This window comes from Triticum urartu, chromosome 2A (genome assembly GCF_056163025.1).
Source record: "Triticum urartu cultivar PI428250 chromosome 2A, HENAU_Tu73, whole genome shotgun sequence".
Classification (NCBI taxonomy): Eukaryota; Viridiplantae; Streptophyta; class Magnoliopsida; order Poales; family Poaceae; genus Triticum; species Triticum urartu.
Window position 1 is genome coordinate 691,553,554 of NC_141874.1, and position 72,089 is coordinate 691,625,642.

The window sequence follows — 72,089 nt, forward strand, 5'->3', positions numbered from 1 at the left end:
CTCGACCTTTCGGTCTTCTGTGTTCCAAGGCCATGTCTGTACATGCTAGGCTCGTCAAGTCAACCTAAGTGTTTTGCATGTGTAAATCTGTCTTACACCCGTTGTATGTGAACGTTAGAATCTATCACACCCGATCATCACGTGGTGCTTCGAAACGACGAACTTTCGCAACGGTGCACAGTTAGGGGGAACACTTTCTTGAAGTTTTAATGAGGGATCATCTTATTTACTACAGTCGTTCTAAGCAAACAAGATGCAAAAACATGATAAACATCACATGCAATCAAATAGTGACATGATATGGCCAATATCACATAGCTCCTTTGATCTCCATCTTGGGGCTCCATGATCATCTTGTCACCGGCATGACACCATGATCTCCATCATCATGATCTCCATCATCGTGTCTCCATGAAGTTGCTCGCCAACTATTACTTCTACTACTATGGCTAACGCGTTTAGCAATAAAGTAAAGTAATTTACATGGCGTTTCTCAATGACACGCAGGTCATACAAAAAAAGAAAGACAACTCCTATGGCTCCTGCCGGTTGTCATACTCATCGACATGCAAGTCGTGATTCCTATTACAGTAGCATGAACATCTCATACATCACATATAGATCATTCATCATTCATCACAACTTTGGCCATATCATATCACAAAGCACTTGCTGCAAAAACAAGTTAGACGTCCTCTAATTGTTGTTGCAAGTTTTACGTGGCTGAAATAGGGTTCTAGCAAGAACGTTTTCTTACCTACGTGAAAGCCACAACGTGATTTGTCAACTTCTATTTACCCTTCATAAGGACCCTTTTCATCGAATCCGCTCCAACTAAAGTGGGAGAGACAGACACCCGCCAGCCACCTTATGCAACTAGTGCATGTTAGTCGGTGGAACCGGTCTCACGTAAGCGTACGTGTAAGGTTGGTCCGGGCCGCTTCATCCCACAATACCGTTGAAGCAAGATAAGACTAGTAGCGGCAAGAAAGTTGACAACATCTACGCCCACAACAAATTGTGTTCTACTCGTGCAAGAGAACTACGCATAGACCTAGCTCTGATACCACTGTTGGGGAACGTTGCAGAAAACAAAAATTTTCCTACGGTTTCACCAAGATCCATCTAGGAGTTCATCTAGCAACGAGTGATCGTATTGCATCTACATACCTTTGTAGATCACGCGTGGAAGCGTTCAAAGAACGGGGATGAGGAAGGCGTACTCGACGTGATCCAAATCACCGGAGATCCTAGCGCCGAACGGACGGCACCTCCGCGTTCAACACACGTACGGTCAGCGTAACGTCTCCTTCTTCTTGATCCAGCAAGGGGGAAGGAGAGGTTGAGGAAGATGGCTCCAGCAACAGCACGACGGCGTGGTGGTGATGGAGCTGCAGTACTCCGACAGGGCTTCGCCAAGCACTATGGAGGAGGAGGAGGTGTTGGAGAGGGAGAGGGAGGCACCAAAGGCAAGGGTTAAGAAGTCCTCCATCTCCCCACTATATATAGGAGGGCCAGGGGGGGCGCCGGCCCTAGGAGATCTAATCTCCTAGGGGGGTGCGGCCAAGGGGAGGAATCCCTCCTCCCCAAGGTACCTAGGAGGTGCCTTCCCCTCCTAGGACTCTTCCTTTAGGGTTTCCCCCACCCTAGGCGCATGGGCCCTAGGGGGAAGTGGTGCCCCATACCACTTTGGGCTGGATCCCTTCCCACTTCAGCCCATGGGGCCCTCCGGGATAGGTGGCCCCACCCGGTGGACCCCCGGGACCCTTCCGGTGGTCCCGGTACAATACCGGTGACCCCGAAACTTGTCCCGATGGCCGAAATAGCACTTCCTATATATAATTCTTTACCTCCGGACCATTCCGAAACTCCTCATGATGTCCGGGATCTCATCCGGGACTCCGAACAACATTCGGGTTACTGCATATACATATCCCTACAACCCTAGCGTCACCGAACCTTAAGTGTGTAGACCCTACGGGTTCGGGAGACATGTAGACATGGCCGAGATCGCTCTCTGGTCAATAACCAACAGCGGGATCTTGATACCCATGTTGGCTCTCACATGCTCCTCGATGATCTCATCGGAGGAACCACTATGTCGAGGATTCAAGCAACCCCGTATACAATTCCCTTCGTCAATCGGTATGTTACTTGCCCGAGATTCGATCGTTGGTATCCCAATACCTCGTTCAATCTCGTTACCGACAAGTCACTTTACTCATACCGTAATGCATGATCCCGTGACCAGACACTTGGTCACTTTGAGCTCATTATGATGATGCATTACCGAGTGGGCTCAGTGATACCTCTCCGTCATACGGAGTGACAAATCCCATTCTTGATCCGTGTCAACCCAACAGACACTTTCGGAGATACCTATAGTATACCTTTATAGTCACCCAGTTACGTTGTGACATTTGGTATACCCAAAGCACTCCTACGGTATCCGGGAGTTACACGATCTCATGGTCTAAGGAAAGGATACTTGACATTGGAAAACTCTAGCAAACGAACTATACGATCTTGTGCTATGTTTAGGATTGGGTCTTGTCCATCACATCATTCTCCTAATGATGTGATCTCGTTATCAATGACATCCAATGTCCATAGTCAGGAAACCATGACTATCTGTTGATCAATGAGCTAGTCAACTAGAGGCTTACTAGGGACATGTTGGTGTCTATTATTCACACATGTATTACGATTTTCGGATAACACAATTATAGCATGAATAAAGACAATTATCATGAACAAGGAAATATAATAATAATGCTTTTATTATTGCCTCTAGGGCATATTTCCAACATGCACATCGAGCGGTGCATCAAAGACATAAGCCTTCTGTGTAGCAGTGAGGACACTCCTCGGACTACGGACCTAGTCCGCATCATTGCTTACAATATCTTTCAACTTAATCTTTCTCTAGGAACATATTGAAACAGGGAGCTACAACGTGAGCTATTTATCTACAACATATTTTCAAAGACAATTTAGACTATGTTCATGATAATTGAGTTCATCTAATCAAATTATTTAATGAACTCCCACTCAGATAGACATCCCTCTAGTCATCTAAGTGAAACATGATCCGAATCGACTAGGCCGTGTCTGATCATCACGTGAGACGGACTAGTCATCAACGGTGAACATCTCATGTTGATCGTATCTTCTATACGACTCATGTTCGACCTTTCGGTCTTCCGTGTTCCGAGGCCATGTCTGTACATGCTAGGCTCGTCAAGTCAACCTAAGTGTATTGCGTGTGTAAATCTGGCTTACACCCGTTGTATTTGAACGTTAGAATCTATCACACCCGATCATCACGTGGTGCTTCAAAACGACGAACCTTCGCAACGGTGCACAGTTAGGGGGAACACTTTTCTTGAAATTTTAGTGAGGGATCATCTTATTTAAGCTAACGTCGTTCTAAGCAAATAAGATGTAAAACATGATAAACATCACATGCAATCAAATAGTGACATGATATGGCCAATATCATTTTGCTCCTTTTGATCTCCATCTTCGGGGCTCCATGATCATCGTTGTCACCGGCATGACACCATGATCTCCATCATCATGATCTCCATCATCGTGTCTTCTTGAAGTTGTCTCGTCATCTATTACTTCTACTACTATGGCTAACGCTTTAGCAATAAAGTAAAGTAATTACATGACATTTATGTTGACAAGCAGGTCATAAATAAATTAAGACAACTCCTATGGCTCCTGCCGGTTGTCATACTCATCGACATGCAAGTCGTGATTCCTATTACAAGAACATGATCAATCTCATACATCACATATATCATTCATCACATCCTTTTGGCCATATCACATCACAAGGCATATGCTGCAAAAACAAGTTAGACGTCCTCTAATTGTTGTTGCAAGTTTTTACGTGGCTGCTATAGGTTTCTAGCAAGAACGTTTCTTACCTACGCCAAAACCACAACGTGATATGCCAATTTCTATTTACCCTTCATAAGGACCCTTTTCATCGAATCCGATCCGACTAAAGTGGGAGAGACAGACACCCGCTAGCCACCTTATGTAACTAGTGCATGTCAGTCGGTGGAACCAGTCTCACGTAAGAGTACGTGTAAGGTCGGTCCGAGCCGCTTCATCCCACGATGCCGCCGAATCAAGATAAGACTAGTAACGGCAAGTAAATTGACAAAATCAATGCCCACAACAGCTTTGTGTTCTACTCGTGCATAGAAACGATGCATAGACCTAGCTCTGATACCACTGTTGGGGAACGTAGCAGAAATTTGAAATTTTCTACGCATCACCAAGATCAATCTATGGAGTAATCTAGCAATGAGGGGAAGGGGAGTGCATCTACATACCCTTGTAGATCGCTAAGCGGAAGCGTTTAAGTGAACGGGGTTGATGGAGTCGTACTCGTCGTGATCCAAATCACCGATGATCCTAGTGCCGAACGGACGGCACCTCCGCGTTCAACACACGTACAGCCCGGTGACGTCTCCTACGCCTTGATCCAGAAAGGGGAGAAGGAGAGGTTGGGGAAGACTCCATCCAGCAGCATCACGACGGCATGGTGGTGAAGGAGGAGCGTGGTAATCCTGCAGGGCTTCGCCAAGCACCGTAGGAGAATAGGAGGACTTGGGAGAGGGGGAGGGCTGCGCCAGAACATGGGTGCGGCTGCCCTCCCAACCCCCACATATATATATAGGGGCAAGGGAGAGGGGGGTCGCCCCCCTCAGATCCAATCTGAGGAGGGGGCGGCGGCCAAGGGGGGTTGCCTTGCCCCCCAAGGCAAGGGGGGCGCCCCCCTCCTTTAGGGTTCCCCCAAACCCTAGGTGCATGGGCCCTAGGGGGAGGCGCCTAGCCCACTAAGGGGCTGGTCCCTCTCCACATATAGCCCATAGGGCCCTCCGGGGTAGGTGGACCCTCCCGGTGGACCCCCGGAACCCCTCCGGTGGTCCCGGTACAATACGGTAACCCCCGAATTATTCCGGTGACCGTATGATGACTTCCCATATATAAATCTTTACCTCCGGACCATTACGGAACTCCTCGTGACGTCCGGGATCTCATCCGGGACTCCGAACAACATTCGTTAACCATGTACATCTATTCCCTATAACCCTAGCGTCATCGAACCTTAAGTGTGTAGACCCTACGTGCTCGGGAGTCATGCAGACATGGCCGAGACAACTCTCCGGTCAATAACCAACAGCGGGATCTGGATACCTATGTTGGCTCCCACATGCTCCACGATGATCTCATCGGATGAACCACGATGTCAAGGATTCAATCAATCCCGTATACAATTCCCTTTGTCCATCGGTATGATACTTGCCCGAGATTCGATCGTCGGTACCCCGTACCTTGTTCAATCTCGTTACCAGCAAGTCTCTTTACTCGTTCCATAACACATCATCCCGTGATCAACTCCTTGATCACATTGTGCACATTATGATGATGTCCTACCGAGTGGGCCCAGAGATACCTCTCCGTTTACACGCAGTGACAAATCCTAGTCTCGATTCGTGCCAACCCAACAGACACTTTCGGAGATACTTGTAGTGAACCTTTATAGCCACCCAGTTACGTTGTGACGTTTGGTACACCCAAAGCATTCCTACGGTATCCGGGAGTTGCACAATCTCATGGTCTAAGGAAATGATACTTGACATTAGAAAAGCTTTAGCATACGACTACACGATCTTTGTGCTAGGCTTAGGATTGGGTCTTGTCCATCACATCATTCTCCTAATGATGTGATCCCGTTATCAACGACATCCAATGTCCATGGTCAGGAAACCGTAACCATCTATTGATCAACAAGCTAGTCAACTAGAGGCTTACTAGGGACATGGTGTTGTCTATGTATCCATACATGTATCTGAGTTTCCTATCAATACAATTCTAGCATGGATAATAAACGATTATCATGAACAATGAAATATAATATAATAATAACTAATTTATTATTGCCTCTAGGGCATATTTCCAACAGTTTTGAATTATGAACATAGGAAATGTCGTCATCGGACGACGAAAGTCTCCCGGGGGAGTGCGGCTGGTGCCACGACGATCGAGGTCTGTGTGACATGCCTCACCTGGATGATGATCGGCGCTTCAGCATTAAGCTCGAGGAGACCTTCGAAGTTGAAACGGTACGCAACGACGACAATTGTTTTTTTTCATAATTAAGCATGACTTCAACTATTTCAACGTGTAATTTTCATCTTTTACAATTTGAGTATAGCTTATCCCATGCCATGCAAGACGCTATGTCTTGGAGAGGATGGATTTTGAAGACCATGAAATTTCTGAAACAAAGAAAATTCACCTAAGGACTCATCACGATGTGGACTTTGAAGTAAATCTGTATAATTCTGAGAGCGTAACCCATTTTGGTTGCAAAAATTGGGAAGCATTTTGCAAGATGTATGGTTTTGATGAGGGTATGCTTATCACCATGGATCTTGGTAATCCTGACATCGACCAAGACAATATGGACATTTGGGTCCTTGTTGATACGCCCCCAGTTCTACCACTATGTGAGTTTCTCAAACATAGTTATTAGCTAATTTATATTGTTTATTTCAAAATAGTTGACAGCTTATTTCCATTGACAGCTTATTTTTATTATTCAAAGAATGTGCGGGAGATGGTAGACAAAACCCACTACACCGATGGCTCCGAATTAACAACTTACAAGGAGAAAAATCATCTGGACGGATTTTGTACTGACATTGAGAATTACAAAATCCACAATCAAACTCCTCAACATTATGGTCAATACGTGCCACTAGTGCATGTGTTCAACTACGGTAACTACCATGGAGATACCCTGGTAAGATTTTTACTATTACGACATCCGTGCATCTTTTGCATACTTCTAAAACTAGTACATCATTGCTAACTATGAAGTTATTACTATGTTTTTCAACAGATAATCCCAGAGAATTGTGTGTCTCATTTGATGTATCAGAAATGGAGTCTTAATGTTTTGAACATACAACCAGGTAATCCTACGAATCTCAACTGTCCGTACGAGATTTCTAAAAGAAGTGGAGACATGAAAATCAAAGGATGGAAAAAATGTATGGACAGTCGTAAGGACGTTCTTGGAAGCAAAAGGAAGCGAAGCGCAAGAATTGGAGATAGGATGTTCTCCATTCTCCATAATGGAGAGTCAGGGTCTATATTGTTTTATGCTATTTTACCTTAAATAGGGTATTTAGGTCCTGCCTAATACTGATGATCATGTGTTAAGAACAATTAAGTAGGGTTGGTTCGATGACTATCAAGATGATGATCGTATGACTTGTTATTAATAACGAGTAGAAGTTGTATGATGATGATTAGTAGGACTTGTTAGGATTAGTATTACTTCCGACAAACTCGCTACTTGCGGTCCCGAGACTTGTAATGTTCTATCTTTGTTCGGTCTTTTGAATTTGGGGACTAATATGATGAATTGTATTCGGAGACTATTCTTCTATTGTATTCGATGAATCTGCTCTTGCTGTGTGGTGCAGTCTATATTCTGTCCAATAATATATTTTGTAAGCTGTGCAAAAATTAGAAAAGTAAAAAACCCTAATATTCATACTAATGGCGCATCACCCCACAGTGCGCCATTAGTATGCCAAAGCACATGGGTAAATATGGCCCCCTGGGAGGCATACTAATGGCGCATGTTGGTCTATACTAATGGCGCACGACGTGGTGCGCCATTAGTATATAATACTTGTGGCGTGGTACTAGTGGCGCACCAGTAGTGCGCCATTAGTAGGCAAAACTGGTGCGCCACTAGTAGGCCTTTTCCTAGTAGTGACCCCTAGGAAACTTGCCCCCCAAGCCGGGAGGGGTGGCTGCCCTAGGGGAGGCGCCCCCACCTCTCCAAGTTACGTGAGATGGGGCGGGAGGGGCGCTCAGCCCCTTAGTGGGCTGATGTGCCCCCTCCGCTTGGCTCATAAAGCCCCCCAACGCTTGTCGGGGCCTCCGAAACCCCTTTCGGACACGCTGGTCGTCACCTGATACCCTCGGAACAATTCTGGACTTCAATACCCTTCGTCCAATATATCGATCTTCACCTCCGGACCATTCTGGAACTCCTCGTCACATCCGAGATCTCATCCGGGACTCCGAACAACCTTCGGTAACCACATACTATTTCCCATAACAACTCTAGCATCATCGAACCTTAAGTGTGTAGACCCTACGGGTTCGGGAACCATGCAGACATGACCGAGACATCTCTCCGGCCAGTAACCAATAGCGGGATCTGGATACCCATATTGGCTCCCACATGTTCCATGATGATCTCATCGGATGAACCACAATGTCGGGGATTCAATCAATCCCGTATACAATTCCCTTTGTCTATCGGTATGTTACTTGCCCGAGATTCGATCGTCGGTATCCCCATACCTCGTTCAATCTCATTACCGGCAAGTCTCTTTACTCGTTCCGTAACGCATAATCCCGTGACCAACTCCTTAGTCACATTGAGCTCATTATGATGATGCATTACCGAGTGGGCCCAGAGATACCTCTCCGTCATACGGAGTGACAAATCCTAGTCTCGATTCGTGCCAACCCAACAAACACTTTCAGAGATACATGTAATGCACCTTTATAGCCACCTAGTTACGTTGTGACGTTTGGTACACCCAAAGCATTCCTACGGTATCCGGGAGTTGCACAATCTCATGGTCTAAGGAAATGATACTTGACATTAGAAAAGCTATTAGCAAACGAACTACACGATCTTGTGCTATGCTTAGGATTGGGTCTTGTCCATCACATCATTCTCCTAATGATGTGATCCCGTTATCAATGGCATCCAATGTCCATGGTCAGGAAACCATAACCATCTATTAATCAACGAGCTAGTCACCTAGAGGCTTACTAGGGACATGTTGTGGTCTATGTATTCACATATGTATTACGGTTTCCAGTTAATACAATTATAGCATGAACAATAGACAATTATCATGAACAAGGAAATACAATAATAACCATTTTATTATTGCCTCTAGGGCACATTTCCAACAGTCTCCCACTTGCACTAGAGTCAATAATCTAGTTCACATCACTATGTGATTGTAATGAATCCAACACCCATGGGGTTTGTTCATATCTCGCTTGTGAGAGAGGTTTATCAGTCAATGGGTCTGAACCTTTCAGATCCATGTGTGTTTTACAAATCTCTATGTCATCTTGTAGATGCAGCTACCACGCGCTACTTGGAGCTATTTCAAACAACTGCTCTACTATACGAATCCGGTTTACCACTCAGAGCCATCCGGATTAGTGTCAAAGTTTGCATCGACATAACCCTTTACGACGAACTCTTTTACCACCTCCATAATCGAGAAAATTCCTTAGTACACTAGTTAATAAGGATAAGGTCGACCGCTGTCATGTGATCCATTGCTGGATCACTCTTGTACCCCTTGACTGACTCATGGCAAGGCACACTTCAGGTGCGGTACACAGCATAGCATACTGTAGAGCCTACGTCTAAAGCATAGGGGATGACCTTCGTCCTTTTTCTCTCTTCTGCCGCGGTCAGGTCTTGAGTCTTACTCAATACTCACACCTTGTAACACAGCCAAGAGCTCCTTCTTTGCTGATCTATTTTGAACTCCTTCAAAATCTTGTCACGGTATGTATTCATTTGAAAGTACTATTAAGCGTTTTTGATCTATCCTTATAGATCTTGATGCTCAATGTTCAAGTAGCTTAATCTAGGTTTTCCATTGAAAAACACTTTTCAAATAACCCTGTATGCTTTCCAGAAATTCTACATCATTTTTGATCAACAATATGTTAACAACATATACTCATCAAAAATTCTATAGTGCTCCCACTCACTTCTTTGGAAATACAAGTTTCTCATAAACTTTGTGTAAACCCAAAATCTTTGATCATCTCATCAAAGCGTACATTCCAACTCCAAGATGCTTACTCCAGTCCTTAGAAGGATTGCTGGAGCTTTGCATACTTGTTAGCATCTTTCAGGATTGACAAAACCTTCTGGTTGTATCACATACAACCTTTCCTCAAGAAAAACGTCAAGGAAACAATGTTTTGACATCCTATCTGCAAAATTTCATAAATAATGCAGTAACTGCTAACATAAGTCCAACAGACTCTTAGCATCGCTACGAGTGAGAAAGTCTCATCGTAGTCAACTCCTTGAACTTGCCGGAAAACATCTTAACGACAAGTCGAGCTTTCTTAATGGTGACACTTACCATCATTGTCCGTCTTCCTTTTAACATCCATCTGCACCCAACAGCCTTACGACCATCAAGTAGTTCTTCCAAAGTCTATACTTTGTTTTTTTATACATGGATCCTCTATCGGATTTTATGGCCTCAAGCCATTCGTCGGAATCCGGGCCCACCATCGCTTCTCCATAGCTCGTAGGTTCATTGTTGTCTAGCAACATGACTTCCAAGACATGATTACGTACCACTCTGAAGTAGTACGCATCCTTGTCGACCTATGAGGTTTGGTAGTGACTTGAACCGAAATTTCATGATCACTATCATAAGCTTCCACTTCAATTGGTGTAGGTGCCATAGGAACAACTTCATGTGCCCTGCTACACACTAGTTGAAGTGACGGTTCAATAACCTCATCAAGTCTCCATCATCCTCCCACTCAATTTTTTCGAGAGAAACTTTTCCTCGAGAAAGGAACCGTTTCTAGAAACAATCACTTTTGCTTCCGGATCTGAAATAGGAGGTATACCCAACTGCTTTGGGTATTCTATGAAGATGCATTTATCCACTTTGGGTTCGAGCTTATCAGCCTGAAACTTTTTCACATAAGCATCGCAGCCCCAAACTTTTAAGAAACGACAACTTAGGTTTTTCTAAACTATAGTTCATACGGTGTCATCTCAACAGAATTGCGTGGTGCCCTATTTAAAGTGAATGCAGTTGTCTCTAATGCCTAACCCATAAACGATAGTGGTAATTCGATAAGAGACATCATGGTATGCACCATATCCAATAGGGTGCAGTTATGATGTTCGGACACACCATCACACTATGGTTTTCCAGGCGGTATTAGTTGTGAAACAATTTCCACGGTGTCTTAATTGTGTGCCAAACTCGTAGCTCAGATATTCATCTCTATGATCATATCATAGACATTTTATCCTCTTGTCACGACGATCTTCAACTTCACTCTGAAATTACTTAAACCTTTCAGTACTTCAGACTTGTGTTTCATCAAGTAAATATACTCAGCATCTACTCAAATCATCTGTGAAGTAAGAACATAACGATATCCACTACGTGCCTCAGCACTCATTGGACTGCACACATCAAAATGTATTACTTCCAATAAGTTTCTTTCTTGTTCCATCTCACTAAGAACGAGGCCTTTCAGTCATCTTGCCCATGTGGTATGATTTGCATGTCTCAAGTGATTTAAAATCAAGTGAGTCCAAACGATCGATCTGTATGGAGTTTCTTCATGCATATATACCAATGGACATGGTTCTCATGTCTCAATCTTTTCAAAAACGAGTGAGTTCAAAGATCCATCAACATGGAGCTTCTTCATGCGTTTTATACCAACATGACTCAAATGGCAGTGCCACAAGTATGTGGTACTATCATTACTATCTTATATCTTTTGGCATGAACATGTGTATCACTACGATCGAGATTCAATAAACCATTCATTTTAGATGCAAGACCATTGAAGGTATTATTCAAATAAACAGAGTAACCATTATTCTCCTTAAATGAATAACCGTATTGCGATAAACATAATACAATCATGTCTATGCTCAATGCAAACACCAAATAACAATTATTTAGGTTTAACACCAATCTCGATGGTAGAGGGAGCATGCGATGCTTGATCACATCAACCTTGGAAACACTTCCAACACATATCGTCATCTCACCTTCAGCTAGTCTCCGTTTATTCCGTAGCCTTTTATTTCGAGTTACTAACACTTAGCAACCGAACCGGTATTTTAATACCCTGGTGCTACTAGGAGTACTAGTAAAGTACACATTGTAATGTATATCCAATATACTTCTGTCGACCTTGCCAGCCTTCTCACCTACCGAGTATTTAGGGTAGTTCTGATTCAGTGACTGTTCCCCTTATTTCAGAAGCACTTATTCTCGGGTTTGGGTTCAACCTTGGGTTTCTTCACTAGAGCAGCAACTGATTTGCCATTTCATGAAGTATCCCTTTCTTGCCCTTGCCCTTCTTGAAACTAGTGGTTTTACTAACCATCAACAATTGATGCTCCTACTTGATTTCTGATTTCGCGGTGTCGCAAATAGCTCAAGGATCATCATATCTATCCCTGATATGTTATAGTTCATCACGAAGCTCTAATAGCTTGGTGGTAGTGACTATGGAGAACCATCACTATCTCATCTGGAAGATTAACTCCCACTCGATTCAAGCGATTGTAGTACTCAGACAATCTGAGCACATGCTCAACAATTGAGCTTTTCTCCCTTAGTTTGCAGGCTTAAGAAACTTGTCAGAGGTCTCATACCTCTTGACGTGGGCACTAGTCTGAAATCCCAATTCAGTCTTTGGAACATCTCATATGTTCTGTGACGTTTCAAAAATGTCTTTGGTGCAACAATTCTAAACCGTTAGCATTACGCACTGAACTATCACGTAGTCATCAAAACGTGTATGTCAGATGTTTCCCAACATCTATAGACGACGCTCGAGGTTCAGCACACCGAGCGGTGCATTAAGGACATAAGCCTTCTGCGCAGCAATGAGGATAATCCTCAGTTGATGGACCCAGTCCACATAATTTCTACTATCAACTTTCAACTAAATTTTCTCTACGAACATATCTTAAACAGTAGAACTAAAGTGTAAGCTACGACATAATTTGCAAAGACCTTTTGACTATGTTCATGATAATTAAGTTCATCTGATTATTTAATGAACTCCCACTTAGATAGACATCCCTCTAGTCGTCTAAGTGATACATGATCCGAGTCAACTAGGCCGTGTCCGATCATCACGTGAGACGGACTAGTCATCATCGGTGAACATCTTCATGTTGATCATATCTACTATACGACTCATGTTCGACCTTTCGATCTCTTATGTTCCGAGGCCATGTCTGTACATGCTAGGCTCGTCAAGTCAACCTAAGTGTTTTGCATGTGTAAATCTGGCTTACACATGTTGTATGCGAATGTTAGAATCTATCACACCCGATCATCACGTGGTGCTTCGAAACAACGAACCTTCACAACGGTGCACAGTTAGGGGGAACACTTTCTTGAAATTTTAGCGAGGGATCATCTTATTTATGCTACCATTTTTCTAAGCAAATAAGATGTAAACATGACAAACATCACATGAAAATCATAAAGTGACATGATATGGCCAATATCATCTTGCGCCTTTTGATCTCCATCTTTGAGGCGCGGCATGAACACCATCGTCACCGGCATGACACCATGATCTCCATCATCGTGTCTTCATGAAGTTGCCTCGCCAACTATTACTTCTACTACTATGGCTAACGGTTAGCAATAAATTAAAGTAAGTACATGGCATTTTCATTGACACAGAGGTCATAAATAAATTAAGACAACTCCTATGGCTCCTGCCGGTTGTCAGACTCATCGACATGCAAGTCGTGATTCCTATTACAAGAACATGATCAATCTCATACATCACATATATCATTCATCACATCCTTTTGGCCATATCACATCACATAGCATACCCTGCAAAAACAAGTTAGATGTCCTCTAATTGTTGTTGCATGTTTTACATGGCTGCTATGGGTTTCTAGCAAGAACGTTTCTTACCTACGCAAAACCACAACGGTGATATTCCAATTGCTATTTACCCTTCATAAGGACCCTTTTCATCGAATCCAATCCGACTAAAGTGGGAGAGACAGACACCCGCCAGCCACCTTATGCATCAAGTGCACGTCAGTCGGTGGAACCAGTCTCACGTAAGCGTACGTGTAAGGTCGGTCCGGGCCGCTTCATCCCACAATGCCGCCGGATCAAGATAAGGCTAGTAACGGTAAGCAAATTGAACAAATCATCGCCCACAACTGCTTTGTGTTCTACTCGTGCATAGAATCTACGCATAGACCTAGCTCATGATGCCACTGTTGGGGTACGTAGCAATAATTCAAAAAATTTCCTACGTGTCACCAAGATCAATCTAGGAGATACTAGCAATGAGAGAGAGGGAGTGCATCTTCATACCCTTGAAGATCGCTAAGCGGAAGAGTTACAAGAACGCGGTTGGTGGAGTCGTACACGCAGCGATTCAGATCGCGGTCGATTCCGATCTAAGCGCCGAACAACGGCGCCTCCGCGTTCAACACACGTACAGCCCGGGGACGTCTCCTCCTTCTTGATCCAGCAAGGGGAGAGGAGAAGTTGAGGGAGAACTCTGACAGCACGACGGCGTGGTAGTGATGGAGCTCGTGGTTCTCCGGCAGAGCTTCGCCAAGCGCTACGGAGGAGGAGGAGGTGTCGGAGAGGGAGAGGGGGAGGGGCTGCGCCAGGGGAAGGGTATGGCTGCCCTCTCTCTCCCTCACTATATATAGGGGGAAGGGGGTGGAGGATTCGCCCAAGGGTTCCCTAGGGGAGGGGCGGCGGCCACAGGGTAGATGGGTCTGGGCGCCCCCACCCCTAGGAAACTTGCCCCCCAAGCCGGGAGGGGTGGCTGCCCTATGGGAGGCGCCCCCACCTCTCCAAGTTACGTAAGATGGGGTGGGAGGGGCGCTCAGCCCTTTAGTGGGCTGATGTGCCCCTCCCCTTGGCCCATAAGGCCCCCCAACGCTTGTCGGGGCCTCCGAAACCCCTTTCAGACACCCTGGTCGTCACCCGGTACCCCTGGAACAATTCCGGACTCCAATACCCTTCGTCCAATATATCGATCTTCACCTCCGGACCATTCCGGAACTCCTCGTCACGTCCAGGATCTCATCCGGGACTCCGAACAACCTTCGGTAACCACATACTATTTCCCATAACAACTCTAGCGTCACCGAACCTTAAGTGTGTAGACCCTACGGGTTCGGGAACCATGCAGACATGACCGAGGCATCTCTCCGGCCAATAACCAATAGTGGGATCTGGATACCTATATTGGCTCCCACATGTTCCCAGATGATCTCATCGGATGAACCACGATGTCGGGGATTCAATCAATCCCGTATACAATTCCCTTTGTCTATCGGTATGTTACTTGCCCGAGATTCGATCGTCGGTATCCCCATACCTCGTTCAATCTCGTTACCGGCAAGTCTCTTTACTCGTTCCGTAACGCATGATCCCGTGACCAACTTCTTAGTCACATTGAGCTCATTATGATGATGCATTACCGAGTGGGCCCAGAGATACCTATCCGTCATACGGAGTGACAAATCCCAGTCTCGATTCGTGCCAACCCAACAAACACTTTTAGAGATACCTGTAATGCACCTTTATAGACACCTAGTTACGTTGTGACGTTTGGTACACCCAAAGCATTCCTACGGTATCCGGGAGTTGCACAATCTCATGGTCTAAGGAAATGATACTTGACATTAGAAAAGCTATTAGCAAACGAACTACACGATCTTGTGCTATGCTTAGGATTGGTTCTTGTCCATCACAACATTCTCTTAATGATGTGATCCCGTTATCAATGACATCCAATGTCCATGGTCAGGAAACCATAACCATCTATTGATCAACGAGCTAGTCAACTAGAGGCTTAATAGGGACATGTTGTGGTCTATGTATTCACACATGTATTACGGTTTCCAGTTAATACAGTTATAGCATGAACAATAGACAATTATCATGAACAAGGAAATACAATAATAACCATTTTATTATTGCCTCTAGGGCATATTTCCAACAAAAACCCACCTCAATATGCATGGTCATTATTAGTTCCCATTACTTACATGTACACATGTCACCTTAATTAGAAAAAACCCACCTCAATATGCATGATCATTATTAGTTCCAATTACTTACATGTACACATGTCACCTTAGCAAACATGTCACCCCTTCTAAGAAAAAGCAAACATGTCACCTCAGCAAAAACCCACCTCAATATGCATGGTCATTATTAGTTCCCATTACTTGCATGTACACATGTCATCTTAACAAACATGTCACCTCAACAAAAGCCCACCTCAATATTACTTGCATGTACACATGTCATCTTAGTAAACATGTCACCTCAACAAAAGCGCACCTCAATATGCGTGGTCATTATTACTTCCCATTTATTTCTATTTATCTCAACATGCACACATCCCGTGTCACCTCATCTAATGTCCACTGAACACGTTTTCCAGTGTATTATGCAACTTATATCCAATAAAAAATTAACTGCAAAATAATCAAATACAATATATAATATGAATCATAAGTTTCAACTAATATATTAATAATCTAAACATTCATGTTTCATACTCTCAAATCTTATTATAATTATTACAATTAATTCCTGCAACAATGCTTGGGGTATCCCATCTACTCATTTATTATGGAGGGGGTGATTACTGGCCCCAAGATGTGACATGGGTAATTATTATAGGATGTTGTTAGGTCTTAGTTAACTGAGACTTAAATAAGTCTTAGTCAAGTGACATAACATTTTATATGGATCCCAAAGTAAGATCTCACGAATATAACAATGACTGAGACATAACCAAGTCCCAATCGTCAGGGATTTAACAAGACTGATTCTTATAGCACCGTATGTTGCACTAGATTTGTGGGAATTCTCCCAGTCTAGCTACCAAACGTAACCACCATTTTCCTTTTTATTTGTTTTTTGTTCTTTAAATTGTTTGGTTCACAATGTTTTGTCCTATTTTTCTTGTATCTTTAGACGAGATGGTTTATTCTAACAGTTTATCTAATTCACATCTAGATGTTTTCTAAGAATGTCACATCTAATCTCCCACAAGTAACGTAGCAACAAGAAACAAAAAAAAAGCTGAGACAAAAAAAATTAGACCACAAACATTGTGGACATCAAGTTAGATGTGACATAACTATGTCACATCTAGATGTGTCCTAGACAGACCCTTATTCTAACATAGGTTTTATTATAAGTGATCAAATTGGATGGGCTCAAGCCAAAGCATCATCTATTCTAAAAAGAGTACACTAGTACATTCAGCCATTATTCACGTGGTTTTTACTCCCCAATCGCAGACAGTTTCCGAAACCGTGTGCTTGAGTGGGTTGGGATATGGGGGGGGCAGGTCGATCGCTGACGGTAAGGGAAACCGTGTGTGTTGGACTTACTCACTAACCACGATGACGGTGTCTTGGACTAGGGGGTCCCGGCCTAGCTGGTCTAGACCATGGCCGGACCGACGACCCGTTGGTGTAAAGAGACTTCGGAGGCCTCGAACCTGTGGCGTGATCATATCGGACATCGCCGAAGACTTGACGTGTACTCCAAGGATATTCATTAGATTCGGCATGTAACCCCTAGATGGCAACCGACCATGTGTAACCCTAGATACCCCCGGTGCCTATATAGACTCGAGGGTTTAGCCCGTAGAGGGACATCAATTATCATCATCAGCCTTCGGGTCCAGTCCACAATTTACAATTTCGAGGTAGATCAACTCTGTACTTTGATACACCCATAATATAAGCAAGAGCAGGACTTAGGGTAAAACACTATGTCCCTTGTCTCCTGTTACCCATCGATCTGATCTCATAACTCGGCCCCCCTACCCACGGTATGTTGGTTTTAACACCGACATTGGTGCTTTCACTAAGAGCTCGCTATTTGAACGCCAAGGATCGATGACTCGCTTGCAGATTGATACATAGCAGTATCGGCTACAGGGGCATCTTCGTCCCCGGCCAGCTTTTTGCCTTTGGCAGCATCGTGCGACATGCTGATCCGACCAGCCATCTGGGCCGTGTCGAGAACATTTCCCCAAACCAAATCGTCATGTACGGAAGCCTAGAGTACAATTTAAATGAACGACTGGAATGATTAATGGAAAGTACCCGTGGTATCAATCAGCGTAAAAGAGCTCTTTGAAAATACATTAACACCATTGTTGTTGTTTTTTTGAATTGTTTGGATTGCTTACCACATGCGTTATGTGGACGTTAATGTAGGACCTAATTAAGTTCAGCTCCATTGCGTACCTATTTCAGTATAGAATAAGTGCATGCATGCGAGCCCGATGGGACAGCTCCATGCGCATGCATGTAGCTAGGTAGCGAGACGTGCTGCTGCACGATCTCCAGTTTCCCGTTTTCTGTTTTGATGTAAACTCCTGATCGGTATGGCACTAGTGACGCAGTCGTGGGATGGCGCGACGGACGCGGATCTAGAGCAGCTGATCGGGAAGTAGTTAGCCTTGTAATCACTAAGGATAAGAAAGTGGGATAACAGAAAAACGCTGTCGAGTTCGACGGCACAAAATACACCAGTGTCTTCTTCCTCGCGTGTGTTCATCCCTCTCTCCCCCGTTTCTCGTCTCGATCGATCCGGCGACGACATTTGGCATCAGAGCCTCGGGGTGTTCGATCCTTGGAGCGGCGGCGGTGTTTGATCCGCCGTGGTCATGTCTGGCGACGAGTCGGACAGGAAGAGCAAGGGCGGCGCTAGATCACCGACGCAGATGCCTTCGTCCAAGGCGCCGGTCACGCGCCTCACTGGCAGCGGTAGCGGCGAGTTCCGCGTGGTGGAGCGCGTCGTGCGCGAGGAGACGGGCGCGTCGACGATGCTCACGCGTACGAATTATCAAGAGTGGGCACTGTTGATGCAAGTCAAGTTGCAGGGCGCCCGCGTCTGGTCCGCCGTGACCGACGACGCCGCCGACGAGAATGACGACCGGCGCGCGCTGCAGATTATCCTCACCGGTGTTCCACCGGAGATGCTTCGCGTGCTGGCCACAAAGGACACGACGAAGATCGCGTGGGAAACTATCAAGACCATGCGGATGGGCAGCGAGCGCGCCCGCGAGGCCAAGGCGCAGGTCCGGCGGCGGGAGTTCGAGGACCTCAGGTTCAAGGACGGGGAGACCGTCGAAGACTTCGGGCTGCGCCCCTCGGCCCTCATCGCCGATCTGGAGCTGTACGGCGAACCTGTCACCGAGCACAAGGCGGTCCAGAAATTCCTCCGTGTGGTGCCGCGGCGGTACCGCCCGATGGCCATGGCGATCGAGTCTCTGATTGACTCAAAACCATGACCATCGAGGAGCTCGTCGGCCGCCTCTCCGCCTGTGAAGACCACTACGAGCTCGACGACGGCGTGCAATCCTCTGGGCGTCTTCTGCTCACCCACGAGGAGTGGCTGGCCCGCAAGAAGCAGGGCGGCGGCGGCGGATCGTCGTCCAGCGGTGGGGCCGGCAAGAACAAGCAGCCGGCCAAGAACAAGTCTCCCTGTGGAGGCAAACCTGCGGCCGGCAACGGCGGCGCTGGTGGATCCGGTGGATCGGGTGGAAAGAAGAAAGGGAAATGTCACTTCTGTGGGAAACTTGGCCACTGGAAGAAAGATTGTTGGTCGTATCTTGAAAAACAAGGTCAGAAAGGGAAGAAGGAACAAGTCAATCTGGTGCGCGAAGGAGGCGACGAGCATGAGCAAGGCCTATTCATGGCCATGGTCACCCCCGGCACAACGGCTGAACCAGTGGCACCACAGGCAGTTTTTCTCAATGAAGAAAAGGTAATCCCCGTGCCATCCCCTGACGGTCTATGGTATTTTGACACGGGTGCCACAAGTCACATGACAGGAGAGAGGAGTATGTTTGCTAAGCTTGATGAGGGCGTGCATGGCACAGTCAAATTTGGAGATGGGTCACATGTAGAAATCCGTGGCAGGGGATCCATTGTTTTCAAGTGCCAGAGCGGCGAGCAGCATGCCTTGACAGAGGTATACTACATACCGAGCCTGCGAAGCAACATAATCTGTGTTGGTCAGTTGGACGAAGGGGGGTGTCAGATTGGGAATCAGAATGGTCTGATGACAGTACATGACCCGGCTCAACGCATACTAGCTCGTGTCCGGCGATCAGTCACTCGTTTGTACACTGGCATGCTGACCATTGACACGCCGATGTGTCTGATGACGAAAGTGGATGATGAGACTTGGAAGTGGCATGCTAGAATGGGGCATTTGCATTTCCGAGCGCTGCGTGCCATGTCTGCAAAAGGCATGGTCCGAGGTATGCCTGAGATAGCTCGCATCGAGCAGTATTGCGATGGCTGTGCACTAGGGAAACAACATCGAGCCCCTTTCCCGCAGGCGAGTTCATATCGAGCAGAGCATGGTCTGGAGCTAGTCCATACAGATTTGTGTGGTCCTATTATGCCACCAACACCAAGAGGGAACAAATACTTCATCCTTTTTGTTGATGACTACAGTCGGTACATGTGGATTGAGCTACTCAAGTCTAAGGATGAGGCACACACCTGTTTCAAGAGGATTCAGACCATGGCAGAAGCTGAAGGTAACTGTAAACTTCGAGCATTCAGGTCTGATCGCGGAGGGGAGTTCAACTCAATGGAATTTCAAGAGTACTGCAGCGAAAGGGGTGTGAAACACTACACCACGGCGCCTTACTCTCCCCAACAGAATGGTGTGGTGGAGAGGAGAAATCAGTCCGTGGTAGAGATGGCAAGATGCCTGATGAAGAGCATGGCAGTACCTACATATTTCTGGGGAGAGGCTGTGAAAACTGCAATGTATCTACTCAACAGAGCTCCCACCCGCAGCCTCAAAGGCGTCACGCCGTATGAAGCGTGGCACGGGCGAAAGCCGGCCGTTCAGCATCTGCGAATTTTTGGTTGCACAGTACATGTCAAGATGTGGGGGCCGGGCATTACAAAGCTCTCTGACCGCTCCAAGCCGATGATTTTCGTCGGATATGAAGAGGGGGCGAAGTGCTACCGTGTCTATGATCCTGAAACAAAGAGGGTACAAGTCACTCGTGATGTGCTCTTCGAGGAAGGACGGGCATGGAGTTGGGACGCGGTGACCGCGGCCCCGGCGCAGGTCACGCCGTATGTTTTCACTGTGGTGTACACCACGGAACCAGGTGTGGAGGAGCTGGACACCAGAGGAGTTCATGGTGGCTCGCCTAGTACGCCGCTGCCACCGACAACACCAATTGGGACGGCAGTACAGGCAGAGACGCCAGCTTCACCCATGGGGGAACAGCCACGCCAAGTACAGAAGAGACTCTGAGAGCGCCTGAAATTAGGTGGGCCACTCCACTGTCACAAGACGAAAACCGGCGGGACGTGGACACTGGACCAATCAGGTACCGACGCATGTCGTGCGTCATGGATGCCACAAAAGAAGATGCTGAATATGAGTATCATGAGAGCTGTCTTCTCAGTGCCGAAGAACCGCGGGATGTTGAAGAGGCTCTGGGTGATGCACCATGGAAGGCTGCGATGGTTGAGGAGATGCGCTGCATCCATGAGAACAAGACTTGGGAACTATCAGACCTGCCTGCCGGTCAGAAATCCATCGGGCTGAAATGGGTTTATAAAGTCAAGATGGATCCTGCTGGCAACATCACCAAGTACAAGGCCCGTCTAGTGGCGAAGGGATACGTACAGAAGCAAGGGGTGGACTATGAGGAAGCCTTTGCGCCTGTGGCCAGACTGGAGACTGTGCGTGTTCTGCTCGCGCTCGCCGCGCACCACCGCTGGGAAGTTCACCATATGGATGTCAAATCGGCATTCCTAAATGGAGATCTCGGTGAGGAGGTGTACGTAGACCAGCCGCCCGAATTTGTTGTGCCAGGGGAAGTGCACCGTGTACTGAGGCTGCACAAGGCGCTCTACGGCCTCTGTCAAGCGCCGAGAGCCTGGTACGCAAAGCTTCATGATTCTCTTATCAATCTTGGGTTTGAGAGAAGTCCATTGGAACATGCAGTCTACAGGCGTGGAGATGAGTCCATTTTTCTGCTAGTTGGAGTGTATGTGGATGACCTTGTCATTACCGGCACGGATAAAGGGCTAATCAGAGAGTTCAAGGTTCAGATGAAGATGCTCTTTAAGATGAGTGACCTTGGATTACTCAGCTACTACTTGGGGATTCAGGTATCCCAAACAGAGGGTGAAATCACACTTCATCAGCGGAGTTATGCGGAGAAAATCCTAGAGGTAGCCGGCATGGAAGAGTGCAACAGTAGCAGCACTCCAATGGAGTGTCGTTTGAAGCTCAGGAAGGAGGATGAAGGCGAGCTGTTTGATCCCAAGCTGTACCGTAGTGTGATAGGCAGTCTTCGCTATCTTGTCAACACAAGACCTGACATCGCACATGCTGTGGGAATTGTAAGCAGATTCATGGAGACCCCGAGCACTCATCATTGGGCAGCCGTGAAACAGATTCTCAGGTATATTCGAGGGACGCTGGGCTACGGCTGTCGTTATCAGGCCGGGCACGGCGAGGTGAAGCTTGTTGGCTATACAGATAGTGATCATGCAGGTGACACTGAGGACCGGAAGAGCACCTCCGGCAATGTATTCTTCCTTGGCAACAATCTTGTCACTTGGAGCTCGCAGAAGCAGAAGATAGTGGCTCTCTCTTCTTGCGAGGCTGAGTACGTCGCTGCAGCAGTGGCGGCGTGCCAAGGTGTGTGGCTCTCTCGTCTGATTAGTGAGATGCTCGGGAGGCCGCAGGCCAAGTTCAAGCTGTTCGTGGACAATCAAGCTGCCATTGCTCTCAGTAAAAATCCAGTCCATCATGACCGTAGCAAGCATATTGACATCAAGTATCATTACATACGTGATTGTGTGGAGAAGGGTCAGGTGGAAGTGGATCACATTCGTACCAGGGAGCAGATTGCAGATGCACTGACGAAGGTGCTGGGCCGTGTTGTTTTTGTCAAGATGCGTCAGAAGCTTGGAATGTCCGAGGTTGGTACTAAGGAGCAGATCTTAGGGGGTGAAATGTAGGACCTAATTAAGTTGAGCTCCATTGCGTACCTGTTTCAGTATAGAATAAGTGCATGCATGCGAGTCCGATGGGACAGCTCCATGCGCATGCACGTAGCTAGGTAGCGAGACGTGCTGCTGCACGATCTCCAGTTTCCCGTTTTCTGTTTTGATGTAAACTCCCGATCGGTATGGAACTAGTGACGCAGTCGTGGGATGGCGCGACGGACGCGGATCTAGAGCAGCTGATCGGGAGGTAGTTAGCCTTGTAATCGCTAAGGATAAGAAAGTGGAATAACAGAAAAACGCTGTCGAGTTCGACGGCACAAAATACACCAGTGTCTTCTTCCTCACGTGTGTTCATCCCTCTCTCACCCGTTTCTCGTCTCGATCAATCCGGCGACAACAGTTAACACCATTGTTTTAAAAAAAACACATGAAAAATATTAGCTTGTTTTAACCAAAAATACATTAAAGTCTTAAACAGAGAAAAGGAAGGGAAAAGCTTACCTTCAGCCGGTCGATCGCGTGCGAGAGTCCGCCGTCTTCGTATCCGTTAGATTGACTCTTGATCAAATGGTCGAGATCAACCACTTCGCGTCCATGTTTCTGCAACTCGTGCTTTGTTTCAGAAAATAGAGTTTGCAATTGCCTGGCTAGATCCTGTGGCGGGCGGAGACTCGTGCGGCTGGGAGGGTGCCGCCGGTGAGGATTCCAGCCAGATCTCGCCAGATCCGGCTAGGATGGCGAGCGGGCAAGAGGCAGGGACATCCGGACGGCAGGGGCTCCGCTCGGCGAGGTCCGACGGCTGAGGACCCGCGATGACGGCGACACACATCGCTCCCACAACAAGATGCGGACAGACGGAAAAACAAAAAGGAAGGGATGGCAACGAGGCGACCTAGTTGGAGGTCCGATGCTCGCCGGCAGCGACGTGAAGGCAAGGACGGGCGGCGCCGATCCTCCCTCACCACTATCTCGCAGAGCTCGTGGCCGCTCTTGCTGCTACCAAATGATGAAGAAGACGATCTCTACTCGCCATTGACAACGGCAAGGACGCCGTCCACTTTTGCAACATCAGTTCTGTTGTAAAAATACAAATGTACAACAAGACCTTTGTTGCATGAAAAATATCCACAACAAGACCATTGAGATAAAAAAAAATCCGCAACAAGACCTTTGTTGCAAAAAAAAAATCTGCGATGGACATTGCGAGTTGCAGATGCTTTTCTAAAGGAAAAAGCTTACCTTCAACCGACTGATAACGCTCGCACGTCCGCCGGCTCCGCGTTCCTCGGATCGTGTGTTGATCAGACGGACGAGAGCGTTCCTCACTTCCGCGTCACGCGCAGACGTTTCTGAAACTGGGCAGCTATTTCAGGAATCATTTATGCAGCTGTAACGCTCTCGCAGTGCTCCCGCAGCTCCGGTGTGCCTGTTAGGGCGACGGTGGTGGGATCTGGTAGGGCGACGGCGGGCGGTGACGGCACACGGTGTGCGGTGACGCGGGCGCATCCAACGCGGTGGTGACGACGACCGCTTCGGGGTCGGCGGTGGCCGCCGACGACACGAGCAGGTACGGCCGCGTGCTCCTTTCCCCCATTTCTGGTCAGCCTTGAGATGGTTCTCCTCTGCTTGGCGGCTTCTCCTTGGCAGCTGCGCGCCTCATCGCATCGGTGCTCTGTTGTAGGGAGACGCCCTCGTCGGTGCCACCGATGTAGGTGTTGGATTGTAGATGTGTAGTTGTAGCAGGTGATTGGGATTTCTCAGATCTATTGTTGCAGAAACTTCTGATTCCTTTGTAGCTAAAATTGGCTTGTTATGGTGATGTGCTATAGGAATTTTTGTAGCTCAAATTGGCTGTAGGTGCTCCGTGTATGCTATTCGTTTGTTGTGCTAGTAGGTAATCTCTGAATGTTCTAGGTTCTTCTGTCCCTTGGTGTTCTAGGTTCTTGTAGCTCAAATTGGCTAGTAGGTAATCTCTGAATTTTTGCAGCTCAAAGTTTTTTGTAGCTTTTTGTTTTGAATATAGTGATACATTATTTTGATGTTCAGAGAGAAGTTTTCGTAGCCAATTTGATGTTGAGAGAGAAGTTTCTGTAGGAATTAGTGATGCATTAGTGTAGGTTATGCTTCAGTAATTTTTGTACTGCTAGCTTATAGCACAGGAAATTTAGTTTTTGCTTCTGAAACTACAGATATGTTTTCTCTGAAATTTAGTTACTGTTTTTCAATACTTTCTATGAAATGTAGGTCATGTTTCAATACCTTTCTCTGAATTTTAGCTCATGCTTACATGACATGTTTATCTAAATTTAGTTGGATTTAGCTGATGTTCTCTCAAACCCGAAGGGAAAAGCTTATCTTCAACCGATTTGCAAATAGCTATGTGTTTCTTTGTGTTGATAAACAACAAGTAACAGAGGAGATCATGTTGCAGAGATACAACAAGGAGATAGGGGTGTAGGGTTATTTGATCTGGTCGAAGTAGTTTCAGGGAACACAACCGGGGGGTTTGTGAACCACAATGATATTTCCAGAGAAACTTACCTTTCTGAAACTAGTTAGTAGGTTATGTCTGTATTTTATGTTTCTGAAACTACAGGAATCTTTAACTTTTTTGCTTCAATACTTTTCATTTTCTGATAAGTAGATATGCATTGCTGATAGTTTCCATGTTTTGATCTTTGCTCTTGTTTTGCAGCATGGCTCTCTTCCAAACTCGTTGGTCGGCAAAGTGGCTGCGCAAAATAGCCAATGCCATCAAAGGGAGAAAGAGAGATGTAATAAGCAAGTCCAGCTTCGGGGATTTGTTGTTTATATCTCCTTTGGTCCCTCCTCCTGAAGAGCTTCTTGATTTCATTGTTATGAACATTGACCATAAGAATCATGTGCCGAAGTATGTAATCTTCGCTTTTTTTATTTTTCTTTTCTGTTGCATAACACTTTTTGTTTTCTTTATTTTTGCAACAACTACCGATTTTTTTTGTGAATTGCAGGATTAATGACCACAAGGAGATCCACTTTTCAAAGGAAAAAAGCTGAACTTCAACCGACTGATAACGCTCGCGCGTCCGCCGGCTCCGCGTCTGTTGGATCGTCTGTCGATCAGACAGACGAGATCGGCCCCGCTTCCGCCTCACGCGCGGACGTTTTTCCGAAACTCACCCGTTGTTTCAGGACTCATTTGTGCAACTGGATAACGCCCGCAGCTCAGTTGACTCATGTGGGTGGCTAGGACGGAGGGCGACGGCGGTGGGATTTGGGAGGGAGCAGGGGGCGGCGGCGGCTCACGGTGTGGGGCGACCGCGGCGCATCCAGCACGGTGGCGACGATGACGGCTTCGGGATCGGCCGTGGCCGACGGCGACACAAGCAGGTGTTGCCTCGCTGCTCCCCCCCCCAATTTTTTTCTAGCCGGCCCTGATGCTGGTTATCCCCGCGGAGGCTACGCGGCTCATCGTAGCGGTGCTCCGTCGTAGGGAGACGCTCTCGCCGTAGCCATCGAGGCGGATGAAGTAGATGTTATAGGCGTTATAGATGTGCAGTAGGCATTTGGATGTCGCACATCTAGTGTTGCATAATTTTTTATTTGACTTTCAGATGCGCTGCTGGAGCTCATGCTATCCCCTTGATGTGCTGCTTGTCTGAATGTTCGTAGCTCAAAACTTCTATAGCATTTTCACCTGGAAGTTAGTGATGCAGGATTTTGATGTGTTGTACGGAATTAGTGGTACAGATTTGATGTGTTGCAGGAAACTAGTGATGCGGGATTGATGTGTTTTCTGATATATATATTTTTTAGTCCAAAGCTTTTGTAGCTCATGCAGTTATGCAGTTTGTAGTTTTAGAGAAACATATATGTAGTTTTTGCAATTTTTGCAACATGGGTCCTGTTGCAGAAAATTAGATGTCGCGGAGATGTTGTTTTAATTTTTGTAACAAGGGTCTTGCTGCAGAAAATTAGACGCAACGGAAGATGTTGTTGCAATTTTTGCAACAAGGATCTTGTTGCAGAAAATTAGACGCATGGAAGATGTTGCAGAAAATTAGACGCGTGAAAAATGTTGTTGCAGAAAATTAGATGCGGCGGGAGTTGTTATTGCAATTTTTCTAAGGGTCTTGTTGCAGAAAACTAAAGAAGAAGAGGTTTTGCAACATGAGTCTTGCTGCAGAAAATTGTAGAAGATGAGGTTTCACAACAAAGGTCTTGTTGCAGGAAATCAGAGAAGACCAGATCTTGAGCATTGTTACATAAAATGTTCTTGTTGCGAAACCGCGCGGGGCGCATATCTGTGGAGGGGCGGGGGCAAGAGTGCTATTTGTTTCTGCAACAGAGCGGTTGTTGCGGGAAATAACTAGTGGGCATGCGGGTACGGGCAGTAGATCGAGCGGCTATCAGGTCGAGCATCTAACGGCCGGCAAGGTGACGGATAAAATCAAAAAATCGACCGGCGGACGCATAGCGTCGCCCTTTTCTAAAACATAGATCTTGTTGCAAAAAATAATGCAACAAGTATGTTGTTGCAATTTTTTTACCACATGACTCTTGTTATGAAAGTTTTTGCAACACGACCTTTGTTTTAAAAAAATTGTTACCTTTATTGCAATAGGAAGGACGACGCTCGGTCACTCGATGATGTGAGATCTGATGGGTGGGTTGGCGGCGGCGCCGGGGACAAGAGTGTATTGTTTCTGCACCAGAGCGTTTGTTGTGGAAAATAAGGAATAGGCGTGCAGGGCGCAGACACTAGATAGAACGGCAATCAGCTCGGGCATCCAACGATGGTCGATGCGACAGATAATATCTAAACATCGGCTGGCGGACGCGTAGCAGCACCCGAAAAAGAATCGAAAACAGAAGTTTTGCCACTGGGCCCGGCCCATGTGAGCGCCCGTGTCCACCCCGCTCGGACGCAGCGCCCGTATCCGTCCGTCAAACAAAAAAACAGCCCCGTGATCTTCTACCGTTCCGTTTTGTTTCTTGTTCGGTATACCAGCAGCTATCGGATTCCTTAGTTTGGGTACAACCGACGTGTGTATATGTATATAAAGACGGCAAGGCGTGCACACAATGTCCAAATCTCACACATCCGAGGCCAACGACGACCCTCAGAGTTCGATCGTGAGGCGTCGCCCTTGATTCTCCACCTTTTTTCACCGCGAGTTCTCTTGATTCGACATGTCTAGCAGCTCGGCCTCGTTGACTAACTACGATGAGTATCCAATGTTGATGTCCTTGTCGAGATCCCTGGCAAACACCATCATCGTGGCGCACAACTTTGAGGTCATCGGTTACTCGCTGCTCGACGGCTTTTGTCCCGGCGACTGTTGAGAAGTTAAGCAATTGTTCAATTAATTTAATCTAATAATAAATCATGAACATAATATAGACAATGCTAATGACATACTGAATTTTGATGATGTACGCACGTACTAGGCAGATAGTAGAAACATCTATGCAAACCATTAATACTGCACACATGAAAGTAAACATGAGTCGTGTAAATGTGTTATACCCTTCAGTAGGCCAGTCGGCCGTAGCAGCAGCGGAGGCGTCGGCCTCGTCTTCGATCCTCTTGTCCGCAGCAGCCTTCTCGGCAGCCGCACGATCAGAGTAAGTGCTCATGGTGAAGACGAAGGTGACGCAGAAGTAGTCAACGTAGATGAAGTAGTTGAACCAAGGCGAGCAGTCGCGTATGAGGCGCTCCCAAAAAACCTAATCGCCTCTCTCCCGTACAGGATCTGAAGAAGCGGAGTTTCGGAGGTCTGCTCTCCCGTCAGCCGTGTACGCGGTAGACGGGATGGGATCACCGAGGGCAGCAACAGTGAAAGGAATGACCAGGGAGCAGTGGAGGTGTGAAGCGCCTGGAGCGGAGCTGCGATGCCTCATATATATAGCCAGTCGGGTAGGAGAACGGTCCAGCAATAAAACCATTTAATTACAGACGTTTCATCTCCATAAAAACGCGTTTATGGACTCTCCAATTTTGACCGGCAAAACATTGCATCCGCTCGGCTCATTCCCGCAACCCGCGGCGTGCGCGCACTGTGAAGAGGCGGGCGACGGAGGAGGAGCGCGCATGTGGAACACCTCTTCTTCCTTCACATCAACTTATACTAGTGGGAGAAGAGCTCACCTTATAAGTTGGTGTACATCTTTCTCAACTAGCCATATGGGACTAAACTTCCCACCACTCAATTGACAGCATGCACCCTTAGGGATTTTCTGAAATTGTTAAGTGGGCCTGTAGCCCAACTAATATTCAACAATCCCTCACCAGATCCCAAAGGCCATGGTGTTGTCCTCTGTTCCAAACTCTATTTTGATATAACAGTATTTTCAGTGGCGACCCGTTAAGGTTGAACATCCACCTAGAACAAATAGCTACACTCCTCCACAACTGAACAATGGACTAGGCCTTGAATTGTCAATTTGACGTGAAGAAGTTTCACCAAGTGTCTTACCAGTACTAGGCTGCCGAAGGCTGACCCCTCGGGTGGAGCATATTGGTCACTCCTGGCCTGTTCATGAACTTACTAGAGATCACCCTAATCTCATAGACTATGATCAGTAGTCAAGCTCATATAGGTGTGTTCCTTCAAAGATTGCTCTGTAGGATAGCATCTTGCTTTTACAAGTCTTGGAACACATTAAGACAAAAGTCAACCTGCCATACAGTTACCGAGAGTTGTGCATCTCCAACGGAGTGGGTTAGCTAAAATACTCTCCTTAGTTAACCACTAGCTTGTTTTCTCAGGTCCTACTTCATGGGATCTCCGATCACATAGGTTGGGTTACTACCATGGCAACTCGTGTGGGTCTCATACCCATCTCCTTCGATGCATTATCTATCACCACACGGGATAGCCTTTTTGTAAAGGGATCTGCCAGATTCTTAGCCGTTTGTACATATTCCAACGCTATCACTCTGGAGTTTCTTAATTTTCTGACAGCTTTTAATCTCATTCTTATGTATTTGTTGGACTTCATGTTGTCCTTTGAACTCTTCACCTTAGTGATGACAGTCTGATTGTCACAGTTCATAAGGATAGCCGGAACCGGTTTATCAACCACTGGCAAGTCCATCAAAAGATCTCGAAGCCATCCTGCTTCGACACCAGATGTGTCTAATGCTGTTAATTCTGCTTCCATTGTCGATCTCGTTAAGATCGTTTGCTTGCAAGACTTCCAGTAAACAGCGCCACCTCCAAGAGTAAACATATACCCAGTTGTGGCCTTCATCTCATCAGCATCAGAGATCCAATTCGCGTCACTATACCCTTCAAGTACCGACGGGTATCCAATATAGTGAAGTCCATACACTGGTAGAAAAAGGGCTTTTAGTCCCGGTTCGTAAGGGCCTTTAGTCCCGGTTCTAGAACCGGGACTAAAGTGTCGGTACTAATACCTCCCCCCTTTAGTCCCGGTTCAATCCAGAACCGGGACTAAAGGCCCTCCACGTGGCCGGTCCACCTTTAGTCGCGGTTGGTAACACCAACCGGTACTAAAGGAAATTTCCTGATTTTTTTTTTGAAATTTTTTTTTGAAATTTTTTTATTTTCAAATTTCTGAATTATTTTAACCTCTAATCTCTAATCACCCCTCATCACTGCTCAATTTAATCTCTAATCACCCCTCATCATTCCAAATCATCTCACTTCCCGAACGGTCACCCATCCTCTCACTACTCCAGCCTGAGCACGCTTAACTTCCGGGTTCTATTCTCCCTCGTTTCCAAGTCTGCACTTGTTGTTTTCCAGACAATAGTAAGATGTCAATCCTATTAACCCTCAGGAATTTAGCTTGAGCATGAAGTCACATATTTCACTGTTTGAGTTTAAAACTATTGTTCTAAAAAACAATAATTTTTTAGTAACACTAATATTTTTGAATAAGTAGTTTGACCATTGTTTGACCACAGTTTGACCATAGTTTGACCAGATTTGACCAAAATTCAAAAAAGGTGAAATAATTATTTAATAACACTAATATTCTTGAATAATTATTTAGTAACACTAATACTTCTTGAATAAGTATTTAAAAAAACTGAAATTTAAAAAAACTGAAATTTGAGCATAACTTTTTTTCCTTTCGGAATTTGAGGATTCTAGAAATTTGCAAACCGGCCATAGGCCGTCTCCATCGGATGTAACTTTTCGAGTAGATGATTTTTCATATAAAAAACTTTTTCATCCGAGTTCGTATGCAAAAGTTATGCCCATTTTACAAATTCCAGAGAGATTTTGTAAATAAAGTCGAAATTCATATTTGTAAATTTTCCCAACAACTAGACCACATATCACATGTGAAACTTATTTTCTTTTATTTTTTTGACATTTCCATCATTTTCTTTTATTTTTTAAAAAACTGAAAAGGCGGTCCAGGGGGGGTAGAGTTTGAAAATGGGACCTTTAGTACCGGTTCGTGGCACGAACCGGGACTAAAGGTCTCATCCCCATTAGTCCTGGTTCCTGCCTCAAACCGGGACTAAAGGTCTAATCTTTAGTCCCGGTTTGTGGCACGAACCGGGACCAATGGTTGTGGGCCAGGAGCGAGGCCCATTGGTCCCGGTTCATCCCACCAACCGGGACCAAAAGGTCCAGATGAACCGGGACTAATGCCTTAGCCGCACGAACCGGGACCAATGCTCACATTAGTCCCGGTTCTAGACTGAACCGGGACTAATGGGTTAAGACGGCCTGGACCATAGCCCTGTTTTCTACTAGTGATTGTTCATAGTACCCTTCAGATAGCGCATAACTCTTTCAACAGCATGCCAATGTACATTACCCGGTTTGGAACAAACTGGCTCAGTTTGCTCACAGCAAACGCGATGTCAGGCCTCGTTGCGCTAGCTAGGTACATCAATGAACCAATGATTTGAGAGTATCTCAATTGATCTATAGCCGTGCCTTTGGACTTTCAAATCAACACGCTAGGATCATATGGTGTTTGAGATGGTGTGCAGTCCGAATATCCAAAACGACTCAACACCTTCTCAACATAGTGGGATTGTAGAAGTGTAATCCCATCCTCATTATCTCTTAGTAGCTTGATGTTCAAGATAACATCAGCCACACCAAGGTCTTTCATCTCAAAGTTCTGAGACAAAAACGACTTGACCTCCTCAATGACTTTGAGGTTGCTTCCGAATATCAGTATGTCATCAACATACAAGCACAGTATAACTCCTTCGCCCCCACCATGGTGATAGTATACACATTTGTCAGCCTCATTAACAACGAAACCAACAGATGTCAGAGTTGTATTAAACTTATCATGCCATTGCTTAGGCGCTTGCTTTAGGCCATATAGAGATTTCAGCAACCTACACATCTTTCTTTCCTGACCATCTATCGCAAAGCCATCTGGCTGTTGCATGTAGATTCCCTCGTTTAGCTCTCCATTTAGAAAAGCCGTCTTAACATCCATCTGGTGGACGAGAACACCATGCGAGGCCACCAACGAGAGTAATACTCGAATGGTGGTCAGTCTAGCCATAGATGAATAAGTGTCGAAAAAATCTTCCTCTTCTTTCCGGTCATAGTCCTTGGCCACAAGCCTAGCCTTATATTTTTCAATCGTACCAACGGGCCTAAGCTTCTTTTTGAACACCCACTTACATCCTAATGGTTTGCAACCATAGGGACGCTCAATGATCTCCCATGTCCCGTTAGCCATGATGGAATCCATCTCGCTACGGACCGCATCCTTCCAGTAGTCAGCTTTTGGAGAGACATATGCTTCTGAAATAGAAGTGGGAGTATCATCCACGAGGTACAAGATGAAATCATCACCAAAGGTCTTTGCAGTCCTTTGTCTCTTGCCCCTACCAAGGGTTTCCTCGTCGTCCTCCTCGGGATTTTCATCATGTGTTTGTTCATAATAATCCATAGGAATGGCAGGCTCAGGAGTCTTCTCAAATTCCTGTCTAGAAGTGCTTTGCATATCTCTCATAGGAAAAATATCCTCAAAGAATGTAGCATCCTTAGACTCCATAATTGTACCAACCTTCTGGTCAGGTACCTCATATTTCACTACTAGAAATCTATAGCCAACGCTGTTCTTAGCGTAGCCCAAATTAACGTAGTCCACAGTCTTGGGTCCAAGCTTACGCTTTTTGGGGATCGACACATTGACTTTCGCCAAACAGCCCCAAGTACGCAAGTACGGAAGTGTTGTCCTTCTCTTCGCCCATTTCTCATAGGGAGTGATCTCATTATCCTTTGTCGGAACTTTATTCAGGACATGACATGCCGTCAATATAGCCTCCCCCACCATGCCTTGGATAAACCCGATGTATCTAAAATGGCGTTAACCAAATCAGTTAGAGTATGGTTTTTCTGCTCGGCAGCCCCATTTGACTGAGGTGAATAGGGAGGCGTCCTCTTATAAATAATTTTGTGTTCCGCACAGAAAGAATCAAACTCATTAGAGAAATACTCTCCATCACGATCTGACCGAACTTGTTTTATTTTCTTTTCAAGTTGATTCTCAACTTTCGCCTTATAGATTTTAAAGTAGTGTAGAGCCTCATCTTTAGTGTTTAAAAGATATACACAGCAATATCTAGTAGAATCATCTATCAGTGTCATGAAGTATCTTTTTCCACCTTTAGTCAATACACCATTCATCTCACAAAGATCAGAATGTATGAGTTCTAACGGTGCCAAATGTCTCTTCTCTGCAGCCTTATGGGGCTTGCGAGGTTGCTTTGCTTGCACACATGAATGACACTTAGAACCTTTGGCTAAAGTGAAACTTGGGATTAAATTCAATTTTGCTAACCGCGTCATACTACCAAAACCAATGTGACAAAGACGTGAATGCCAAACTTCTGTTTCATTAACACTCGAATGAATATTGTTCACGGCTTTATTACAAAAATCAGCGAGGGAAAAGCGGAACAGACCTCCGCATTCATAACCTTTTCCAACAAATAGTCCATATTTCGTAACAACTACTTTATTAGACTCGAATACCAATTTAAACCCTTCTCTACATAGAAGGGAACCACTAACGAGATTCTTCTTGATGGCAGGGACATGCTGCACGTTCTTCAGTTGCATGATCGTTCCTGAAGTAAACTTTAGATCGACTGTGCCAACACTATGATCAGAAGCACTTGCGCCATTCCCCATCAGTACGGACCCGTTCCCTGTGGCCTGATAAGAAGAAAACAATGAAATGTCAGCACACACATGAATATTTGCACCTGTGTCAATCCACCAATCGGTAGACTGACAAACTGAAAATACGGTAAACAAATTACCGTACCCAGATGGCCCACTCTCATCGTTGCTCACAATCATGTTGACAGCCTTGGAGTCCTGTCCTGGCTTCTTAAACTTGTTTGGGCACTTGGCAGCCCAATGTTCATCTGAACCACAAGTGAAACAGCCACCCTTCTTCTTATCTTTCTTGAAGGTCTTCTTGCCCTTCTTCTTAAACTCGGTATTCTGTTGGACACCAGTCTTCCCCTTGGGCTTGTGGGGGTGGAAGTTCTTCTGCACCACATTGGCGACAGAGGTCCCTTCGGTCCCTTTTCCGTGCGAGTCATTTTCCCTCGAATTCTGCTCCACACTCAGATGGCCAATGACATCCTCAACTGATAATTCACGTCTCTGATGTTTTAGAGTAGTGGCAAAGTTCCTCCAGGAATTGGGTAACTTAGCGATAATGCAACCCGCGACAAATTTGCCCGGCAGCACACGCTTGAGAAGCTCAAGCTCCTTAGCAATGCATTGTATCTCATGAGCCTATTCCAATACAGAACGGTTTTCGACCATTTTGTAATCGTGGAACTGCTCCATAATATACATCTCACTTCCAGCATCCGTTGCGCCGAATTTAGATTCGAGCGCCTCCCACAAGTCCTTGGCAACCCGCATATGTAAGTATGCATCAACCAGCTTATCTCCGATCACGCTCAGAACGCATCCAACAAAGACGACGGTGGCCTCCCTAAACGCCTTCTCCTGTTCAGGAGCGATCGTTCCCGTGGGAGTAACACCGGTTACCCAGAACACGTTCATGGCCGTGAGCCATAAGACGGTTTTAGTCTGCCAATGCTTAAAGTACGTCCCCGTAAATGGGGCTGGTTTCAGTGCAGCAGCAAAACCATGGATCGAAAATTGCCTACACATATTAGGTTTTTGGATTGTTGAGAAATTAAGCAATTGTTGATTAATTTAATCCAATAATAAATCATGAACATGACATAGGCAGTGCTAATGACATACTGAATTTTGATAATGTACGCACATACTAGGCAGATAGTAGAAATATCTATGCAAATCACTAGTACTGTACACATGAAAGTAAACAGGAGCGGTGTAAATGTGTTATACCCTTCAGTAGGCCAGTCAGCCGTAGCAGCAGCGGAGGCGTCGGCCTCGTCTGCGATCCTCTTGTCCGCAGCAACCTTCTCGGCAGCCGCACGATCGGAGTCAGTGCTCATGGTGAAGACGAATGTGGCGCAGAAGTAGTCGACGTAGATGAAGTAGTTGAACCAAGGCGAGCAGTCGCGTAGGAGACGCTCCCAAAAAACCTAATCGCCTCTCTCCCGTACAGGATCTGGAGAAGCGGGGTTTCGGAGGCCTGCTCTCCCGTCAGCCGTGTACGCGGTAGACGAGATGTGATCACCGAGGGCAGCAGCAGTGAAAGGAACGACCAGGGAGCAGTGGAGGTGTGAAGCGCCTGGAGCTGAGCTGCGATGCCTCATATATATAGCCAGTCGGTAGGAGAACGGTCTAGCAATAAAACCATTTAATTACAGACGTTTTGTCTCCGTAAAAACACGTTTAATTACAGATGTTTCCATCTCCACAATAAAAACGTATTTATTATGGACGTTTTCATTTTCCGCAATGAATATGACGTCTCACATTCATTTTGTGTCTGTAATGGACTCTTCAATTTTGACCGGCAAAACATTGCATTGGCTCGGCTCATTCCCGCAACCCGCAACCCGCGGCGCGCGCGCGTCGTGGCGGAGGAGGAGCGCGCGTGTGGAACACCTCTCCTTCCTTCACACCAACTCATACTAGTGGGAGAAGAGCTCACATTATAAGTTGGTGTACATCTTTCTCAACTAGCTATGTGGGACTAAACTTCCCACCACTCAATTAACAGCATGGGCCCTTAGGGATTTTCTGAAATTGTTAAGTGGGCCTGTAGCCCAACTAATATTCAGCAGCGACTACATTTGCTCAAGAAGGTTCATCGCCGGTGGTTACGACTGGTGTATCAGGTTCTACCCCGACGGACAGACAGAGGAGGATGCTTTCTACACCTCGTCCTTCTTGTGTCTATGTCGAGGAGAACCATGGCCGGGCGTGAGAGCCAAGTACACTTTGAGTTTATTGGATAGAGACGGGAATGCAACCATACGAAGAAGCGCCTTAAGACATATCTTTGTGTCATCGGGTTGTTATTATGGCTATACTAGGTTCTTCTCCAAGAAGCATATCGTCGATGACTGCTTCACAATCAGGTGCGTCCTGACCGTCATCACGCAATACACGGAGGACCAGAGCGCCTTCGTTATCCCTCGGTCGAACCTCCACGAGCACCTGGTAGACATGCCGGAGGGCGGGGAAGGCACGGATGTGACGTTCAGCGTGGGCGACCAGTTGTTCCACGCTCATAGATGCATGCTGACCGCACGATCGCCAGTGTTCAAGGCGGAGCTCTTCAGCGGAATGAAGGAGAACACTACTGGACACATCAAGATTGACGACATGGGGCCCGCCATCTTTCAAGCACTTCTTCACTTCATCTACACGAATACCTTCCCGTATAATGGTGGTGTTCGTTGCCGCGAATCGGTATGGGCTGGATAGGCTGGCGGCAATGTGTGAACAAAGGCTATGCGACAACATCGATGTGCACACAGTTGCCACCACACTTGCCTTAGCGGAGCAGCACCAATGCGTGCAACTCAAGCAAGCATGCCTTGGATTCATGTCCTCTCATAGTGTGCTCAGTGACATCCAGGAGACTGATGGATTCAAGCATCTCATATCCAGCTGCCCTTTGGTTGTAGGGGACATCATAAACAACATCGCCGTCGCTAGTGGTGGTAGGGCTGCCAAAAGGGCTCAAGTCGAAGCCACCCACAGCGACTCGTCTTCTAGCTACACCGCGATTGACTCCAAAATAAATTTATAGAGCACGAGACTATTTAATTTGTAGTTCAATTGAAAATGACCCGGGTTTGGATCAATGTTAGCTCGCTTGATTTTGGTCGACATATAGCATAATTTACGTAGCGGAACATATAAGACCTATGCTTTGCAATATACAGATGTTTTTCTTTTGCGAATTGCAATATATTGATGCAACTATCATTTCCATAATTTTATAGTATCAATCTTATATATGTCTATAACATACACCCTATTCTGTTTACATAAATTATAGCCTTTTAATTAACTTGAACATGAGTGGGTCAAGCCATTTTCGAAAGTAAACATGCTATTTTTTTATTGGCCCAAAATCCACTCAAAACCATTACGGTTAAATGCGAGCCAACTCTAAAGCCCGACCTCTTATTCGAGTCAAACAGAGCTTACTTGTTTGATAACACCAGCTTAGCCTAGATCACCAGGACTTGACCGTTTTGCACCCGAAGCCCTAACTAGGTGTACACGTGACACCGGGAGCCCGAAGGCAGCACGTACGTACGTACGTACGTAGCTCCCGGAACGATTCTCCTACTCCGACTTGGTATCCTAGTAGTATATTAATCGGTTCTCCTTGAGAAAATAGCTTACAAATATGGCCAGGTTTCTTCCAAGCTTTCAATATATATATATATATACGTATATATATTAGCGCTGCAAGTGTAGGTGTGGTGGCTAGGGACTCCTCTGGAAATGTCATTGTCTCCTCTTGAGATTTCATTGGATGTTGTAAAAGCGCGGAGGAAGCGGAATTTCGGGCTTGCATTGCTGTTCTCTATATAGGTATTACGCTCCATAATCCTATAATTTTAGAGACTGACTGTGTGCTTGTTGCTGCGTCTCTTGCAAAGGAAAGTTTTGACAGGTCAGCGCTATTTGATTTGAAGAAGGAAGCAATGAGTATCTCCAAGATGCTACCTATGGTCAAAATTTCAAAGATTAACCGGTCAGCCAATGTGGTGGCTCATCTTATTGCTAAGTATAATTTTGATAATAGGTCAGACGGTATTCTTGTTAATGATGTTCCGGCCTGTGTGATGAATTTTGTAATGAGTGATTGTAATAACTCTGTTGGTTAATTAATATATGAGGTGGTTTTCAATATATATATATATATATATATATATATATATATATATATATATATATATATATATATATATATATATATATATACACGTAAACGAGACCCGCTCACCCGTTGCCCTTGTCGTCCGCCGACTTTGCCATGGGAAACATCATCTCTTTCTGGGGAGAGGGGGGTCGATGTGCCTAACGGAGGCCACCACCGGCGCACACAATTTCAAGGTGACAAACTACTCGCAGCTCGACGGCATGGGCGCCCTCAACCATGTAAGCTCCAAGACGTTCAGCGTCGGCGGCTATAACTGGTGCATTCTACCCTGACTAGGGCTAGACCAAAAGCTCGTAGCTCGCGAGCTTAATGAGCGCTCGATAGTTCGGCTCGTTAAGCTCGTAGCTCGCTTCTTAATGAACAGAGCCAATCATTGATTTTAGCTCGTTAAGCTTAACGAGCTTAACGAGCGAGCTAACGAGTTTCACGAGTAGCTCGTTAAGCTCGTTAGTAACAGCACAACGCATATTTTCATCTTACGTGACAAATTTTTTTTGTAGCACCTCAGCTCATCTATTTAATCTAATCGATATATGAGGCAACAAACTACTTCATTTCTTTTTGTCATCATATTTCATCTTGAAAACCATACCTCCACATTCATCATGTACATCATAACACATTATAGTCTGTTAACGAGCGCCCGCGAGCGCTCACGAGCTTAACGAGCTTCAAACGAGCCGAGCTGAGCAGAGTTTTCTGCTCGTTAATCTTAACGAGCTTAACGAGCCGAGCCTTAACGAGCACGAGCTTAACGAGTACGAGCTTAACGAGCCGAGCTGCTCATTAGTCCACCCCTAACCCTGACACATACGTTGACCACGCGTTTGCCCAACTCTCTCTCAAAGGAAGGGTGGAGCAACCAGGCGTGAAGGTGAAGTTCACGCTTAGTTTTCTGGGGAGCGATGGCACGGCGTACAAAGGCACAGAGCCTGTGGCGGCAACACGAGCTATTCTGTTCAAGGATGGTGGTGGGACTTTTCGTGGTTGGGAAGATCCGCTGACTATTGAGAAGTGCAAGTTGCAGGACGACGACTGCTTCACCATCAGGTGTGATCTAACTGTCCTGAAAAACAGGGTTGCATAATGATGTGCCCAGCAGCAGACCGAGTCGACTGGAGTGATGGTCTAGTTAGATGCTTTCCAATTTGCATGTAGAACATGGCTTTATGACCTTTTATAATCTTATGAATTCAATCTGTCTATATTTCTTTCGGATCGCTACTTTTGTATCCTATAGTTTAGGGCATCTCGACCTTTAAACTGCCCGCATCCGTCCCAAAAACGCGGTTCGGATGTGTTATGGCATCCAATGCAATACCCCATTTGTTCGTGGACCGATCCAGACGTCAACAACCTCTTGGTCCCAACCAAAACCCTCTTCCTCACTCGTGTCCTTTCCCACGTGAAACGGTTGCCACGCATTCATGCTGCTCGAGAGCACCATCGTCGCATTCATGCCGGCTCAGAGCGGACACGACCTCTCATTGGAGCCGACATTGAAGCGTCACACCGGCCAAGAGCCACTAGTAGAAAACAGGGCTATGGTCCAGGCCGGCTCAGCCCATTAGTCCCGGTTCAGTCTAGAACCAGGACCAATGTGGGTATTGGTCCCGGTTCGTGAGCCCAGGGGGCCGGCCGGGCCACGTGGGCCATTGGTCCCGGTTCGTCTGGACCTTTTGGTCCCGGTTGGTGGGACGAACCGGGACCAATGGGCCTCGCTCCTGGCCCACCACCATTTGTCCCGGTTGGTGGCTTGAACCGGGACCAAAGGCTTCCCTTTAGTCCCGGTTCATGTCATCAACCGGGACCAATGAGGTGCCTATATATACCCCCTCGCGCAAGAGCAGAGCACAGTGCTCTTTTTTTTCTGGCCAAGGGGGAGAGGGCTTTGTGGTGCTCTAGCTCACCTCCTATGCACATGAGGTGTTCGATGGAATGCCCGAGCCACACTACTTAAGCTTTCTCCTCTCGAAGCTCGACCTCCAAACTCCATTTTCCTCGAGATTTGTCTAGATTTAGCGGTCCATCACGCCCCGTCCCCGTCTTCACCGCCGTCGATCACCCGCGCCGATCTCATCACCGACACCACCGTGGTGAGCTTCTTGTTCTTATCTTCTTTCTGAAAGGAAAAATATTCTTACTTGTATGTTTAGATAGATACTTGTATCATTTTCTTACATTTATTATTGCATCTTATATAGTGCGATGGTTTTGGTATCCGCCCCCGTCGGCCCTCGTCCTGTCTATGATTCGGATTTGGTATGTATATTATCTTTATAACTATTGGTTCATTTATTGTTTATGAAAATTATGCCGACCAACGTGACATAGATTTTATTTATCTAGGATGTATGTGAATCGGAAATGCCAACCAACCCTATTGTCGAGAGGTTAAATTTAGTTGAAGAAGAAAACAATTTGTTGAAGGAAAAAATAAAAAAATTGAGGAGGAGAAGATGATATTGGAGTTGCATGTTGCGGATGTCGTCGATGATCACAAGATCAAGATGGATGCAATGCGCTTGAAGATTAGAAAGATTAGAAAATATGCCATTCATACCGGGGCTTGGTATCATTATGCCGTTGGATCAATTGTTACCTTGGTTGCGATTATGATCGCATTTGTTTTCGCATTGAAATGTTTTACATAGTTTCAATGTGTGGTTTAATTAATTAGATGCTCTGGAGAGCTATATGTTGTTAGATGAGAACTATGTATGCACTTTGGTTTTAATGTGATGATGAACTTCTATTAATTTGGACACTTAATTATATATAATGCACGCAGATGAACCGGCAATGGATGTACGGTGACAGACACACCCGTGAGTACATTAAGGGCGTGCATGAGTTTCTCGATGCGGCTGAGGCAAACAAGCAGAATGGTTTTATGTGTTGTCCATGCACTGAATGTGGGAATACGAGGTCTTACTCTAACCGGAAAATCCTTCACTCCCACCTGCTTTACAAGGGTTTCATGCCACACTATAATGTTTGGACGAGGCACGGAGAAATAGGGGTTATGTTGGAAGACGACGAAGAAGAAGAGTACGATGACAAGAGTATGTGCCCCCTGAATACGGTGATGCTGCAACGGGGGGAGCTGGTGAAGATCAAGAGGAACCAGACGATGTGCCCAATGATGCTGGCACGGGTGAAGCTGCTGAAGATCAAGAGGAACCAGACGATGTGCCCGATGATGATGATCTCCGCCGGGTCATTGTCGATGCAAGGACGCAATGCGAAAGTCAAAAGGAGAAGCTGAAGTTCGATCGCATGTTAGAGGATCACAAAAAAGGGTTATACCCCAATTGCGAAGATGGCAACACAAAGCTCGGTACCGTACTGGAATTGCTGCAGTGGAAGGCAGAGAATGCTGTGGCTGACAAAGGATTTGAGAAGCTACTGAAAATATTGAAGAAGAAGCTTCCAAAGGATAACGAATTTCCCGACAGTACATACGCAGCAAAGAAGGTCGTATGCCCTCTAGGATTGGAGGTGGAGAAGATACATGCATGCCCTAATGACTGCATCCTCTACCGCGATGCATACAAGGATCTGAACGCATGCCCGGTATGCGGTGCGTTGCGGTATAAGATCAAACGAGATGACCCTGGTGATGTTGCGGTATAAGACCATCCCAACTTTCAACTTTTTCAGAGTTCATTTGAAATGATTTCATGTCTTATGGTTCGAAACTTTGATACTTCTAAAGTGATTGTCCATTTTGTACACGAAGTGCATCAAGTTTTTGTTGTAACCCTCTCTACTTTTTGGAACATGCTATGTGGGTGAAACGATGATACCATGCCAACTTTCAACCTTTTCAGAGTTCATTTTGAAATGCTTTCCAATTTCAGAGTCATTTAGCTCAAAAAATGAATTAATAGCAAACAGAATGAACTATAAAACTTTTATGAAAATAAAAACAATCAATTAAAATATTATGTTATGATCAACTAAAATAAAACTATAATATTCTTCAAAAGCAAAAAGAATATAATTTTTGTGACCTAAAATGAAACTATAAGTATTTAATTGTAAGTATAAATAAAAAATAAATAGCAAAGAAGAAAAAAAATTCTATTTTTATAGTAAAGTTATTCATAAACTAGTGATTCACATAAATTTTTAAAAATTCAAATTTAAACTATTCAAAATTTAAAACTAATGGCACTAACAGAAAGTTTATAATTTTTGTGACCTAAAATCAAAAAGAAATCACTAAAAAACTAAAAGTATTTTGTTTTAAGTATAAATAAAAAATAAATAGAAAAAAATTATATTTTTATAGTAAAGTTATTCATAAACTAGTGATTCACACAAATTTTTAAAAATTCAAATTTAAACTATTCAAAATTTAAAACTAATGGCACTAACAGAAAGTTTATAATTTTTGTGACCTAAAAGCAAAAGGAAATCACTAAAAAACTGTAAGTATTTAGTTTTAAGTAGAAATAAAAAAAATAAAAAACCAAAAAAATGTAGAAATAAAAAAGAAAAAACCAAAAAAATGCCTCCTACTGGGCCTCCACGGCCTGAATACGACTAAAAACCCTACATGGACCAGGATTCAGGCCCGCAGAAGGCCCAATAGGACCATAGGCAGTAGCAAGTTTAGACCCGAAAGCCTGCATTAGAGAGGAGCTCGAATGGGGTGGCACACCAGCGCTTATAAACCAGTGCCGGCGCCCTTCAACTAGCGATGTGGGACTAAACTTTTGGGCGCGGGGCAGCACAAGGCCATTGGTCCCGGTTGGTGACACCAACCGGGACTAAAGGGGGCATTGGTCACGGTTCGTGGCACCAACCGTGACCAATGCCCCCTTTAGTCCCGGTTGGTGCCACGAACCGGGACCAAAGGGGGGCATTGGTCACGGTTGGTGGCACCAACCGGGACTAAAGGGGGGCATTGGTCACGGTTGGTGCCACAAACAGGGATCATTGCTCTGGCTATATATACAACACTTGGGGAAATTTCCGCCAACTGCTCCCATTCCTCATCGTCGACGCCGGCAGGCTGCCCCTCTCGCGTCGTCGCCGCCGCCGAGCCCTGCCCCTCATCGTCGCCTCCGACACCGCCGAGCCCTGCCCCGACGCCGTCAGGCTTCTCCACTTCGCCGTCCTCGCCGCCGCCGCCGAGCCCTACCCCGACGCCTTCCCGGCCCGCTCCCACTGTGAGCCGCCGTGCCGTTCCCCTCCTCTCCTCCTCTCCCCCCGCCGCGCCCTGCCACCGCCGCCAGCCATGCTCTCTTGCCGCGCCCCGACGCCGCTGCCCGCCGTGCTCTTGCCATGCCTCGACGCCGCTGCCCGCCGTGCTCTGCCCGCCGTGCTCCGCTTGCCGCACCGCCGCTGGTTCGCCGCCGCCGCCCGTCGTGTTCTGCCTCGACGCCGCCGCCTGGCCGCGCTCCACTTGCCGCGCCGCCGCCTGGCCGCGCTCCGCTTGCCGCCGCCGCCCGCCTCTGTTAATTTTTTTGAGATATATGTATGCATGTGTGTAGTGTATATATATGTGTATGTATGTGTATGTGTGTGCAGTGTATATGTGTGTGCATGCAGATATGTATATGTATGTGTATGTATGTGTATGTATGCATGTGTGTAGTGTATATGTGTATGTATGTATATGTGTGTACCAGATAACTTCGACATGAGGGAGGTCGATATACCCCCTCCCCGATAACTTCGACATGATTGGGGGAGGGGGTCGCCGAGGGTCGAGGGTCGAGGGTTGCCGAGTGTTCGAGGGATCGAGGGGGCGAGGGTCGGGAACTACCTAGGGTAGAGGGTCGAGGGTCGCCAAGTGTTCGAGGGGGCGAGGGTCGGGAAGAAGAGGAGAAAAAAAGAAGAGGAAAAAGGAGAAGAAGAGGAGAAGAAGAAAGGAATAGAGGAGAAGAAGAAAAAACAGAAAAAAAATTCTATTTTTTCTTCTTCTCCTCTTTTTTTTTCTCCTTTTGTTCTTCGATCTTCTCCCCCTCCCGATAGGAAAGTTTTATATAGAAAGTTACAAATTTAGAAAAGTTTTATATATGCAAAAGTTACAATTTTAGAAAAAGAAGGATAGGAAAGAAGAAAATAAGAAGAGGAAAGAAAGAAGAAGAGGAGAGGAAAAGAAGAGGAGAAATAAATAAGAAGAAGAAAAAAGAAGAAAAAGAAGAGGAGAAGAAGAAAGGAATAGTGGAGAAGAAGAGAAAATAGGAATAGTGGAGAAGAAGAGAAAATAGAATATATTCTATTTTCTCTTCTTCTCCACTATTCCTTTCTTCTTCTCCTCTTTTTTTCTTCTTTTTTTTCTTCGATCTTCTCCTCTAGCTATTCCTTTCTTCTTCTCCTCTATTGGTCGAGGGTCGGGAACTAGGGTAGAGGGTCGAGGGTCGTTAAGGGGTCAAGGGTCGAGGGTTTCAGGGTCGTCGAGGGTTCGAGGGGTCGAGGATCGCCGAGGGGTAGAAGAAGAGAAAATCCATGCCTTCATCATTAGCCGGAAGTAACCAGGGCATGTTGGTACGAAGTTCTGCAAAGTTGTTCTGGAATGGAGTCCCAGATAGAATAATCCGCCTTTTGGTACGAATTCAGCAAAGGCCTTCCAAATAGCGATATTCGGAAGGCTCTTTTTGAACTTTGTACCAAAAAGCGAATTATCCTATCTGGGACTCCGTTCCAGAACAACTTTGAAGAGCTTCGTACCATCATGCACATGTTACTGTCGCCTAATGATGAAGACATGGTTTTGTTGAATCCTTTGACACTAGGCAACCTCCCGACCCCTCGGCGATCCTCTCGAACATGAGAGGAAGAAGAGGATAAAAAAAGAAGAGGAAGAAGAAAAAAAAGAGGAGAAGAAAGAATAGAGGAGTTCTTCTCCTCTATTCTTTCTTCTCCTCTTTTTTTCTTCTTCTTCCTCTTTTTTTTATCGGGAACGAGGGTCGTCGAGGGACATAGATGTAGTGTCGTCGTTGTCGATATATACCCCCTCCCGATAGCTTACTATGATTAGGTAGCTAGTTCTACGTTTGGCACTAATATATCCATCTGTCATGTTTGAATAATAATTGCCATGTTGTAAATATTTGTAGAAACTATGGACACCGCCCTAGACGAAGCAACAAAAGAAGCGTTGTTGAGGGACATAATCGCAGAAGGAAGTGATGCCATCTCGTTGTTTCTCAACGAAACCGATGGTCTGGAAGGAGAGGGTGAACAAGCTGGCTACGGTGACCTAATGCCGGTGCAAGAAGAAGAACATGAGGACGGCTCCGGTGACCCAATGCCGGTGCAAGAAGGAGACTGTGATGACGGCTCCGGTGACCAAACCGAGTCCGGCCAGGTATATATATTAGTTAAGCCTATGCTGACTAGCTGATTGATGCATTCATTGTTTTGGTATGTACACATATTAATTAAGTCTTTATTCTTTTTTCTAGCCCTCCGGATCGAGCACAACTTCGGTAAAGAGATGAGGCCCGAAGAAAAAGTTGAGCTCGGATGAAAAGTTTGAGATCATAGCAATCGCGCCCGACGGCCAACCTATTGAACCCCTCCGGACAAAGAGCGCATTTGTTGCTCAGTGCGGGGTTCTGGTTAGGGACAAGATCCCGATAAGCATCCAGCAATGGTTTAAGCCGGCTACAGAAGACCCTGAGGTGTCTTATGTCAATGATATGCAGAAAATGATCTTTGGACTGAGCTGAAGTCAAATTTCACCCTACCGCCTGAGGATAATTCAGAGAACCCAGTTAAAGAGAAATTAATCAAGTCTTTTGCTCTGAAGAGGATGGCAGAACTATTCAGGAGGTGGAAGAAAGAGCTGAATAAGTTTGTCGAAAATAATGAGACACCAGAATTCAAGGGCAGATATGAGAAGATCAGAGATCACTGGCCCGCATTTGTGGCCCACAAGACATCAGAAAAGAGTAAGAAGTCGGCGACAAACAAGCAAAATGCTGCGAAGAAGAAGCTTCACCATCGCACGGGGTCAGGTGGCTACCTCGTAGCCCGGCCTAAGTGGTCCAAGACTGAGAATGATCTGGTTCATAAAGGGATCGAACCAGAGACAATTAACTGGCCAGACCGTTGCCAGACTTGGTTCTTCGGGGCTGGCGGAACCCTGGACCCTGTAACAGGGAAGTGCATTTGGACGAACGATCAAATGGACATACCAGTCAGTAAGCTTAAGCAGTATATTGAAGCAGCGCAGGAAGGGACGTTCTTTCTAGACAGAGAGAACGACGAGCTCACAATGGCCCTCGGGAATCCTGAGCACCCTGGACGGACACGAGGTATGCTAGGCTCCATTCCGTGGAAGGTTGGGTTTCCGGACGCAGGCGGTTACAAATCCCATGAGAGGAGGAAAAAAGTGCAACAGACCCAAATACAGGCGCTGCAAGAAAGGGTAGACGCGATAGAGGAACGAGAAGCAAATCGCAGCAAACGTACTGCCAATGCCTCCCCCGAAGCTACCTCACCATCTCAGCGCAGAAGCAGCGTGGCTTCCACCGAGCTGCTTCAGCCGGAGCATGCCTTGACGGCTCCTGCCAGCTATCCCGTGGATGCTATAACGGAGTCTCAAAATTGCCACCTTATGACGCAATGGATGAATTTGAAGGTCAAGGCGGCTGTTGGCTCTGTTTATCCTACTGAACCCGACGCAACTTTTCACTGCCGGCCGATTCCATAAAGATATGCTAGGGTGATGGTGGATGAGATAACGGAGGGATTTGAGGACCTCCAGCTTGACCACCCTACCGGTGAAGGGGAGACTCGGCTGGGGTCTGCTCTGAAGACTCCATGCCTATGGCGGAAGGAGCTCATCAACCTTCCGAACTGGACGCCACCGCCTCCTCCTCCTCCTCCGGCGAGTCAGGGCACTCCGCCTCCACTGCCTCCTCCTCCGGCGAGTGACGATCAGGGCCCTCGGCCGGCTCCTTCTCCGGCGCGTGGCGGCACTCCGCCTCCTTCTCCGCCTGCGCCGACGCGCCCGAGCAGCCAGCCTCCTCCTTCTCCGCCTCGTCAGCAAGGGCGGAAGAGACCTGCCGCCGCTCCAGCTGCTCCGGCACGTTGTAGTCCTTCTCCCCCGCCTCTTAAGCAAGTAAAGAAGACAACCGCTCCGTCTGCTCGGTCGGCGTCTAGCAGTACAACCAGAGGCAGGAGGACATACAGGTTCGGTCCTTCTCTGAAGACTCTAGAGAAGTTACCATATGAGAGGACCCTGGAGGAGAACGCCGAGATCGCGCGAGAAGAAGTAAGGAACTTCTTTGAAGGGGTGAAAGCAAAGAAACATCCACCTCCGGAGGAGAAGGTAGATCGGGTGAAAGTGAAGCGCACTCTGGCTGCCCTGACAAAACCACCGAAGTCTGATCCGCCGAAAGGAAACTATGACCGCATTATTGGAAAGGAATTTGCCGAAGTGGAGCGGTCGGGAAGTACTGTCAGTGATCAAAGGCTGAAAGAACGACGAGCTGGGAAACAAATTGCCCAGCTCGGCGAACAAGCGAAGCAATCGTGCCCCCCGCTCAAGGTGCCTAGCCACAACGTCGCTAATGATCCGAGGATGGTGCCCAGTTATAGCAATCTTGCAGATTACCTGCCCGACGAAGTACATTATGAACCCATGGACGTGCAGATACAAAGATACAAGTACGGGAAGCCTCTCGTCAAAGATGAAAGATCTTTATCAACGATGATGCGAAGATTGCATGATTGGTACTTGAAAATCTGCAGAGACTCTGGGAGGAGGAGTACTTTTTATGTGAAAGTTAAAAAGGAGCATGACCTCGTTGGAATTGATCTGTTGCCTGTTCCATTTGAGGAGTTCTATCAGTTTTTCAATCAATTGACCCTCGATAGAACAACGGTCGCCTGCTACTGTCTGTAAGTAGTACTACTTCTGTCATTAAGTTTCTCTATATAGCTTAGCTCTTTCATTGCATGTATTTATAATCATCCTCACTATATTATGCAGATTGAAGATCGCCGAATTGAATAAAAGACAAGTCGGTGATATTGGGTTCATTAACACATATCTCATAGATGCAACTCAGGTTAAACTTCATGCCGCAGCTACCGAGGCCAACTTGCTACGATCGTTCGTAATAAATCAAAACAAAGATATAATACTCTTTCCTTACAACTTCAGGTGAGTGTTACTGTCTTGTGCGTATTCGGTTTCCCTTATATATTAGTCAAGGTTATAGTAATGTAATTCATGAGTTATGCATGTGTGTGCAGTTTCCACTATATTCTCCTAGAGATTAAGCTTGAGCAGGGACTAGTAACCGTCTTAGACTCAAAACGAAAAGATCCCTAGGACTATGCAGACATGACTCAAATACTCCAGAAGTAAGTTAAATCGATCATTATCCACCATATCAGCAACTTTGTTCATTTCCTGATATCAAGTAATTGTTTTCTTTGTCCGGCAGGGTTTGGAGAAAATTCACCAAAACAGTTCCGAGACTGCCGAAGGAGCTGGAATTTAGACACCCGAAAGTAAGTACTATAGTAGCATGTTCCGCGCATCTCCTAGTGATTCAAGCGCTAGTTTCATCAATACCATTTAGCATTCTTGCTTATCAGTTTGATTGACCTCTATTTCTTGTAAAGTGGTTGTGGCAGGAACAAGGGAATGATTTCTGTGGATACTACGTCTGCAAGGCCATCCGCCACACGACCTGTGAGCGGGGCGGGTACTCTGACGAACAATATGAAGTACGTAAATAACAACATTCACAATTTTATTTTATTACCATCATTTGTATTGAGTTTCATTCATTCATATATATATATATGTATTGACCCCCTTCTTCAAATTAGATGTTTCGGAAGCGGGATGAACTCCTAGCACCAGCTCGCATGCGAGCAATTCAAGAGGAATTGGCGGCATTCTTTCTTGACCACGTGATCCCTGAAGACGGAGAATTCTATGTGGACCCTGAGTCCGTATGATTATATTTGTAAGAGATAATTATTGTATATATGTAGCCGGTAGTGTCAGATAGATATACAAGAACTTGTTGTTCGACCAATCTCTCGGAGAAGGAGAGGTGGTCGATATCACTTCTCTCTGTATGCATATATGTTCATGACGATCTTCTGTTTCCTTCGTTTGCTTACTAGCTAGCCAGCGTGTCTAGTCCTCTCTATACGTATGTATAATGCGTAGCGTCGACCAAGCACGGACATAAGAGAGGACACTTCTCTCTATTAATTATAGCTAGCTAATACAATATATGAAACACCTAAATTAACCCCCCAAAACCCCAACCCCCCCCCCCTTCAAAAAAAAAACAAAAACCCCAGCCACAGAAATGCTGACGCGTGGATGCCTATTGGTCCCGGTTGATGCCACCAACCGGGACCAAAGGGTCTCCTGACTGGGCTCTGCGCACTGCCCACGTGGAGGCCCATCAGTCCCGGTTCTGGATTGAACCGGGACTAAAGGGTCGGGGCATTAGTACCGACACTTTAGTCCTGGTTCAGAAACCGAGACTAAAGGCCCTTACGAACCGGGACTATAGGCCCTTTTTCTACAAGTGAGCGCCGCCTGTGCCACACCCCGTTGTACGCGCCTTCTCACAGCAAATCGTCTTTTAGCTACACCGGGATTGATTCCAAAATAAATTAGCAGAGCATGAGTCTATTTTGTAGCTCAGGTCCAAAATGAGCCGAGTTTGTGCCAATGTTAGCTCTCGCGTGATTTTGGTCGGACATAGCATACACTAGTAGAACATATATGACCTATGCTTTGCAATATATTGATGTTTTTGTTGTTGATTGTGTGTGTTTTTTCTCTCTCCGCCGTACTCCATGTTCCTTGATATTTATCACATTATTAATATGCTTTGGTTTTTTTTTTGTGGGTAGAAATTTGTATTACTCAAAGCATCAAGTCCTTACAATCCATTGCTGCCAACTCCAAAGCATCTGGAGGTCCCGAACCAAGCCAAGTCATGGTTCTACCCTCGCTACGAGCAAAATATGCTAAACTATCACTAACTTTATTTTGACTTTGATTAACATGAGTAATACAAAAATCACGAAGGGACAAAAGATTAATATGCTTTGGTTGTCTTTTCTTAGAAAAGAAATATTTCTGTAGAACACCAGGTAATGCATTAGGCAAAAGCAATTCGACCCTTTTATATAGAGAAAAATTCTGGCCATGTTTTCTTTTGGAGACAAAATTGCTGGCCCATCTGGAATGCAGGGAGACTAAGGACACACAATCGGTGGCCTGGTCCGTGGCAAGAATTTTCATGGCACGACCCTCTCGGCACGTCCGACCAAGGCGCGCGGGCGATGGCTCCTGGTTCTGACGGCATTGTCGTTGCCTTCCAATCCCAGCCGCTCCCGTACCCAACGTGAACTCTGTCTTTACAGAATTGCACCAGAGAATATATCAGGAAACCATCTTTGAAGGATTATATTCCATCTTCTCCATGCGTACGCGAACTGAACTCTTAACACTTTTGGCATAGGTACCCTGTTCCTGCTGAATACATAAGCGAGGCGTATGTCACGAACCTGCAGCGCCAGCCCGTTGCCCTTGGCTCGATCTCCCACCTTTTGCCATGGGAGACACCGTCGGCTCTTCTCCGGCTAAGCAGTGCGTGCCGGAGACGTGGTCGACGAGTTTTACGGAGGGCGACACCATAGCGCACAGTTTTCAGGTCACGGGCTTCTCTCTGCTCGACGGCGTGGGCGCCGGCAACTTGGTCTCGTCGAGCACGTTCAGAGTCGGCGACTGCGACTGGGACATCACCTTCTACCCAGATGGGTGGAAGGTGGACGGAGGTGCCCACGCCTGGGCCTTCTTGCGTCTGTGCAAAGGAGAACCAGGGTTGCCAAAAATGCTACACTTACGGCATTCTAGTACGGACTGGCTTCACGGACTGCCAGGGTTGCAGACCAGCTACACCCTGAGTTTATTGGGCAAGGACGGCCAAGTGTTTGAGCAAGTGTAGCCTAGAGCATGTCTTCAAATCCACAGGTACCTTTTGGGGCTATGAGCGCTTCGTCAAGAAGTCCAAGCTGCAACGGTTGGTATCCCGCAACGGCGACTGTGTGACGATCAGGTGTGTTTTGACTGTCAAGAGGAAGCATCGCACCGAAGAGGTGCGCGCCTTCACCATCCTAACCCCACCGTCAAATCTGCACGAAGATTTTGGAAGGATGTTGAAGGACGAGGACGGCGTGGATGTAGCGTTCGTCGTGGGTGAGAAATTGTTCCGTGCTCATCAACACATTCTGGCGGCATGGCCGCCGGCCTTCAAGGCAGAGCTTTTGGACCCAATGACAAAGGAGGACCCTACAAAACCCGTCAATGTTCATGACATGACGTCCGACATCTTCGAGGCACTTCTTCATTTCATGTACACTGATACACTCCCACATGGTAGCGATCTTGAGAAAACCGGGATATTGTGGTGTTTGTTGGCTGTCGGAGATTGATATGGACTGGACAGGCTGGTGATGATTTGCGAAGGGAAGCTATGCCAAAACATAGACGAGCAAACAGTTGCGACCACCCTAACTTTAGTAGAGCAGCATGATCGCGTGCGACTGAAAAATGCTTGCATCACATTTGTGTCGTCGCAGGATGTGCTCGATGTCGTCAAGGAAACCGATGGATTCAAGCACCTCATGAGAAGCTGTCCATGGGCCCTGGTGGATATCCTAAAACAGAAGCTGTCTTCACCGGGGGTATGCGTAATTTATGCTAGAATTTTCTCTGAATAAATTTCTTTCATAACAAAAGATTGTCGCATTCAGTATCTGTTTTTATTTTCTGAGCCTCTCCCAAGATGGTTTGCACTATGAATTCTAAAAACAGCCATATACATCATCGTTTGCCGGGTTATTTTCATCTGGACAACATGGTTTGGACTTTGGACTTTGGGCTGAATTAGCATAGCATATATATCTGTTCTGTTTTCATGCGCTGATACTGGTACCCCAAGGGCGTATGATTAGAGTAGATGCCTAGATAGTTTTCTCAACCTGACCTCATTGTGCTTTACACAGTTTTCAATTTCTTTTTACAGTTTATTACAACTTTGCATACCTTGTTTCCTGTCTTTGGGTTTGCAATCAGGCTGCACGGAGCCAGCCGGGTAGGATCCCCAGATCACGCAACATGAAGCTGTGGTCCTCGCGAGTTCGCCGTGCAGTTTTGCCCTCCGTCTGCGTCCTGGCGCTGACCCCCTTTGTTGGCCTCTATTTTTACATGCACAACGGCCGTTGTTTTACATAGGATGGGAACGAGGCAAGCCGTGCTTGGCTCCTCGGGCTCCGCTCATACAGTCCTGTACGAAATTTGTATACGCTCAGCTCCGATGTATGATGAGTATGACTGGGCTGGAAGGGTGCCTCGACACTCGAATTAATATCATTAGGTGCCTTGTGGAATTCATATTGTAGATCTTTAGTATTGTAGATGATGATATTTTTAGTATAAATTTGATCAAACATTGCAAAGTTTGACTTAAGGCAAATCTTACATACAAGATAAAAAGAAACAGGTGGAATATCTTTGTAATAAGCGCCTGTTCGGCCACTCTCCGCGGAGCGGAGCCGGCGGAGCGCCCTTTTAGCAGCCGTAGGAATAAGACGGCCAGCATGGTTTTTTTGTTGTTGTTGATTGTTTGTGTTTTTTCTGTCTCCGTCGTACTCTATGTTCCTTGATATTATCAGATTTATTAAGATGATTTGGGTGTCTTTTCTTAGGAAAAATATTTTTGTTGAACGGCAGGAATATGCATTAAGCAAGGGCAATTCGACCCTTGTATACAAAAAAAAGAGAGAATTTTTTTTGCCAAGTTTTCTTTTCGAAACAAAATTGCTGGCCGCCTGGCCCATCTAATCCAGAGCTAAGCAAACGCAATCGAGGGCCTGATCCGTGGCAAAAATTTTGATTGCGAGATTTCGCAAAAAAAAAATAAATCATTGCGAGACCCGGTTGCTGACGGCACTGCCGCCTGCCGGTGCCTTCCAACACCAGCCGCTCTCGTACGGTACGTGAACTCTGTCCTTACAGAATTGCACCAGGGTAAATATCAGGAAACCCTCTTTTTTGGAGGATTATATTCCATCTATATGTCCGTGCGTACGCGACGTGAACTCTGAACACTTTTGGCATAATATATACATAAGCGACGCGTATGTCACGAACCTGCAGCACCAGCCCGTCGCCCTTCGCCCGATCTCCTACCTATTCCGATGGGAAACACCATCGGTTCTGCGTCTTCTTCGGTGAAGCAGGATGTGCCCGAGACGTGGTCAACGAGTTTTACGGAGGGCGACACCGCGGCGCACAATTTTGAGGTGACGGGCTTCTCGCTGCTAGACGGCATGGGCGCCGGCAACTTTGTCTCGTCGAGCACATTCTTCGTCGGCGGCTGCGAGTGGGACATCACGTTCTACCCCGACGGGTGGAAGGCGGGCGGTGGCGCCCACGCCTCCGCTTATCTGCGTCTATGCAATGGAGAACTAGGGTTGCAGACCAACTACACCCTGAGTTTATTGGGCAAGGATGGCCAAGTGTTTGTGCAACGGAGCATAGAACATACCTTCCAGTCCGCAGGTATTTTTTGGGGCTTCGAGCACTTTGTCCAGAAGTCCAAGCTGCGACGGCTGCTATCCGACAACGAGGACTGTGTAACGATCAGGTGTGTTTTGACTGTCATGAGGAAGCATGACACTTTGGCCATCCCGGCCCCGCCGTCGAATCTGCAAGAGGATTTTGCAAGGATGTTGAAGGACCAGGAAGGCGTGGATGTAACGTTCATCGTGGGTGACAAATCGTTCCGTGCTCATAGACACGTGCTGGCGGCACGATCACCGGCCTTCAGGGCAGAGCTTTTGGACCCGACAAAGGAGGACCCTACAAAACCCGTCAAGGTTGATGACATGGACCCCGTCATCTTTTAGGCGCTTCTTTATTTCATGTACACGGATACGCTCCCACATGGTTGTGATCTTGAGAAAAACGCGACGCTGCAACATTTGTTTGTTGTCGGAGTTCGATATGGCCTGGACAGGCTAGCGACGATGTGCGAAGGGAAACTATGCCAAAACATAAACGAGCAAACAGTGGCAACCGCCCTAACTTTGGCAGAGTGGTATGACCGCGTCCTTCTCAAAAATGCTTGCATCGCATTTGTGTCGTCGGAGGATGTGCTCGACGCCATGAAGGAGACCAATGGATTCAAGCACCTCATGACACGCTATCCGGGGGTGATGGTGGATATTTTGAAACAGAATCTGCCGTCGTCAATAGGGGTACGTGTAATTTATGGTAGAATTGTCTTTAAATAAATTTATGTTAGAACTTACTGGAACATAATCGCAGTGGGCAAATGTTTCTCATTATTTTGACCAATATTCCCACATGATGGTTTGCACTATGAATTCTACAAACATCCGTATCCATCATCTTTCGCCTAGTTTTTTAATCTGCACCACATGGTTTGGACTTTGAGATGAATCAACATACCATTTGTGCTCTGTTATTACTACTTTCTCTGTTTTGTGTTTGCATTTTAGAGATGTATATAACTGTTTTTATGCGCTGATACTGGCACCCAAGGGCGTGTGATCAGACCAGGCATATGCAGTGCCAGTGGGGACAATTTAATCTCATCAGAGAAATTTTAAGATGCAATTTGATCTCAACTGTCAAGATAAATTGGGATATACAAACACTGCAGCAAGACTAAAAGCAAATACTTTTGACAGATTATACTCTTCTATATATATATATATATATATATATATATATATATATATATATATATATATATATATATGCTACTACATGCTTGAAAATAAAATATTATTCTATGTGTGCATATATATTATAAGTTGAAATATGATTCCAATGCTCCTTATCACGTCCTACAGTTTTAGAAGGAAAATGTATGTGCATTATAGAGATACTTCAAGTTGAATATCTTATATTTATATTCTTGTACTTATTCCGTGTACTACAAAATTGTTCAAATATAAATATTTTATGGCTATATTTTCAGAATTAGTACGCCTATCTAAAATTTTTGGTAATAGATTGATAATATATTTATTTACTTACAAAAACACACATACTCTTATATGTGTATTAATGCCATTCTCTTGCTCTAAATTACTCAAGTGTTTCTACAACATATATTTGTTAACTATTTTATACCAACAATCTTTATTCCTACTGGTATATATTTTACATGCCAACATTGAAAATTGTTATACACAACCAAATATGGAAGATAGAGAGAGCATTAATTGATATTGCTATATCTTCCCTTATTTGATGCTAGATTTTATTAGCGATATATAGTTTGTTTCCTGGTTTGCAATATAGGATGTTCATATTAGCCCTACACCATCATAGAAATCGTTTTACCTCCAAGAGGTAAGAGTAATATTAGACGTTAGATGACCCATATCTATTTTGGATCATGTTAAAATAGCTCAATCTGGCCTTATTGTGCTTTGACGTTTACAACATTCTTTTTACAATTTACAATATCACATATCTTGATACTTGTCAGGTTCGCAAGCAGGTCGTACGGATGCAGTGAGGCAGGACTCCAATATCACGCAACATGAAGCGACGTGCCTCGCGAGTACGCCATGCGGTTTTGCCCTCGGTTTGCGTCCTGGCGCTGGCCTTGGTTGGCTTCTGTATTCCACATCCACAGCGGCTCCTAACAAGCCAGCCCATGCTTGGCTTCTTGTAGTGGCAAATATCTAGGGTCAAAACGAAGGGTGGTCTGAAAGAACCAACATACAACAATGTGTCCAAGTATTGGAGAGCTCACCAACGTCTTCAGAAGACAAAGTCCAGTTGCTCTGGTCATCTGATACACGAGGCTTTGTATCTAGTTTTACTACCATATACTCTTACATAAAGGAATGAAGGGAGTAATGCTTTCTTTGTATAAAGCTCACCAGATTGGAATTTTTGTTGAGCGTCATATTCTAGACCAAATTCCATTATATTTAACTTGTGCTATCAACGTTTCATGGACTATTACTTACGAAATAGTTATTGTGTGTTTCTTATGTCATTTGGTTGTCAAACGAGAGAAATTGGTCGACTTAGGTTAGTCCTCGAGTTGTGATGTTGCCAAAAAGGTCCAAATTTCATGATTGCATCGATTTAGTATTTTCAAAGCAACATTTTTCTAGTTAGTTTGTTGTGTTGTTAGATACTTGTTTGCACTTGCAGTTGCACCATGTGTTTGTGTGAGCAAACCTTCATAATTTTTTTAGAAATACAATACAAATGCAGGCGCTCACATACACACATGTACACTCATCCACATGAACACGCACATGCACACCCTATACCTGTGAGGACCTCCAAGAGACAGGGCCGCCAAATTTGGCATGCACTTGGGCATCATCTTCATGTAGAAGGATTGGGCGACCTTTGCTGCGTCATTGATGTTGTTGGATTTTCATAAATTTTCTACTCCATGTGTTTCAGAATATAAGGTGTAGTCTTTGAAAAGTCAAACCTGTTTTAGTTTGACCAATTTTGTAGATAAATGTATCAATATTCATAATACCAATTGGTATTGTTAGATTCCTCGTGAAATGATTTTTCGTATGTTATTTATTTAATATTGCGGATGTTGATGTTTTCGGCTCTGAACTTGGTTAGTGTTTAATAAATTTGACTATTTTAAGAAACTAACACGCCTTATATTTTGAAACCGAGGAGTATTTGGTTTGGTGAGTGGGGGGTATGATGAAGTGTGTTTTCTTTTTATTTATATTGTTGTATTTCTGTGCTAATCAATCCATATTTATGTGGGGACATTTTTTAGGTTGATGGATGCATATATTATATTGGTGTTACAATATCACATATTGGTGTTTTTTTCTAGGTGGTGAGAGGATGCACGGACTGTATGTTTTTATAGGCTGGTTGTTGTCGATTGATTTAATAATTCATTGACCCTGTCAAAATGGTGAAACAAATTCCAAATTAAATACCCCATTTGAATGGGAGAGGTCCAAGATTAGGGAGCATAATAAATTAGCTATTTTTTCTAAAATAATACATTTTTTTTATTAATTTACAAAAATAATACACGGTTTAGATATATTCCACAAATAATACGGCGTCATCTTTGGGAAAGACGACTGGAACTAATCGTCTTACTGGTTAGTGTCGAGTCGTCCTCCCTGAAGATGACTGGGCAGTCGGCTGAACAAGGGCTTCCAGTCGCCCTCCCTGAAGATGATTAGCTCTAGTCATCCTCTCTGAAAATGATTGGAACATAACCGTGTTCCAGGGAACCTTTTCCCGCCAAACCTGCCTTTCCCTTCATCTTCTTTCCTGCCATCGTCTTACCCGCCAACTCTTATGTTCCCGCCATCCTTCTGTTCCCGCCATCTTCTTCCCACCAACCCTCATGTTCCCGCCATCTTCTTTCCAGCCATATTTCTCTTCTGGACTTATAACACCCCCCCCCCCCATATAGAAAGGTTGGTAAGCAGTGCATTGTAGTCTCGTCAAGATGTCCCATTATCCTCATTATCCTTTCGATCGTAGTTTCCACCCGAGTATGTCAAAATGTCTTCTAAGGTTAGCCAACAATTTCAAGATAGACAATAGGATAGCTCAATGGAACGACCGGACGTACGTGTTGACGAGCCTATGGATGTATGTCACTACTCTTGCGAGACGGGCGTGCCGCTTGCCTCAATGGCAGCCTCTAGTAGGTCAACCCACGCTACATGCTTTTTGTTTTCTTTTTCCAGTGTGAGGATTTTCTAAATATCTTCATTACTTATATTTAAATTTTGATAATGCTATAATATATATATATATATATATATATATATATATATGGAAAATTACTTTGTTTAATTTTAAAAACTTTTCACCGGCGTATTATAAAAATGTTTGAGGTGTGTTAAAATTTTGTTCTCGAGGTTTTACGAAACAAATAAAAAGGCACGTGGAAGCTTCTAAAAAAGGTCCATAGAGCTTCCTAAAACCGCTCTGAGAAGCTAAAGGAACAAATGTTATCGGTTGATCTGCCACTAGTAGAAAACAGGGCTTTGGTTGGGACCTGGCCAGCCCATTAGTCCCGGTTCTGTCACGAACCGGGACCCATGGGGGCATACGTCCCGGTTTGTGCACCCACGGGGCCGGCCGGGCCTCGGGAGGCATTTGTCCCGGTTCATGTGGACCCATTTGTCTCGTTTCTAGGAACGAACCGGGACCAATGGACATCGCTCCTGGCCCACAGCCATTGGTCCCGGTTCGTGCCTAGAACCGGGACGGAAGGGGGGCCTTTAGTCCCGGTTCCAGCCACGAACCGGGACCAATGAGTTGCCTATATATGCCCCCTCGCCCGCGAGCAGAGCACTCCACGGTGCTCTGTTTTTTCTGGTCGGCGAAGGGAGAGCTTTGTGGTGCTCTAGCTCACCTCCTATGCACATGAGGTGTTCGATGAAATGCCCAAGCCACACTAGTTAAGCTTTCTTCTCTCGAAGCTCGACCTCCAAGCTCCATTTTCCTCGAGATTTGTCTAGGTTTAGCGGCCCGTCACCGAAGGAAATATGCCCTAGAGGCAATAATAAAGTTATTATTTATTTCCTTATATCATGATAAATGTTTATTATTCATGCTAGAATTGTATTAACCGGAAACATAATACATGTGTGAATACATAGACAAACAGAGTGTCACTAGTATGCCTCTACTTGACTAGCTCGTTAATCGAAGATGGTTATGTTTCCTAACCATGAACAAAAGAGTTGTTATTTGATTAACGGGATCACATCATTAGAAGAATGATGTGATTGACATGACCCATTCCATTAGCTTAGCACCCGATCATTTAGTATGTTGCTATTGCTTTCTTCATGACTTATACATGTTCCTATGACTATGAGATTATGCAACTCCCGTTTGCCGGAGGAACACTTTGTGTGCTACCAAACGTCACAATGTAACTGGGTGATTATAAAGGAGCTCTACAGGTGTCTCCAAAGGTAAATGTTGGGTTGGCATATTTCGAGATTAGGATTTGTCACTCCGATTGTCGGAGAGGTATCTCTGGGCCCTCTCGGTATGCACATCACATAAGCCTTGCAAGCATTGCAACTAATAAGTTAGTTGCGAGATTATGTATTACGAAACGAGTAAAGAGACTTGTCGGTAACGAGATTGAAGTAGGTATTGAGATACCGACGATCGAATCTCGGGCAAGTAACATACCGATGACAAAGGGAACAACGTATGTTGTTATGCGGTCTGACCAATAAAGATCTTCGTAGAATATGTGGGAGCCAATATGAGCATCCAGGTTCCGCTATTGGTTATTTACCGGAGACGTGTCTCGGTCATGTCTACATTGTTCTCGAACCCGTAGGGTCCGCACGCTTAAGGTTTCGATGACAGTTATATTATGAGTTTATGAGTTTTGATGTACCGAAGTTAGTTCGGAGTCCTGGATGTGATCACGGACATGACGAGGAGTCTCGAAATGGTCGATACATAAAGATTGATATATTGGACGGCTATATTCGGACACCGGAAGTGTTCCGGGTGATTTCGGAGAAAACCGGAGTGCTGGAGGGTTACCGGAACCCCCCCGGGAGAAGTAATGGGCCTTATGGGCCCTAGTGGAGAGAGAGAGGGGCGGCCAGGGTGGGCCGCGCGCCCCCTCCCCCTCTGGTCCAAATTGGACTAGGAGAGGGGGGGCGACCCCCCCTTTCCTTCTCCCTCTTCCCCTTCCTTTCCCCCTCCTAGTAGGAGTAGGAAAGAGGGGAGTCCTACTCCTACTAGGAGGAGGACTCCTCCTCCTTGGCGCGCCCTAGGGCCGGACGGCCTCCTCCCCTTGCTCCTTTATATACGGGGGTAGGGGGCACCCCTAGACACACAAGTTGATCTTCATGATCGTTCTCTTAGCCGTGTGCGGTGCCCCCCTCCACCATAATCCTCGATAATTGTAACGCCCTCGATACGGCTATATCTCTTACGTGTCGAAGCACGACTTAGAGGCATAACCGCATTGAAAGCAATGTCGCAAGTAAGGCAATCTTCACAACATCCCATGTAATATAGATAATAAAAGGGGAAGGTACATAGTTGGCTTACACTCGCCACGTCAAACAAAGTACATAAATAGCATTACATCATCCAATCACTCATGGCCCGACTACGGTGCCAAAATTAAAAGACCAACCCAACATGCGACACGGTCCCGATCGCCCCAACTGGGCACCACTACTGATCATCGGGGAAAGACACGTAGTAACGGCGTGAGTCCTCGTCGAACTCCCACTTGAGCTCAAGCGCGTCATCTGGAACGGAGTCATCAGGCCCTGCATCTGGTTTGGAAGTAATCTGTGAGCCACAGGGACTCAGCAATCTCGCACCCTTGCGATCAAGACTATTTAAGCTTATAGGTAAGGCAAGGTAATATGTGGAACTGCAGCAAGCGGCTAGCATATATGGTGGCTAACCTATTCGCAAATGAGAGCGAGAAGAGAAGGCAATGCACGATCGAATAACTAGAGAACAACCTGCGACAAGCATTACTCCAACACCGTGTTCACTTCCCGGACTCCGCCGAGAAGAGACCATCACGGTAACACACTCAGTTGATTCATTTTAATTAAGTTAAGGTTCAAGTTATCTACAACCGGATATTAACAAATTCCCATCTGCCCATAACCGCGGGCACGGCTTTCAAAAGTTCAAATCCCTGCAGGGGAGTCCCAACTTAGCCCATGACAAGCTCTCACGGTCAGCGAAGGATATACCTTCTCCCGAGACATTCCGATCAGACTCGGTATCCCGGTTCTACAAGACACTTCGACAAGTTAAAACAAATCCAGCAACACCGCCCGAATGTGCCGAAAAATCCCGATAGGAGCTGCACATATCTCGTTCTCAGGGCACACTCAGATGAGCGCTCCATACAACTAAAGCCAAACCTTGAGTTTTCCCGAGGGGGCGCTGCACAGGACTCTAGTTTGGACCAACACTCAGAGGAGCACTGGCCCGGGGGGGTTTAAATAAGATGACCCTCGGGCTCCAGAAACCCAAGGGAAAAAGAGGCTAGGTGGCAAATGGTAAAACCAAGGTCGGGCATTGCTGGAAGAGTTTTATTCAAGGTGAACTATCAAGGGGTTCCCATTATTACCCAACCGCGTAAGGAACGCAAAATCCGGGAACATAACACCGATATGACGGAAACTAGGGCGGCAAGAGTGGAACAAAACACTAGGCAAAAGGCCGAGCCTTCCACCCTTTACCAAGTATATAGATGCATTAAGATAACAAGATAATATAATGATATCCCAACAAGAAAATAATGTTCCAACAAGGAACGGTGTCGTGGTTTTGTCACGGCAGATGTCCTAGGGAAAGGACTTAGTCATGGAGCCATCGCGACGGGTTAGCTTGAAGGGGTTAAAGTGGACACAAGGACGCAAGAGAGTTTATACTAGTTCGGCCCCTTCGAGGAAGGTAAAAGCCTACGTCTAGTTGTGATGGAATTGATGGGGTTTCGATGACTAGGGAGCAAGCAAGCTTCGCCTATGTCTCAAGTTGTTGTCCGTGTCCCTGAACCGCCGCCGGGTCGTCCCCTTATATACACGGGTGGCGCCTGCCGGTTCAGAGAGTCCCAACACCGGTTCATACCCGTATCCGGGTTGGTCTCTCCTTGTTCCTAACTTACAGTACAAGTATGTGCACAAAGCCGGTGTACTGCTACAGGTTGCAAACCGACTACGGGCCCTGGGCCTTTATCTGCCTATTTGGGCTTTAACACCTTTGAACTACTGATGAAGTTAATCCGGCCCAGGTAGGCCGGTTTATGCCCAGTAGTAATATCCCCAACATTAGGCCCCTAGATTGATTTGAACAGGTTCATGTCAATCCTTAGCAAAAATCTTCGTCTTCAACATCTTCTTGTAGTTGTTGAACCGCCGCGATGTCATCTTCTCTGGTTGCTGTAAACCGGCGTGACGTCATCTGCCATAAAGAAAAAATCCGTGATATCTTCTTGTTTAATAGATTCGCAATGACCGAGGTGACAGCTCCATTTCCAAAATCTACGGTCCCTTGATTTACGCGCCTGACACATGTCCTTTGCCTTATAAATAGGCCCGAAGGGTCATTTCTTTTCTTCCCTTCGTGCCCTTCCTCTTCGTCTTCCTCGCGTCGCCAGTCTTAGAGCTCCGCCGCCGCCGTCGTCTTCTGCATCATCCTTGGCCGCTGCATCAACCTGAACGCACCAGAAAACCGCGGCGACCTTTCGCGTCTTCCTCAGCTCTGGTAGGTCTTCTACTCTTCTCATCATAGATCTGATCTAGGGCTTCGTGTTCTTGCGGTGTTCGTCACTTGTTCATACTCATGTACTAGCTCCTGGATGCACATGTGAACCCTAGCTTTGTGTAGCGGTAACTTTCAGTATCCGCCGCTATTTTCCTGCCCAAAACCATAGATCTCACATATACTTCTGCCCATTGATTCAATACTGTTCTGCTTTGATCTTCGACTATTTTTCTTATTTTCTGAACTTGCTTCAGATCCAACGCCGTAACAAGATCTTGTGAAACCTGTTTCTGCATACTTAACCATCCGCAATCTCAATTGCTTCAATGTTTATATCAGGCGGTTTAACCTTATAGAAAATTTTCCAAACCGGTATATGCCATTAGTCCCCTTGTTGAACCGCCAGACGTTGGTTGCTTCATGAAACTCCGGTTTAGATAGAGCTGTCTCTGGTTTAACATTGTACATACCAGTGCACTTTAATCAATGCATTTTTGAACCGGGATCTTTTACCTTGTAGATTCCATCATGGCCAAGCAAGTGTATGAGTGCAATTGGGTTCCTTCTCGCGTCACAGAGGCTGAACTGGACGATTTAGTCCTGATTGGTGCTTTAGGCAGCAAAGATATCATCCATTGGAGGGCTCCTGGCAAATAATGCCCTCCCACACCTCGAGAAGGAGAGGTTGTTGTTTTCGTAGATCACTTAGCCCGGGGCTTTAAACCGCCCGGTTCTAAATTTTACCGGGATGTTTTAGCCGATTTCCAGCTCCATCCACAAGATACTGGCCCCAACTCTGTTACAAATATGTGTCACTTCCAAGTGCTCTGTGAAGCGTTCTTTCAAGAGGAGCCCACAGTGGAACTGTTCAGAGACCTATTCCATCTAAACCGTCGTACTGAATTTACTGACGGCTCCAATACGGAGTTGGGTGGCGTGGCGATTCAGAAAAGGAAAGAGGTCACATACCCTCACGCCAAACTGCATAGCCACCCCAAAGAATGGAATCAGATATGGTTCTACTGCAAAGACACCTCCCCTGCTGGTGAGAATCCCTTGCCTGGCTTTCGACCGGAGCGGCTCAGCAATACACACCCTTCTCCACAAAGATTGAGTGCACAGGAGAGAAGTAAATATGCTCCTCAGCTATCAAAGCTCACAGCTTTTATGTCCAATGGTTTAACAGGGGTTGACCTTGCTCGCTGTTGGAAATCATGGAGCATAATGCCTCTTAGTCAGCGCTCCGGTTTGATGTGCGAGTATACTGACCGTGTTGATGACCCACTTCTTCCCTTCTGTGCTACCAACAAACCGCCAGCTATAAGACTTTTGATTTTTCTCTTTGCTGAATCTGTTATTTATATGTCTGGTCATTGTTTTTTAATATCAGTGTCTGCATAATCAGGGCGATGATCCGTTTTGGAGCAAAAAACTGCCGCAGGAGAAACCAGAAAAACCAGACAAACCAGAAAGAGCAACCCGGCAAAAGACTAAAGTTGTAAAGAAGACTGCCCATAGGAAAGGAACCACTGCATCTTCTAATCCGGCCCCTAACAACGAGGTGGATAATCCGGACTTTGAGGTAGAGCTTGACTCACTTGGTTTATTTTTCATGCGTCTTATTGATGATGATATTTGTCAGGATGATGCCGAAGCCAGCCACGCGGATGTCGCAGAGGTAATTATTCTCTCTTCCGATTCAGAAACTTTGCCTTCACAAAAAATCCGTCAGGCAAACCGGAAAGTTAAATTTTCTCATCCTCTTGCTTATTTGGATCCTAAACTTCTTATGTAGACCCAACAACACGAAGCTCGCCGCACCACCCGACACAGCGGCCAGGTAGTTACCTCCGCCGGTTTACCGAACAGTCCGGTTCGGAAACGCCATTCCGAGGTCTCTTATTTGCTTGTCAGTGCTTGTCCTAAAGCGGGCTGCTTTCGTCAACCTCTTAATCCGTCTGACTCCGATTATCAGGTTACTGCCCACTCATCCTCTGGCGAGTCATCGGCTACTCAGCTCCCACCGCTCAAAACGGTGCTTGGGTAAGCTATACTTATTGTGATGTTTGCAGTACATTGCCTTAGAACATATTCTGTATTTGATTTTGTTATTCCTCTCAGGGCCAAATCTAGGCCAAGCAAGAAGGCCCGCCTGGACAAAGCGGCCGAAGAAGATGTCGTTCTTGAAGCAGACAAGACATCCAACGCTGAAGTGGCTATTCCTGAGGATATTCCCAACGATCCACCGCAGCAAGATGATGATCTTATTGCTGAAGAGAGACCTACTGATACCTCAGGTCCTACCCATCAGCCCACAGGTTCCATCCAGATTGAAAGCTCCACCGGTCCAGCAAAACCTACTGACAAGCCAACAGCTCCAGTGCAAACCGGCGGTACCAAAGATGATGAGGTTGTCATTACTGGCACTGACCATACTAAGCCAAACAATCCTGTCGCTTTATTCAAACATTCTGCCATGGAAGAACTTGCTGCCTTTGGTAAAGGCAAGTGGAACGCTGATCTGACGACTTACGCTGCTCTGAACGCCCAAGATATCCATTCCGGCTATCTGAACCGGCTGTATACCAGCCGTGACTATGAAGCCGGTCTGGTTAATATGATGAAAGATAAATATGAGGTAATTTCCATATGCTCCTTCCTGCTTGTATGCTTCCATTCCTGACTCTCCTAGCCCCCAAGGGCCGGTTTGGAATATTCTTTCAAACCGGGACTTAAATCTTGTTGCTTTGAAATTTGCCGATGTAGCCCCCAAGGGCCAGTTGAACTTAGCGTAGTTAAACCGGTACTTTAAGTAATTGAAACTGCCGTATCAGAATATATATGATCAAATAGCCATTAGCCCCCAAGTGCCAAGTTGAATACTTGTATTGATCTTGGGACTTTGTAAACAGTCGAAAGATGAAGATCAAATATGCATTAGCCCCCAAGTGCTAAGCGCATCACTTGTCATGTGGTTGGTACTTGAATCCTTCTACCGATTTGTTGAAACATGTATCTGTATGCATGCAGGCGGAGCTGAATACGAAAGAAAACCAAGTCATCGATCTTCAAGAAAACCTGAAAACCCAACAGGCTGAAACCTCCAAAGCAAAAGATGAATTGGCCAGTGCTTTAAGCGCCATGGAACAACTTAAGGAGAACTTCAAGAAGAAACGGGCGGACTGGGCCACTGAAAAATCCGCTTTGATCACACGAGCAGAGGATGCCGAGGCTGCACTAAAACCAGTGGCGGATGAACTGACCAGCATAAAGCGGCACATGCATGCCATGACTGCTGCTATCTTTGGTAAGCCAGCTTGCCTTCTGAATTGGCTCTGCCTTCTGACAGAGTCGCTGGTTTATTAATCCTTTATGGTATTTCAGGGACACGTATTGGTCACTTGGGGTCAGATGTGCGGAAGAAACTAAAAGCCGTCTATACATTGGCTGAACAATTGTATACTGGTGCCCAGCGGATCATCTGTACCGCATCTCATCACAAACCGGCGCCCACTTTAATTCAACATACTCTGATGAAACTGTCGGTGCTTCCTGCCCGGGTTGAAGAGCTGAAGAAATCTGCTGCTCGAACCGGCGCAATCAATGCTTTAATCCGGGCAAAAGCCTGGGTGCCGGATTTTGATCCTATTGAAGCGGCTCAGGGCTATCCCATCTTGAAGGAAGACGGGTCAGAATTTGGTGAAGCGGATCTGCGAGCAATAAACCGGGAGGTGCGTCCACTAGCTTGTCAGTTGGCTGAGGAAGCAGACTTGTCTCGTTATCAAGCGCAATATGACAGTCAGAACAAGCGAATAGCTGCACCAATCCATGAATCGGAAAATCTGATCCCTCCAATCCGTAAGCATACTTACGCTCCCGATATTGACCCGTCATTGCTGATCCATGATGAAGCTGTTTTTCAAGCATTAATGGGAATCGACTGGACAACTGTGGATTTCCAGCCACTGGGTAGGGACACGGAGGCTGAAGCGGCGCAGGATGACCCACAACCATCAGGCCAGGCTGGTGGCCAAGCTTAAACCGGAAGCCGGTTTGAAAACCGCCTCTTCTTTGTGAAAAACAATTATATTATTATGGGCACCATGTTGCCTTGTAATAGGCTAGCTGATACCTTTGATGTTGATATGCCTTCGTGCATAATTTGTTCTTCCTGTGGTAATGAACTTTCCAAAACACTTTCTGCCGTCATTGAGCGTGAAGTTGGCTTGGCCAATCTTGAAGCGGAGCTTTGCAAACCCACACTGTTGGAGGAGATAACAGCTCATGTATATATATATATATATATATATATATATATATATATATATATATGATGCTAGTTTACCATGTAAACCGTGTCGGGTTATAGTAAACACCGTGTTACTCCATAAGAGGATGTTAACAACACGGATCAAACCGGTCAAATAGTCTCCGGATTGACGTGAACTGTGTTCCGTCAATTGAAAAAAAATTGTCGGTTAGAAACACAATGAAAAGCAAAAAAACCCCTTCAAAGAAAAGTGTGAAGCAAAAGAAAAGTTTTATTTAAGCTGATCAAATGGCGTTACCATGGCTAAACACGACCAAGTTCCCGTTAGGTGTAACTATGGTTCTAGTGAGCCAGGTCCCCAGATGTAACCGTGGCATTTATGCCGACCAAATGGCGTGGTCATGGTTCGGGTTCGACCAAGCCCCCAAGTGATTCTGTGGCCTTAGGCCGACCAAGAGGCATGACTGGTTCAGACATGACCAAGTCCCCAAGTGATCTGGTGGCTCTCACCTATCAAGAGGCACGGTATTGGTTCGGACACGACCAATCCTCCAAGTGATATAACATGATGCTTTTAGCAAAGTGAACTCAAGGGGTAAACCGGAGGCCGCTTTAGAGCAACTCCGTGTAACCTCACATGATGTAAAAGAACAGATACCCCGCTTTAGCTGAGGTTCCGGTTTATTATATTTAATCATAATATATACATTGTCGTAATATGTACATAAGTATAGCCAATGGCTCAGATGTAGTAAGGCCGAAGATGAGCTATATTCCACGGCCTGTTAGTCTCCTCCTCTGATGTACGTGAGTCCTTATTCTCTCGAATATCGATCATATAGTACGACCCGTTGTGCAGATTCTTGCTGACCACGAAAGGCCCCTCCCAAGGTGGGGATAGCTTATGCATATTAGTCTGATCTTGGATGAGCCGAAGCACCAAATCTCCTTCCTGAAAGGTTCTGGTTCTGACCCGGCGACTATGATAACGACGAAGATCCTGCTGGTAAATCGCCGATCGGGCGGCTGCGATGTCACGCTCTTCATCCAACCGGTCCAAAGCATCTTGCTGTGCTGTCTCGTTGTCCGCTTCAATATAAGCCGTGACACGAGGTGAATCATGGCGGATATCACTGGGGAGAACCGCCTCCGCTCCATAAACCATGAAGAATGGTGTGTATCCTGTTGATCTGTTGGGTGTTGTATTGATGCTCCATAACACAGATGGTAATTCTTCTACCCAACAACCCGGCGTTCTGTGCAAAGGAACCATGAGCCGGGGCTTAATGCCTCTCAAGATCTCTTGATTAGCTCTTTCTGCTTGACCATTGGACTGTGGATGTGCCTCTAATGAGACGTCGAGCCGGATGTGCTCCCGTTTGCAGAACTCCTTCATAGCACCTTTGGATAAATTGGTACCATTATTTGTGATAATAGTGTGCGGAAAACCAAACCGGAAAATCACCTTTTTGATGAACTGAACCGCTATGGCCGCATCACACTTGCTAACAGGTTCTGCCTCCACCCACTTTGTAAACTTGTCAACCGCCACCAGGAGGTGGGTCTTCTTATCTTTGGACCTTTTGAAAGGCCCAACCATATCCAGCCCCCAAGTCGCAAACGGCCAAGTAATTGGAATCATTCTCAATTCTTGGGCCGGTACATGAGCACGCCTTGAAAATCTTTGGCAACCATCACATCGTCTGACCAGATCTTCCGCATCAGCATGAGCAGTTAACCAATAAAAACCATGGCGAAACACTTTAGCCACCAGAGACTTTGAACCGGCGTGGTGGCCACAATCTCCTTCGTGGATCTCACGCAAGATTTCACGGCCTTCTTCAGGAGACACGCAGCGTTGAAAAACTCCTGATATACTGCAATGATGCAACTCGCCGTTGATGATAGCCATGGACTTGGATCGCCGGATTATCTGCCGGGCTAGAATCTCATCCTCTAGCAACTCACCCCGGTTCTTGTACACCAGGTAAGGAAGCGTCCAATCCGGAATAATATGAAGAGCCGCCACCAATCGAGCCTCCGGATCAGGAATAGCCAAATCCTCTTCACGAGGGATCTTGACCGACGGGTTGTGCAGCACATCCAGAAAAACATTGGGTGGGACCGGTTTGCGCTGAGAGCCCAGCTGGCTTAAAGCGTCTGCCGCTTCATTTTTCCGCCGGTCCACGTGATCCACCTGATAGCCTTTGAAATAACCTGCGACAGTATCCACCTCACGATGATATGCTGCCATGAGTGGGTCCTTGGAGTCCCAAGTGCCAGACACTTGCTGGGCCACAAGGTCCGAGTCACCGAAGCACTTAACTCGACTTAGATTCATCTCCTTAGCCATCCGGAGACCATGGAGCAAGGCTTCATACTCAGCTGCATTGTTAGTACAAGGGAACATTAAACGGAGAACATAACAAAACTTATCACCTCGTGGGGAAGTTAATACGACTCCAGCCCCCGAGCCTTCCAACTGCCTGGATCCGTCAAAATGGATGGTCCAATACATATGATCCGGCTTTTCTTCAGGTGCTTGCATTTCCGTCCAATCATTGATGAAATCAACAAGTGCTTGAGACTTAACCGCTGTCCGAGGCACATACTTCAAACCGTACGGCCCCAGCTCTATGGCCCACTTTGCAATCCGGCCAGTTGCTTCCCGGTTCTGGATGATATCTCCCAAAGGAGCAGAACTGACCATTGTAATTGAGTGTCCTTGGAAATATTGTTTAAGCTTCCGGCTTGCCATAAAAACTCCATACACCAGCTTCTGCCAATGCGGATACCTTTGCTTGGACTCAATGAGCACCTCGCTAATGTAATAGACCGGACGTTGAACCGGATGCTCCTTACCTGCCTCCTTTCACTCCACCACAATAGCTACACTGAACGCCCGAACATTAGCAGCAACATATAGCAGTAACGGCTCCTTGTCAACGGGAGCGGCGAGTACAGGCGGATTGACCAATTGCCGCTTTAAGTCCTCAAATGCTTCATCAGCAGCAGAACTCCAGACAAACTGATCCGTCTTTTTCAACATCTGATACAAAGGGATTGCCTTCTCACCCAGGCGACTGATAAACTGGCTTAGCGCAGCAATCCTGCCTGCCAGGCATTGAACATCGTTGATACACTTCGGTTTAGCCAGGGAGGTGATAGCCGTGATCTTCTCCGGATTGGCCTCAATTCCCCTGTTGGACACTAGAAAACCCAATAGCTTGCCCGCCGGTACACCAAAGACACACTTGTCCGGATTAAGCATCATCTTGTATGTTCTCAGATTATCAAAGGTTTCTTTCAAATCATCAATCAGAGTCTCCTTCTCCCTGGATTTAACCACGATATCATCCACGTAAGCATGTACATTACGGCCAATCTGCTTGTGAAGACAATTTTGTACACACCGTTGGTAAGTTGCCTGGGCACTCTTGAGCCCGAAGGGCATAGACACATAGCAGAAGGCTCCAAAGGGAGTTATAAATGTCGTCTTCTCCTGGTCCTTAACTGCCATTTTGATCTGATGATAGCCAGAATACGCATCCAAAAAACTTAAACGCTCAGAACCCGCCGTAGCATCAATAATTTGATCAATACGGGGGAGGGCAAAAGGATCTGCTGGACAAGCTTTATTAAGATCTGTGTAATCCACACACATGCGCCAGGTGCCGTTTTTCTTGAGTACCAGCACCGGATTGGCAAGCCACTCAGGGTGAAAAACTTCAATAATAAAGCCAGCTGCTAAGAGCCTAGCTACCTCTTCTCCAATCGCCTTGCGCCTTTCTTCGTTAAACCGGCGGAGGAACTGTTTCACCGGTTTATATTTAGGATCCACATTAAGTGTGTTCTCAGCGAGTTGCCTCGGTACACCTGGCATGTCGGAGGGTTTCCATGCGAAAATGTCCCGATTCTCACGGATGAACTCGATGAGCGCGCTTTCCTATTTCAGATCCAAGTTGGCACTGATGCTGAACTGCTTGGACGAATCGCCAGGTACGAAGTCAACAAGCTTAGTCTCTGCTGCCGATTTGAACTTCAGGGCCGGATCATGCTCCGTAGTTGGCTTCTTCAACGGAGTCATGTCCGCCGGATCAACATTGTCTTTATAGTATTTCAACTCCTCGGTGGCACAAACCGACTCTGCATAAGCCGCATCTCCTTCCTCGCATTCCAAAGCGATCTTGCGGCTTCCGTGAACCGTTATTGTCCCCTTATGACCCAGAATCTTGAGCTGCAAATACACATAACAGGGCCGGGCCATAAACTTGGCGTATGCCGGTCGCCCAAACAGGGCATGATATGGACTTTGGATTTTCACCACCTCAAACGTCAATGTCTCTGACCTGGAATCATGATCATCCCCAAAGGCCACTTCCAGAGCTATCTTACCAACGGGATATGCTGATCTGCCAGGCACTACACCGTGGAATACTGTATTAGACGGTTTGAGATTCTTATCTGTTAGTCCCATACGACGGAAGGTCTCATAGTACAGGATGTTAATACTGCTCCCTCCATCCATGAGCACCTTGGTGAACTTATAACCTCCAACCTGAGGCGCCACCACCAGAGCCAACTAACCCGGATTATCGACCTGGGGCGGGTGATCCTCTCTGCTCCATATGATCGGCTGTTCAGACCAACGTAGATAACGGGGTATGGCCGGTTCAACTGAGTTGACCGCCCGCCTCTGAACCTTCCGGTCTCGCTTGTCCAAGCTAGTGGTAAAGACATGGTACTGCCCACCACTCAACTGCTTTGGGTTGCTCTGGTAACCTGACTGTTGCTGCTGTTGGTTGTAACCACCCTGGTTGTTCTGATTATTTTGACCATTATTTCCGCCCGGATTACCATTAAATCCTGAACCGGAACTTCCTCCACCGTGACCCGGCCCGGACCCTGAGCCATCGCCAGATTCGTGATCATACCGGAAATTATTAGAATTCTTGAACTCCTGCATAATAAAGCAATCCTTCCAAAGGTGGTTTGCTGGTTCCTCCTTCGTCCCATGTCTTGGACAGGGCTGGCTTAGCAGATAGTTTAGGCAGTTTGGGTTAGGGTTGGGTGCCCCACTACGATTTTTTGGCCTACCCTTGCGTCGCTAGCCATTGTTCTGTGCGTTGGTATTAGCCACAAAGTCCATGTTACCATCCGCTTTACGCTTGCCTCCTCCGCCATTGCCTACCCAGTGATGCTGCTGACCTTTGGAGCTGCTGTTCTTCTTTCCTTTCCCTGTCTTGTCATCATCAGATTCGGGATCCTTGGTACTATCA

General features: G+C 46.0%; 1 protein-coding gene and 2 pseudogenes across 1 annotated transcript; all 3 read left to right on the plus strand.

The window, feature by feature from the left end:
• The first annotated feature begins 28,093 nt into the window (after positions 1-28,093).
• LOC125537922 (BTB/POZ and MATH domain-containing protein 3-like) lies at positions 28,094-37,087 on the plus strand (annotated as a pseudogene).
• Positions 37,088-50,805: 13,718 nt separating this feature from the next.
• Positions 50,806-51,973, plus strand: LOC125537923 (BTB/POZ and MATH domain-containing protein 2-like; annotated as a pseudogene).
• Positions 51,974-53,428: 1,455 nt separating this feature from the next.
• Positions 53,429-56,172, plus strand: LOC147986787 (BTB/POZ and MATH domain-containing protein 3-like). The gene is made up of 2 exons (XM_087540152.1): positions 53,429-54,514; positions 55,780-56,172. The coding sequence occupies exon 1, from the start codon at positions 53,453-53,455 to the stop codon at positions 54,161-54,163; it is 711 nt and encodes a 236-aa protein (XP_087396278.1). The 5' UTR covers positions 53,429-53,452; the 3' UTR covers positions 54,164-54,514; positions 55,780-56,172.
• Positions 56,173-72,089: the final 15,917 nt, after the last annotated feature.

Bases quoted from the DNA above. Each gene is read 5' to 3' on its own strand.
- LOC147986787 (XM_087540152.1), top strand. From the start codon at position 53,453: ATGGGAAACACCATCGGTTCTGCGTCTTCTTCGGTGAAGCAGGATGTG.